The sequence below is a fragment of the Thunnus thynnus genome, chromosome 20, assembly GCF_963924715.1.
Source record: "Thunnus thynnus chromosome 20, fThuThy2.1, whole genome shotgun sequence".
Classification (NCBI taxonomy): Eukaryota; Metazoa; Chordata; class Actinopteri; order Scombriformes; family Scombridae; genus Thunnus; species Thunnus thynnus.
Genome location: NC_089536.1, coordinates 9,899,961 through 9,956,857, shown reverse-complemented (window position 1 = coordinate 9,956,857; position 56,897 = coordinate 9,899,961). Strand labels below are relative to the sequence as shown.

The 56,897-nt window shown below is 39.9% G+C and overlaps 3 protein-coding genes and 1 non-coding gene across 5 annotated transcripts in view; 2 read left to right on the top strand and 2 right to left on the bottom strand.

Annotated features, from left to right (window-relative positions):
* Window positions 1–4,644, bottom strand: part of cox7a2l (cytochrome c oxidase subunit 7A2 like) — a 9,938-nt gene extending 5,294 nt beyond the window's left edge. The window contains exon 1 of the mRNA XM_067576220.1: window positions 4,482–4,644. Within this exon, the coding sequence (XP_067432321.1) occupies window positions 4,482–4,553 (72 nt within the window). The 5' untranslated portion in view covers window positions 4,554–4,644. The remainder of the gene's footprint in view (window positions 1–4,481) is intronic.
* A 4,353-nt stretch (window positions 4,645–8,997) lies between these two features.
* kcng3 (potassium voltage-gated channel, subfamily G, member 3) lies at window positions 8,998–13,785 on the bottom strand. The gene is made up of 2 exons (XM_067576712.1): window positions 12,862–13,785; window positions 8,998–11,252 (listed from the first exon to the last, which is right to left on the bottom strand). The coding sequence occupies exons 1-2, from the start codon at window positions 13,485–13,487 to the stop codon at window positions 10,610–10,612; spliced, it is 1,269 nt and encodes a 422-aa protein (XP_067432813.1). The 5' UTR covers window positions 13,488–13,785; the 3' UTR covers window positions 8,998–10,609.
* Window positions 13,786–14,316: 531 nt separating this feature from the next.
* On the top strand, window positions 14,317–48,215 carry mta3 (metastasis associated 1 family, member 3). 2 transcript variants are annotated; one of them, XM_067575773.1, is made up of 19 exons: window positions 14,317–14,603; window positions 18,047–18,114; window positions 19,329–19,422; window positions 27,713–27,839; window positions 28,013–28,076; window positions 30,883–31,000; window positions 31,767–31,869; window positions 32,592–32,691; window positions 32,787–32,975; window positions 34,485–34,559; window positions 35,471–35,529; window positions 35,710–35,828; window positions 36,363–36,520; window positions 38,321–38,543; window positions 40,492–40,584; window positions 40,730–40,891; window positions 41,497–41,528; window positions 41,622–41,740; window positions 48,029–48,215. In XM_067575773.1, exons 1-19 carry the CDS (start codon window positions 14,576–14,578, stop codon window positions 48,198–48,200), a joined length of 2,103 nt encoding a protein of 700 aa, XP_067431874.1. In that variant the 5' UTR covers window positions 14,317–14,575; the 3' UTR covers window positions 48,201–48,215. The 2 variants fall into 2 exon arrangements, with proteins under 2 accessions (XP_067431874.1, XP_067431873.1); XM_067575772.1 differs by lacking the exons at window positions 40,492–40,584; window positions 40,730–40,891; window positions 41,497–41,528; window positions 41,622–41,740; window positions 48,029–48,215 and having other exon boundaries at window positions 14,324–14,603; window positions 38,324–38,875.
* A 5,393-nt stretch (window positions 48,216–53,608) lies between these two features.
* trnai-uau (transfer RNA isoleucine (anticodon UAU)) lies at window positions 53,609–53,702 on the top strand. The gene is made up of 2 exons: window positions 53,609–53,646; window positions 53,667–53,702. It is a non-coding gene; the product is annotated as a tRNA-Ile (tRNA).
* The last annotated feature ends 3,195 nt before the right edge of the window (window positions 53,703–56,897 follow it).

Here is a 56,897-nt window from a genome sequence, read left to right as displayed (position 1 = left end):
GAACAACTGGACAGAGAATAATAAAAAGGAACAAAAAAGTTTACATGCTGTTCACTGACTATCAAAAAGCTTTTGAACAGGTAAACCATGAGCGACTAATTGAGATACTGGAAGATGAAGGAATTCCAGCACATGATATAAGAATAATAAAAAAAATCTATATTGAATCCAGAAAGCAGCTGTCATTACAGAAAATGGAGAAATAGAAGTAGTAGACATCTTAAAAAGGACGCATCTTATCTCCAGTTCTCTTTAATTTGTACACGGAGAGGATGATCGAAGAAGCACTACAAGAGAAGACAGGGATGCAGATAAATGGGGAGCGCTTGACGAGCATCAGGTATGCTGACAATACAGTTCTTCTGGCAGAAGATGAGCAGGAACTCCAAGAAATGTTAGAAGCTGTATATCAATGAACAGCAGAAAGACCAAATAAATGATTATGGGAAAAGGTGAAATTGAGAAGATCAAAATTAAACTGGAGGATTCAGAAGTAGAGCAAATGCACAAATACAAACACCTGGGAAGTCGAATTTACGAAGATGGATGCAGAATCGGACAAGAAAAAATAGTTTTCTTGGAAAATAAAGAACTTCTAAGAAGCAACATCAACATCAAAGTAAGGAAAAAGATCACTGAAACCTACTGTATATCTTTTCTGTTCTTACATATGGATCAGAGACAGGGACACTGACAGAGGGAACAAAAAAAGGATAAATGCATCTGAGATATGGTGCTAGAGGAGAATGCTCAAGATCAGCTGGAGAAGATTTGTGTCAAAGGATAAAGTTCTTGAAGTGGTAGGAGAAGACAGACAGTTTAAGGGAGGGAGGAAGAGGAAGTTTGAGGTTATGGGGCACTTGATGAGGGGGTCCAGTGGGAGGCTGATGAAGGGTTTTGGAAGGGATGACTGAAGGGAAACGAGGAGTGGGAAGACAAAGCATAATGTGGCTTGATGACATAAGGAGATGGAGCAGAGAAAGAAGACAAACAACTCAAGAGAAAGGCTGAGAAGACAAACAGTTGGGAGGACTATGAAAGCCAACCTTCAGATCAAAGATGGCACAAATGATTAATTGATTGATGGACTGGACAGACTAACAGCCTATCTATTAACCTGCCTCAATCTACATACCACGTTTGAGCTAAGTTAGGCAACCCTGAGAGGATAAAGGGAGATGATGTCACATGATCTGCTTTCAAGGTGACAATTACTTTGTAAGTGTGAAAAGTTGAAGCTGCGGGACTGTAGAAAGAAAAAAAATGTGTCAAAACCTGAGTAAAGAAGATTCTCTATAATCCTACAGTGTAAAGTATTAATATATGAAATTAATTGGTTTGTTTCAGACAGCTGTATAGGTTTATCTCTGTCTTTTCTTCTTCTTTTATATTTTATGGCATCCTATAATATTCTATATTGATCTGTAACAATATTTAGTGCTAGAATAAGTATCTAAATATTCATCAAAATACTCTGTTACAAGTAAAACTACTTTAGTATGAGTATATTATCAACAAAATGTATATAAAATATAAAAAGTAGCCTACTCATTGTGCAAAATGGCCCTGTCATTGTTATAACATTAATAATTTATTACTGATGCATTATGATGTAAGCACCATTATAATGTTGTAGCTGGTTGAGAGGAAGCTATTAACAACAGTGTAATTTGATTCATTAAGATTTAAGATTTTTTGTGGAAAAACAACAGTAGACACAAGGTCATATTTTTTTTAAAGCAGAGTATTTTTTTCATATCCTAACATGTCTGGAAGGAACATAGAAAAGCTTTAAATCTTCACATTTGAGAAGCTGCAACCAGCAAATTTATGGCGTTTTTTTAATCAAAATAGTTGCTGATTGATTTTCTGTCGATCGACTAATCAGTTGATCCACTAATTGTTGCAGCTCTAATTTTGTATGTTCAATCTTTATCTGAAAAGTAACTGTAGCTGAGAAATAAATATAGTGGAGTAAAACGTACAGTATTTCCTCATGAAATATAGTGGAGTAGAAGTATAAAGTACCATGAAATGGAAATAATTCAGTACAGTACAACTACAGTAACTCAATGTTGAACCTTGGTATAGTACTTCACTAAATGTATTATTTCTGCCACTGACAGTATTTATGTTACAGGCTAATTTTTGTACAACTAAAAAGAATGTAAATGTCAGATAAGGGACTAAGACACAGAAGAACTTAAAGGCAGCCTAACACCCCCATCAACAGAATAACAAGGAGGCTGCTGTAGTATAAAGGAATAATAAAGGTCACATCTGGCCAATGCTTTGAGAGGCTATTGGCTATAAAGTCACATGAAGGCCAGATCAACAGATAGGAAATAACCTTTCAGAATAAAGGTTAAATAAAGGTTCTGTCATAAGGCAGCAATGCAAAAGGGTAATTACATACATAATAAAGACAGACAGGCAGGATGAATTCAGTTAACCAGAATAGGCCTATGTGCCAACGACATCATGACAATGTAACCTGGTAACCACATGGTTGTCGGGAAAACGCAAGTAGGATTAACGCAGGAAATGGCAACATCTTTAGATGTATATATATATATATATATTAATATATATGGTGCTAGGAGCCTTTCATGGAGAGTGGGGTAAAATCAGTAACCACTCAACGACGAAACGGAAACATTGTTAATTGGTCTTCACTTGGTTGTAGAAAGACCTACCTGTCCCTGTCAACCAGTGCCTCCAGGATTTCTATTTTTTTTTGTGATTATAGTGGCCAAAAATGCTTAATTTTGCAGCGCATTTTCTCAGAGATTGCGATACCATTCGCAATGTTTTATGTGCTCTTTTTGCGGTAAAATTGCAGGAATTGGGAAAAATTGCTAACAAAGGAAAATAATGCCATTTAAAAAAAAACTACTACCAATGAAGAGTCATATGTAATCACTTACTTCAATAAAAAGCATACTGCATATCATAAAGTCAACTGTATTTCAGTGCTAATTTTTACATTTATTTTCTGAACATGAAAACCATGGGCTCAAAATTATATAAATAAGAAAATAATGTACTTGAGTTCCATCTATAACCCTTTATTAAATAAACTTTCACCTCAACATTAGCACCAAATAAAATCAGTCGATAATAATAATTAAAATAAATCCCTTAACGTAAAAATATAGTTTAATTTCCAGTGCCCGTTGAGTGTTTGAGGTAGATTATGTCCATCTTTGTTGTCTGAACGACGCATCAACTTGTATTCTTCTGACTAACTGAACGCAAATCTCATTTGAGAACATTTGGGAATTGTTTTGCTCAGTCTATGGCATCATTTTTATTGGTAGGTGAGATCCGTCCATCGTCCACCTGAATCCTTGACCAACACACTGCAATGACAAGTTACCATGACACTAAATGCATTAATTGGTCCAAATCACAAGCCGTATGTTGTTTTGGCCATTTCATGCTGAAAAGTTGAATTAATTGCGCAAAATTGCAAGCTCTTGCGAATATTGCTGAGATTTCTTGAATTTGCGTTAATTATTGTGATCACAAAATCGCAATTTCCTGCAGGGACTGATATATAATATACATATTTGCTGCTAGGAGCCTTTCACGGACAGTGAGATAAAATAAATAACCACCAAATGTCGAAATGGCAACATTGTTAATTGGTCTTCACGTAGTTGTAGAAAGACATGAATAAACTAGCGACACACGACGTATATACGTCATCAGAAACATACCAAAATAAGTGGCATCACCAATAAGTCATGTGTTACTTTAGGCAGTTTCTTTTTTTTTTTTTTTTTTTTAATGGTGAAAGCAAATTTTACAGGTAAAAAGACGAATGCTTGGTTTTCACAAATGAGATCAAACAGTACATTGATTCAATTTGATTTTCCTTTCATCCAAAGGCTGAAAGAAATATGAATTCCTGTTTTTTTTTGTTTCAACTCTTTGTATGAACCGTAACTCCTCCTAGCTCAATTTGTTTTTTTTATTTTTCTTCTGAAAACCGCAAGATGAATATTTTGATATTTTGTATAGATTCATTTTGTGGAAGAAGAAATTTGTAATTGTTTTATATGTCAATAAGGATAGAATAAAGCTTTTTATAGTGTGTCTGAAACTTTTTAAAAGTTAAATTACTATATAAAAACTGAAGATGACTTTAGAAGACATTTCTGGGGAGTGAAATTGCTGAATTGAGGTTCAAATGAAGTTCAAATGAGGACAGTTGTAACGGTTAACGCTAGTTTAGCTAACAACCGAGTAACTAAACAGGAAGCATGTTAACGCCCGTTAATAACCGTTATTTCTTCAACTGAGAAAACAATTAAAACACAAGATCCTAAACTTAACCGTCCTTTAAAGTATTTTATGTGATTTTAAAGCCCTTGTAGCTGCAGTTTCATGGTTCGTAATCCAGCACGGTGACATGAAGGTCATCCTCAGCGGTTACCGGCTCGCTCTCTAACCGACACCGCGACTCCCGGGCTCACCTGAGGGCTGTAGGCCGTCGTGGAAGAAGACCCCGTCAGCTTCTGGGTGAAACCGCTGAATTTGTAGTACATTTTACGGCTGAAGGGCAGGGGACGACGTGTTATCCACAACAAAATCACCCGGTGAAAGAACTTCCTGCTGCGAACGTCGAGGGAAAGTGACGTCAGAAGTCAGCTGGTCTCAAGTGTGAGGGCTGTAGGAGGCACGTGAGGAGATGTTGCGTAAATGACACCAAAACCAAATACTTAACTGATAGTTACTATACTCTCTGCATTGATCATTTAGAAACTGCGTTTTGTGTGTTATGGTACATAAAGTGGGGTGATGCTAGTGGTGGAAAGTACACTTACTCAAGTACTTAAGTACAATTTTGAGGTACTTGTACTTTACTTGAGTATTTCCATGTTATACTACTTTATACTTCCACTCCACCACATTTCAGAGGGTATGATTGTACTTTATACTCCACTACATTTATCTGACATCTTTAGTTACTTTTCAGATGAAGATTTGACACAGTGGATAATATAGCAAGCTTTTAAAATACAACACATTGTTAAAGATGAAACCAGTGGTTTCCAACCTTTTTGGCTTTTGATGTCTTACAAAAAGCAGTGTGTAGTTGGGGTCACATTTCAGATGTCTGTGAGTTGTTAACAGATCCACCAAATAGTGATTTTTCCCTCTAAACTTCTCACATGGTTTCATTTCATTTCATTTGATCCAATATTTAACCAAAAATCAAAGATTGAGAAAAATTCCAACTGAAAACAGATTTGTGTATCAGAACTTTGTTTTTTCTTATTTTCTCTCCCATTAATCATCTTACAACCCCTCAGATTTATCTGGTGACACTTTGGAGGGGCCCGACCCCTAAGTTGGGAACCACTGTACTAAACTAGCTAACTGTATATAAAGTAGTTGAAACTAGCTCCACCTCCAGCAGCTACAACAGTAACATGCTGCTCTAACACTGATGCTTCAGTATTAATAATCTAATGATGTCATATATAATAATATATCAGTCAGAGGGACCAAACCACTACTTTTACTGCAATACTTTAAGTACATTTTGCTAATAATTATGTACTTCTACTTAAGTAGGATTTTTAATGCAGGACTTTTACTTGTGATGGAGTATTTTTACATTGTTGTGTTGGTACTTTTACTTAAGTAAAGGATCTGAATACTTCTTCCACCACTGGGTGCAATGTAGTCATTGGTTCTTCAACCAACACATGAAACTATCAATCGAGCAAATAATCATGAAATTGCTTATTATGCTTTCCATAATAATTGTAGTCTAACAACAGAATTAGAAATGCATTAGCCCTACTTAAAATCAAATTTAGGTTATTGATAGGAACCTGATACTTAATATAGATAGATAATGAAAATGTTCATGATAACGTTGTATTTGCATCTTTGTTACAAAGAGTCGTTAACTGCCTCCTCTTTAAATGAGGTTTAAGTCTATAATATTTTTAGGAGAATATTACAATGATACATCAAAGTGTAAATCAAAATGTGATTAAATGATTTTCTCCTGGAAAATATGCAGAGAACATAGTGGTAGATTTTTGTTCCTATTAGTGTCTGCAGGTCTTCCCTCAGGCTGCATACAGCCTCAAAAACTCCATTAATTAGAAGGTTAGAGCACCCACGTAAAAAAAAACAGTCCACAAGGCACTCACATCTGCTAAAGCTTTTTGCTGTGAGTGCACAGTAACAACTGCAATTAGTGTGTCAACATTTTTATCATGTGGATTTTTATGATGTGGATTTTGGCAGCTGGGAAGGCAGAGGACACTGGAAAGAGGACACACGGTATTTTTCCTCATAAAACACCATATTTTCATATGTTAAACTATTTATTCACCACATGGGTAAACTATTAGGTCCACTAAACCCCAATCAAAAATCAGTCACACCATGTGGCAGACAAATTTGGTGTCTAACCCAGTTTACAATAACAAAAAGTCCTTCACACATGGAGAGTGTGATAAATAAATTAATGACTAGGGAAGCAGATGCTCCGATACAAGGCAAGAGGGGTAACTGAAAATTATGTGAAATTTGCTGTGTCTTTTGCAATCACAATGTCTGAATGAACCTAACTGAACATAACTGAAATATTAGATGTCAGACAGCACTCTCCAACACCACCATCATCAAAAAAAAATGATGAATTTGAAATGGGAATTTATTTTGGGGATGGTCTTAATTCCTCCAGAAGAGTTTCAGAGAGTTGAAGAATCTTTGCCAAAGAGCACCGAAACTGTTGTAGACACCTTAGTAAGACCTTCTGTTTATTTTCCCTTAATTTGTTAATGTAGGCATTTATATTCAACTTCAGATGTATATGGAAGAAACTTAACAGGAGGGATTTGCTTTTTTTTTCATAAAAATGTGATACCTCATTTATGTTGTATTTATGGATACATTGAGCCCCCTTATTTTTGTTTGGGTTTATTGGTTTTATGTTTTTTCTGTTACTTGTTCTTCACTGATTTACTGTAATACATGATCTTGTGTTCCATTTAATGAAACCAAGTTGTGTTTTGTATATATTGTAAAAGTTATTAAAAATTTTACCCAGTTTGAGTCAATATAGCACTAATACAACATTGGGTTATCTTAACACAGTAGAAATATGTTATTTTGACCCAAGCTTTAGCTAAAAACTGTCACAAATGTATTGTTTCTTGTACAAAACATTGTGCATATGACATTGAAAAGATACACAGGTTATTAACAATCAATAACAAACTGTGACATGTAAGTTTAAAAAGAGCAAAGTAGACTATAACAACCTTTAGTTTGGGTAAATAACCTAACAATAAAATAAAAAATAACACTAAAACTGAACCAAAACAACCCCATGTCTTGAGTGGCTCTCAAGAGTTACATTAACCCAGTATTGCGTTGGTGCTATATTGACCCAAACTGGGTAAAATTTTAATTCACTGATATTTTAGTGTGCAAAAAAAACCTTGTGAATACTGAATGAGCTGACTGAGAAGGCTTGGTTACTGATAAATGTGGAACATTTTTAAAACGCTTGAACCCTGAGAGAGCAGTGCAGCAGCAGCCGTTTGTGATTCTTTGTCGATTTAACCTTATGACAGTACTTCGTGAACCAGACTGTGGCACAATGTTCACCATAGTGTGAATCTGATGAGTGCACCGAATGCCCTTGCCAACAGGCTCAGGTGCTCCTCACATTGAGTGTTACGTTTCATTGCCTAGAGAAGGCCCAGAGGTGTAAATAGAGTGTCATCACATAAAGGATCAGGCTCTATCCGCCATAAAAGCCTTATCCATGTATCACATCTTAAGGTCATATGACATAGTACTATTATTATAAAAATACTCTGCTTTGAATAATAACTTTTGGCCAATGTGTTTTTTTTCCCATGAAAAAAAAGATAAATGACCTAGTTAGAAATTCTTAAAATTAAACCTTCTCCTTCTATCAAAAATCCAGAATCTACATATAGGCAAATACTTAAAATTTCTGAAGTTTAACCACTAGACACAAAATGTCTCAACCCAATCGCCAGAATAAAATGTTGGCATTGTACGTTTCTGCAAACCACAGATATGTTGAATGTTTACATTTCAATGTTGGCTGTTGTCAGTTGAATAATGATGTTTTATGATGACAGCACTGTGGTTAAGGTCTGGTTAGGTTTAAAAACCACTTGGTTAGGGTTATGGAAAGATCATGGTTTGGATTAAAATAAAACTATAAAATAAAATAAAAATGGCTTCAAATTGAAGCGGGAAGCAGGCACTGATTTTGAGGTGGTCTCAAACAAAATCTGCTGATTTCCAACTTTCCGCCAACAACTTTTTTAGCCATCCTCTGACCCCTCCTCCTCCTGATAAGAAAGTCAGCTCATATAGATGTCATGTGAGCTACGTCACTTTAGAAATGTTAATATAATATGTATTCTGGAAATGTTGATAAACATATTTTGGAAATGTAGATATCCAATGTATCTGTGGTTTGCAGAAATGTACAATGCCAACATTTTATTCTGGTGATCAGGCTGAATGTCTTCTACTTCATTGTAAAGTTCATTCTCAGTGTTTGTGCACTGGAGGCTTCAAGTTTCCACATCACACTTGTGTAAGTTTCATATCAGACCACAATTGGCTTCCGAGCTAGTTGTGATGTCACAAATCGTGCTTTTAACTCAGATTTTCAGCAAGTGCAGAGAAACTTTCCACTCTCAGCAGATGAAGGTGAAAACGGTCTTCTGGTGTCAAACTCTGCACGTACATCGTTCTGCATAGTGAAGCTCAAACATCCAACTGAGGTGAGCAAAACAAATTTTTGAGTCGGAGGGGGACTTTAAAGGAATAAGTGATGTGAAAAACCTGAAGATTAATATTCCAACACTGTGAAAAGCAGATGATGGAGCCCAATGCCTCTGAGGTCACAGCACTTAAATTTGACAATTTTTATGGTACAGTTTGATTTGTAAAAAGCGATTACACATTCGCAGACATTTTACACAGAGTCATTTTATTATAAAAACTTGCACATCGGTCACATTAATTACAAGTCCATAGACTACTGATGAAAAAGTTTTGATTGATGATTTCAATCAGGCCTGGCCTAAATTCACTTGGCTATAAGCTATACATGAGTTCAAAATTATGTCTTTTCACCAGTAGATAATAAAATACTGATTATCCTTAATTTTTTGAGGCAGTTAAACTATTTAAAAAGCATGTTGGTACTACAAAGACGAGGATATTGAGACATGTACTGTTTATACTACACACCGCAAAAATTCATGATGAAATACCAAATTTTGACTTTAAAGTTGAGGACAGACTGATAATGAACATACTCATTCATTGTTTAATTTCCTTTGCAACAGAAGGGAAAGAGCTTGATATGTGTGTGTGTGTGTGTGTTAGTGCATGGTGTGTAAAAAGAGGATGGTTGATGGCAACAGGAGGAAGATGAGAGAAGATGCAGAGAAAGACTGTTGTGTGGGAGAGGTGTTGACTTGTTTGTTTGGATCATGTGTCTCTTGGCAAACCGTGGACAGTGGAAACATCTCATTCACCGAATGTCAGAACCATCATCTGTGACAGCCTCTACTGTTCATTTCTGTTTCCTCTCTTGGTTTTCTTTTTTTTTTTTTTGTGGCAATTTTAAACTAATCCTGTGATGTCATATTCCCAGTAATCACAAAAAATGCTGCGTGCCAGCATGGACATGTGCGTGTATGTGGCCTATTTGTGTGTGCACGTTATGATTGACATGTTGGAGGATGAGGTTGCCTTGGAGACGCAGAAATACAAGATGCCTTGCATTCTCTCACAAATGGAGAACACACACTCCATCTATTCAGTCTTTGTGCTCCAGCTTGTTCATATTCTGTCGTCTGTCATTTCGTCCCGTCGTCTTTTATCCTCCCGTTTCACACTCCATCTGCCCTGTCATATCCGTCAACCCTTTATTTGTCTGACACCTTGTACACCTTATTGACCTGTATCCATATTTCATTATCAGGTTTATGCCACTCCTACACAATAAGCCCTCTGTGTACCCCTTCTCCATCTCCACTTTGCACTCACTTGTTCACTCCTTTTTTATATTTCATAGGTTTAACAGAATGTATCTAGGTCACATATCAATCTTGTGTAACTGGTACCATCTGGGTGAGAAGCTTAGACAAAGTGATGGCCAGACAAAGACACACACAAACACACACACACACACAGCACTTGATGCAACATACAAAAAAGCAGCCGTCTCTGCCAATGTTGTAACCATGGAAATACAGTGTAAACAGCAGCCACTGTCGAATCTGGATTGACTGCTCCTGTGTGTGTTTAATAAATAATTATTTGCGTATTCCTATTCTTCGGTCCAAATGGTGTTGTTAAGGAGACGCGCGCGCAGCATGCTGATTGAAGATGATGATTGGAGATCATCAACACAACAGGCAGGAATTACACGGGCCAACAGATGCAGCTCAGGCAGGAAACAGGGCAGAGCAGAGTTGAGCATCATTTCACAAGGGGCATCAGCAGCTCTTCTGGTTTGTAGAGTTCCTTTCTGATGTAGCCGGGGGCCATAGGTGTTTGGTATAAATGGTCATCACAGTATCTCTGTTGACAGGCTGCGAGCGTATCTGGCAGAGCGGAGTTTGAGTTCATGGTAGCACTGTACAAAACTGTGGTAGATGAATGTAATGGGCAGCGCAAGTAGAACAATGCCACTCACTACACACATGCCCCCAAGCACCCGTCCCCCAACTGTCACAGGGTACACATCCCCGTACCCAACTGTCGTCATGGAGATGATGACCCACCAGGCGGCGGCAGGGATGCTGGCGTAATCCGGGTTCTGCGTGCCCAAATCCAAGCCGTGCTCCAGCAGCTGGGCCAGAGCGCTATATATCGCCATGGCGACGAAGACAAACACCATCAGCATGACCATCTCCCGGTAGCAGCGCCTGAGCGTCAGCCCCAGTGTCTGCAGCCCCAGGAAGTGTCTGGCCAGCTTCATGAGCCAGAAGACTCGCATCATCCTCAGCACCCGAAGTATTACCCCAGCAACCCCGAGCCCGGCACCCGGCATCCCTGCCCCGGCCATCACCATGGTGACATAGTAGGGTGTGATGGCAATCACATCAATGATGTTCAGCGGCCGGCGGAGGAAGTCCCACTTGTCTCTGGCCACCAGAAAGCGCACTGTGCACTCTGCTGTAAACCAGCCAATGCAAACGGCCTCCACTATCCTACAAAACAGAGAGGAGAAATATGAGTGTGACAGACTGTAAACAGGAAATGACAGGGGACGTACAGAGAGATAAAGATGATATGAGATGCTGTTTGACAATCAGTAAATGTGGGGGAGAAGGAAGCAAAGCAGAGTTAAAATAAATTATGGGAAACAAGGAAGATGTGACGCAATTCAGGGTTGACACGAGTAAACACGGGGGGAAAGATATGTAGTACAATATGGACGGAAGACAAGAAAACTGCTAGGAAACTGCACAGAGGGAGGAATTGAAAACCTTCAAAGAGAGAGAGACACAATTACCCCATTGATTAGCACAGCAAAGCCAATCAAAATGAATTAGAGTCAGGTGGTGCTTGTATTTGACATAGAGCCAGTCAAGGTTGAGCACAAACACCACAGAGCCTAAGGATAACTACATCAGCACAATTAGACCAAAGCAAATTATAGAGCAACTGAGAGAATTGCATCATCTACTGGGATGAAATGAAATTGGAATCCTTTTGACCCCATGTATAAACTACACACTTATCTGATTACCTAACCACTGTAACTGATCCAAAACTCAAAACTAGGTACAGTGAACAGAATCCAGCCTTATATAGAGAAAGGCCGCCTCAGGCTTCCTAGAGGGGACAGTCTGTCTGCGGGGGGACATCCAAGGATTAGATGCGGCCGAGATAATGTGAAGACAAAAGTGCACTTTTTATCCTTTGACCCAATCTGAAGCTAAAATGGAAAATGTGGAAAAGATAGCCAGTGATTCCTGTGAGTGGCTTTATTCAGTGTTGTTTGGTTTGCCTAATTTATAATCCCTCAGTACACCATGTTCTTTCAATTCATTACCTACTGGAATATTGTCAATCTGTCAGTTATCTGATATGTTTGTCTTTCTTGTGTACTGTGCAATGTCAACTAACCGAGCCAATAAAGATATTCAAATTAAGGGTGAGGAGGCGAGAGCAGGAGAGGAGGGAAGAGAGTCAGGAGGAAGACAGAGCAGAGGGAGGGCTTCCTGTGTAATAATTAACATGACCCTTTTTGTAGATAATATGGATTGGTAATTGGCCTCCTTGTGAGCTTGTCTTTCATGTGAGGATCCTGGTGTTTAATTTGCCTAATGTAACTTGTCATTGTGTGACCTCTGGGGGGTTCAAGTCACCAAACACAAGGACGATTTCTTCTGCATCAACTGATACTTATCCATAGGCATACTGCCCCTGTTAATCTGTTGATCTTTGACCCTTTCTTATAGTGATAAAGACTAAAACATTACATTTGGACTCAAACAGCTGGGATGTGACAAAAGCCTCCATCCATCACCCCTCTGGATGCGCAATGTTTACTGCGTTGAACGCATGCAGGTGCTATTCCCAGGTGTTTACGAGAGGAGAGATATTTATCATCTCAAAAACGTATGATTTAGTCTACTGAGCTCATGACATGAGTTTACTACTCGCTTTTACGCACCAGACCAGCACAGTCTCTCTTCTCTAGGACATCCACACACCTTGCGCCTGAACTTATTTAATTACAGGCGCATCCTGATGAAGGGGTTCTTCTGGCTCATATTCCTCTAAACTTAAGTGACCCTGACTCTCGCCTACCTGTGCTCCTCCACAGTATTTCTCTTGGCTGTATCCCAGTCCGGCAGAGTGCTGGCACACAGCATGATCATAGAGACGATCACAAAGATCACGGACACTGAAGCCAAAACCTGCGCCGCAAGCGAAGAGTCTGGCTCCTCGAATGTTTTGCGTATCAGCTCAAGCCATCTAGCGCGACCGGTGAGCTCAGTCCGTTGTACCGGCTCGCTCGGATTCTGGGACTCATCCGACGATACTCGGATGTCCTCCTCAGACAGACTGTCCAGTCCGATCTCGGACATCCTGTCGTCCAGGCGTTTCTGGCAGCAGGAGTCCAAGTGCGCGCTCTCCAGACCCCAGTAGAGCATCTCTGTGTAGAAGGACAGCTCACACACTCCAGGGACAAAGCGGAGTTTGCCGGAGCGCACATATAGCATAATGAACAAGAAAGCCTGCGCATGGCGGTCGAAGAAAAACTCATTCCGATCCCGGTCGTAGTCATCGCATAGTTCAAGAACCTCTTTCTCGGTTGCGCAGGCATGCAGGCGACTGACGCGCCGGAGAGGGAAATCCCTGATCACCTCACGGGTGAAGGCGTACCGGGTTCCCCCTACATTGAGCACACAGATGCTCTTCCCGAACTTCATCTTGTCAACCTGTAACCTCACTAAAACTCCTCTTCACAGTCCATCCCTCCCTCCAGGAGTTTGGACAGTTGGGGTGGAGGGGGGCCCTCAGTCTCCCCCTGTCCCCGGGCGTGGTTCGCTCTGAGTGGAGGTGGCCCCTGCGCTGAGCTCCGTGGCTGATGGAAACTATTCCTCCTGTCCCTCACTCTCCTCTTCGTCTCCCACTGTAGCCTGTGGAGGAGACTCTCCACCCCAGTGAGGGCGAGCCAATCCCAGTAGTGATGTCACATGCGCGCGCGTGCACGCGGACGCACGAAACGAGAAACACTCGTGAGTGTAGTTTTACGCACATGTATCTCCAATGTGGATGCTGCCTCCATAGATATAAAACAGTAGCTACAAATATTTTTATGGGTGGTTCTCACACTTTCCCCCCTTCGCTTAACTCGCACATAAACACTTCAAACACAAACGTGAATAAAATCACTATAATAAACTTTTGTGCGCAAAGTTGTTCAGTTGCACCAAAAGTAATTTATTACTTGACTTATTATTGTGTTAATTATGATAATTATATATTTTATTATGCTTATGATACGTTTATTAGGAAACAATTAACTTCTCCCTTATTTCTGTTTCTATAATATTAACCCTTATCGTATGGTTGCATTGTAAATACTTTATCTCTAACATCATGATATTATTATTGCATTTAGAATAAAATACCTTGTTTTTTTCAAATATTAATAAACGATGACTTAAAGGTGTGTGCGCGCGTGTGTATATGTGTGTGTGCGTGTGTGTGTGTGTGGGTGCCTGTGTTTGCGCGTGCGCGGCCCCCCTCCCGACGTCACCAGTCAGTGGTTTTTCGGGTTGATCCGACTTCTTTTGGCTGGTGTGAGTTCACTGTATTGTAAAGGGTACTGTGAAGCGTAGAAGGAGGGGGGGTTGAATTGCCAAAATCCTCCAGATTGGGTACACATCCGGAGTCTCGACGATCATAAATTATCGCACCTTTACGTTTTAAGAAACCGGGTTTTATTGTTTTTTATTAATTTATTCTATTTCTCTTAGTTTATGGTTTATGTTAACACTCCGGGAGGGCAGAAATGGCGGCCAACATGTACCGGGTCGGAGGTATGTATGTCAATGTGGATCTTTTTTTTTTATCAAACAGAAACCTCTTCCAGTTTGCATCCCGCAGGGGGGGTTTATGTGGCCTTATTTCAGTTCGTCTGCATTTAATAGCGAGATACAGGCTGTGCTACACTAGCAGAGATGCATTAAGTTGGAGCAGGAAGGTGAGAATTTCTAAATATTTGGGATTCAAAATGGGTCAGGCCTCGCGTCTGTCGCGGCCACAGCAGCTAGCCGCCAGCTTGCTAAACGGCTAACGTTAGCTTACAATGTAAACATTTTTCAATTGTCGGCACCTTTTGTTGCTCTTTGGTTTTTGGATAATTACACCGGGGATACTGCGAACTGATAACCCGCGGGACCTCTCGACCAGACATGTGTTTAAAAGGTTGTTAAAATGTTATCACGGGCAGTCTGAGGCTGCCTTTGTATTTGCCTCTTCTGGCATGCAGCCATTAGTACGAGTCCTTATTTAGCTAACGTTAGCACCAGCAGTGGCTTCACTAATTACCATTATTGCAGCCAGATCGCCCGTTTTACAGTATTTGAGCAATGCATCTAACAAGGAGGGTGATATTAGATGCTGAATATTGCTGCACAGTCCACCTACATACACCACAAGCACAATTAATGAGCAAATTGGCTAGCTAGCTTGTTAGCAGTCTACTGGAATTCAACATCAAATTATTGTCTCGGTTCATGGCGTCGTTGCGTCGCGTTGGATAAACCTGAACACCTCTGTTAACACGCACTCGGGCTTCAAATCTCTATCAGGACCTTGAATTAGTCTAAATTGCACAGACGCCTGACATGTCACGTAAACAATAAGCATCTTTACCCTGATTATATTACTGGCAACACTTTTATCACTGGCGTGTCAGATTAGTTACAATGTCTGTCGGTTTGTGTCCATATGGTCACCTCTGGTGCACTTCTGCTGCCTTCAAGTGCTCTTGGTAACTCCCAACTTATAGAAGTTAAAATTCACAGGTGCATTCAAGATTTCCTGTCTGAAATAATAACAAATGTGTCATGAAATGAGTCAGTTTGAAATATTGCTTGCCCTACTAATGCTATAATGGCAAATTAAAGAATGGGTTCACAATTCTTTTAAAAAAGTCTGTCTTGAAACAACAGTCAGGTGCCTAAATTAACATTGTAATGTGTTTTTCTTGCCATAATCATCCCTACTGTTCATACTGACCATTAGAAGATCCCTTCATAATGCACTGACAGTCTAAGTGATGGGGGCCAAAATCCACAAGCTTTGGATTCTGTGCAAAAATGTATTCAAAAGTTTATCTGAAGCTAATATGAAGTTTCAGCCATGCCAAAGTCCCTGTTTTTGTTATTATACTTCCACCTCAGCTCAACAGGGAAACACTGTCGAGGAAACAGAAAGAGGGGAATTTTATCCTAAAAAGACTGTAAATGTGGCTGATATCTAACTGATATGACTAACTCAGACTGTTGATGCATTTTTGCACTAAATGACTGTGTGGACACACTGTGGATTTTGGCCCCCATCACTTACAGTGAAAGCGCATTTGAAGGAGATCTTTTAATAGCCAGTATAAGCAGGAGGTAAGCAGGTTCATATGGGCACCTGACTGTTGTTTTTAAGACAGTCTTGGAAAAACCGTGAACCTGTCCTTTTACTCACAACTTCTTGAACTTAAAATTCACACATGCATTCAAGTTTTCCTGTCTGAAATGATAACACATGTGTCATGAAAAGGGTCTTTTTGAAATATTGCTACAGTGGCAAATTAGAGAGCAGAATTTTACATGTCAGGGCTTCAATTCATTATTTTCTACAATCATTACATTTAGAGGATGACAGTCTGGATCCAGAGACAACAGTAATATTTATATGCACTGACTCAATGTAACTGAATATCACACCATGACAAGTCTGACATATATATATACACTCACTGAGCTCTTTATTAGGAACACCTGTGCAATCTAATACAATCCAATACAATAGTTTTGCCATAAATTCTACTTTGACAAATCTTATACATTCTCAGTTTTTGTTGACATTGTCAGAAAGCTGATAATTCTACTTTATGTTTATTATTGAGGTTGTAGTGGGTGGTGGTGGTGGTGGTGTACTGGAGTGCATTATATTGAAAAGTGTTCCTAATATTTTGCCTCATGTATGTATGTTAACAGGGTGGACAAAATATTAGGAACACCTTTCAATATACTGTATGTGCTTCGTGAAAGTAGAATTTATGGCAGAGCTGCCGTGTTGGTTTGCGTTAGATTGCACAGGCGTTCCTAATAAAGCTCTCGGTGCGGATGTATCACCTTATTTGATTTCAGACAGCATTTGCCAGGGGCTGATGTTTTACAATGTTACTGTACAGTCTGCTCAGTCAAATTTGAATCACACTGAAGCTCTGTCCCTCAGGTTAGATGAAGTCATGATATGCTGGATTTTGTTAATGGGGCAGCGGAAAATCTATTATGGCTTCCCTGTATCCCTGTCTACTATTTTTTTTTCGTCTTACAAAATCAAAACTGTGGTAACTGTCTCTTCAGATGTGAACACCCTACATTACACATATAATTGCCTTTGACCTGTTTAACTCAGAAATCTGATATTCTCTGTGGTGCCTGCTTGTCACAATTATCCAGTTAGTTCCCCACTAGTGGTCTACAGATCTGTTTTTTTTTTTAAAACCTCTTTTTCTAAACCTAACAATCGCTGACAGTCATGAATTTCTACACATTTAGACAGATACACATGACGGCCTCACTGTAGCAGTAGTTGTTCAAAGGTGTATTTAAAAGGGAACTCCACCGATTTTGCGCATCAGTCTGTTTACAGGTCTTTGGAAGTACTACCGCATGTGTTGGGGAAAAAAAAAAAGTTGTATGAAGACTTATGTGGCTCCAAATGCAGCTTCATGAGGAAATTTTAAAATTGGGGGGGGGTGATCTGTGGCTGTTAGGAAGACGTGAGGTCACCAGACCTCTATAGCCCGCTCTTCATCTCTGCTCAAGGCTACATTAGCCGTTACTACTATAACACACCCAACTCTGACCAAACTGTCAGTGGTCGAGTTGTATTTTGGGTAATGTCAGGTTTTGACAAGGAAGAAGAATGTGTGGGATTTAAAAAAAAAAAAAAAAGACAATAACTGGTTCTTTTCCATCAATTTTGCTGCTTTTTTAAAAACTGTCCAGCGTGATTCTGACGATATTAAGTGAGTTCAATGCAAAATCTGTGGAGTACTCTTTTAATAAACGAGGGGAAAGGCTAAAATATGTTACTCAACCTGTTTCCCCTCCCTGAATCATCCTTTGGTGTGATGTGAATAGGATGGTGGTAAATCCACAATATACACTCATTTAAATATGTTGCATTATTTTCACTTTGTTTGACAGGATCATTCAGCATGACAGTGATCAGTTTGTGTTTTCTGTTGCAGATTATGTATTTTTTGAGAACTCCTCCAGTAACCCTTACCTGATCCGCCGGATAGAAGAACTCAACAAGGTATTGAGGTGTTTGTGTGTCATTTTTGTGTGTGTGTGTGTTTATGCCTTTTTTTTATGCCTGAGGGTGAATAGCTAGGATTCCTCTCTGTTCCTGCTTCCACCGACACCCTCCTTTTGCGATGGTTTGTGTACGTTTGGTCATTTTGCGACGGGAAAGTGTTTGTAATATGATGGAAAGAGACAGGTGTTCCCCGGTTCTCCTAACTGCTGTTGATATCACAGGAAACCTGTGGATAGTGCGCTAAACCTTGTATTGGAGTGTATGTGTAGGCGGGGAACATTAGTGTAATGAGCATTTCAGGAGCTAGATGCAACATATTTATCGCCAGACTGAGTATCAGCTGATAGATATTTTTTTTCCTGCCAATATTTGATCAGATGTAGAATTTCCTGTTTTGTTTCTAAGCAGTGTGTGACTAATCTCAATGAAGAACACACCAAAGCTAACATAGTCTTTTATTTTAAATACCACGCAGCTATCTTTAAATGGAAGTGTCAGAAAAGCTTTTCCTATGTTGCGACATACCTCGACAAATGCTTGTCATTATCAGATGATGTGGGTGGGAAAATGTCAGATCAGGTCAGTATCAACCTGACAAAAAAACACACTGAAGTGCTACATTATATCAAAAAATATAATGAGACTTTTGCTGAGACTGCCTGCTCATGATTCAGTGTAACACAACAAAAGTACCACCTGTATGAAGCTTTTGTTTGTTTTTGTTGAGAGTGAGAAAGAGTGATTGATCGGCCTTGATGGACATTTTTTTGTGGCTGTCGCATGTGGTGCTTTTGCTTTTGTATTGCATTATACTGTGAGGTGTTCTTGTTATTTCGTCCACATCCTTCCTCCTGTCATTAAATAATATTCACTCTTATTGTACAATTGTAAAGCAGCAGAAGTTGAAGGCAGTTTTCTCAAAGCATTTACCCTTAAATCCATTCTTTCTCCGGTCAGTCACAGCATTTAATACTGAGTCTTCAAGCCTGTCGGGCTAATTATACAGCAAGACAATCAATCAATCATCTGATCAAAAGCGCTATCGCTGCCCTGGTCAGCTTGTCATAGCAACATAGCTTGACGAGCACACAATGGAGGCAGGTCTCTTGGGAAATTAGAGGTTTCTGCAGGGAAAGGGGGGGGGGGAGGTTGTTGCCACCTCTTTCAGTCAACCCGGATCTCTCCTCTCTCTCTCTCTCTCTCTGTTTCAGACTGCCAGTGGGAATGTGGAGGCCAAGGTGGTTTGTTTCTACAGAAGGAGAGACATCTCCCACAGCCTCATCCAGCTGGCAGACAAACATGCAAGTGAGTGGTCAGCCCTGTCACATAATCAGACGTACAGCTCTCTGTTTAAGTGTCACATGTGAATGAAAGTCATACTTCCTCTCATGCAATTAAACGTTGTGAAAGACAACGGAGTGTTAACCTCTTCTACTCCACCCCCTATTTCGGAGCGACACATATTAACACGTATTAAAATGGCTGTTGCTCCTGAATCGCAGTGACTATATGCATAAACGAGGTCTTTTCAGAAAAGAAACATTGAAAAAGTTTCTCGTGAAAGTGTCAGAAACACTCTAGTGATACAGAAACAGAGCAGAAGGATGAAAGATTTTGTCTGCCTAAGATAAAAAAAAATGTTTTTAGTCTAAATAACTGTCTGTGCCTTTATCTGTAAAACTCAAGGGCAGTGTAGGGCTCAAAACAAAATAGCAGTGAATACGTGGCTCAAATTTGAAGAAGATAGCAGACAGTATGACAGTTCTTCAGTGTGTTTACATGAAAAGGTTTAGGCAGATTTCCAAAAAGTACATTTAGAGACTGGATATTGTTTTAACACAACGTCTTCCTGATTATGACAAAAACACAACAAACAGAGAGAAGGCAAAATGTCAGACACTGTTGTCCTAGAGGAGTTAATGAGGTTATTGCGCATTAAACTCAAGTGTAGAGGTGAAACAATTAATTAATCAGGTAGTCGGTTGACAGAAAATTAATAGGCAGCAATTTTGATAACTGATTAATCATTAATTTTCAAGCAAAAATGACAAAATGCTCTGCTTCCATCTTCATAAATGTGATGGTGAATATCTTTAACTCAAATGTATTTACAACGAGGTGAGAAAAGATGCAAATCCTCTCGTTTGAGAAGTTGGAATCAGTGAATTTTTGCCCTTTTTTTTCTTGAAACTGACAAAGGATTAATTAATTGTTTAATATTGTTTTACAATTACTAAATAATCAATTGCCAATTCAGCACCTGTTTTTAAAACTATGTGGCTTTCAGGTACGGTTGTATTTTCAGCCATCCTCATTGAGGGCAGCTGTCATTATTGGCTTTGTACTGCATGTCAGTCACCAGTGTTCCCATTTAGCACGCTACTGCACATTGTAACATTTACTGTCAATAAGGTGATTTTTTTTTTTTTTTTCATGTCAGCTATGGTTCCAGTGTGCAACCATTTAGTCATAGCTATTTTTGGGGGGATGATGCAACTGAAACATAAATAGGTGCTCCAGTGTGACTTGAAAATATGACAATATTCATATTTATATATGTCACCAGGAAAGGAGTGAATTGGTTTGTCAGTGTGACTTTCTGAGGAGAGGGAGGAAGGGAAGTAGGGCTGAACAATTAATTGAAATTTGACCATTGCAAAATTCAAATCACAGGAGGTGTGATATTTGTTAAAGGTGAAATATGTCATAATACCATTTTAAATGATGTCCCGGCCTCCACGTCATATTCTACACACTTAAGAAAACATCTTTGTTCGGTACAAATCCCCACAAAAATCACACCACAATCATTTTAATATGTTTTTCAATGAAAATGAGAAATAATAATGATGTAAAAATGACACAGATCATATCGCCGTTGCAACATCAGTCAAAAACAACCACAATTAGATGCTTTTTTTTTCAAAATCGTTCAGCCCTAAAGGGAAGGAAAGTGGTGTTATCACAACACCAAATGTTCTGTGTGGGAAGCCTTCTTCTACCTGTTTCCTGTGATGTTTCATTTGGCCCTTTTGGTCGCAATAAAACACATTTTTGGATGTTTTCTGACAGTAAAAACCTCTGCCAAAGAAATTCCACAATCTTGGCGAGGAGGGTTAAGATCAGGAGACGACGGCAAGGGAGCCAGTTGAAGAAGGTTATGACTAAGCATTAGTGTTTCCATCAGGAATGTTTTATACGAGCCCTTCTTCAGACATGGAATATGTAACATTGTTCGCTCGGTCTGTCTGTTAATTTGAAGGCTTTTTGTCACTCAGACATGGACGTCGATGTTCCTTATGGCTTCATTCAGACATGACAGGACATTTATAGAAAGAGTCACAATGCTCGCTCGATATTTTGTACAGAGAGACTGACTGATATGACAGCAAAGAAGAAGACTGTTTTGTGTTCTGTCTGCGCCACTAATGGATAATTAAAGTTAATTTGCCGTTTAAGCAGTCATTAAAAATGTTGCATCATTAAGGTCGTTGCTGTAAAGTGTTTTGCTCGATGTCGATTCATTATTTGGCAAGAATGAAAACTGAAGATATGGATTGTGATTCTACGTGTTTTTTTTTTGGGAAAAAAAAAGATTTTCATAGCCTGACCTCTTTAATAACTTAAAATCTGCTCTTTCAATGTGTTTCCTGGTTTATTCAACTTATTTTTCTTTCTTTTTGCATAAGTGATTATGATTGAGATTTAGATTTATTACATAGTGTATTTAATCTCTCTGTGTGTGCATGTTTCACCTTGTGCTGCTGTGATCTTACTGCATTTCATTCAAATCTGCGCCGTGTTGAAAGTGTTACAAACTAGTGAGATTGCCATCGTGACTTGTGCAAGTGACTCAGGTGCTTATTTAGACACGAGACTAGGGTTGCAACTAATGATTATCTTTATTATTGATTATTATGTGGTTTACTCATTTGATCTTCAAAACACCTGAAAATGTTGAAAAATGTCAATCACGGTTTCCCAAAGCCCAGGATGCAACTTAAATGTCTTGTTTTGTCCCGACCAACAGTCCACAACCCAAAGAGATTCAGTTTATTTCAGAGAACTTAAGAAACCAGAAAATATTCACATTTAAGAAGCTGGAACTAGAGAATGTTTGCATTTTTACCTTAAAAGAATCACTCAGTATGATGAATAAAATAGTTGGCAATCAATTTTCTGTTGATAAATTAATAAACTCATCGTTGCGGCTCTACATGAGACCAACATGTTAAATTTCCTGCACATTTACACAATGAGGTGCATGTCTGGAGGGGTCTTAAGGTGGCTGTATCCTCCTTTAGACAAGCTTGTTGGACGGTGGAAATGACTATTAACCCCCTCCCCTCCCTCCGCACCTTTCCGACGGCGGATAAGGGAACGCTGTACACGGCCATTTCTGTAACTTTCAGAATCGAGACAAGCCGACATTCATACCCGCTTCATGCAGCGATAGGTCAGCTGTGCGGAAGTGAGAAAGGAGTCACGGTCTCGACTTCTCTCTCCAGCTCTGCCTTTTCATTCATGACACAACTATTTCTGTCATGAATGAAAAACACTGTGCCTGCTTTCCAGGAGAGTACTGTCTGAAAATCTGCACCGTTATTCCAGCGTTTAAACGATATCGCGTCTTCCCCCGTCCCCCCTTCTACTCTCTGTGATGGTTGGCTTTTCACTTCACCTTCCAGTGAAACCGTTCAGAACAACTATAAACACATTTGATGTTCCACATAGTCGGACTACACGTCGTAAGAACCAGTTCTGAACGACCATAAATTGCGCAGTCCCCATTAAAATGACTGAGAGGGCCGCCGTTTTTCATGCATCGTTCTGATTTTTGCCAATATTTCTGCCAATGGATGCCCTTAAATCTTACATACCGGTCCTTTAACGGGTTCCGCTAAACCCTCATTGACGTCTAGACAGTTTTTAAAGTGTTTGCCACTGTGCTGCTTCCTCCCCATGGACTAATGACTCCGTGAGGAATAATGGAGTAGAATATAATTTTGTTTGTGGCGTTCAAAGCATCCAAAAATTAGATTTGGAAAAACTCAACAGTCTGTTCACTGTGGCTGCCTTCTCTTTTACCATTTCTACACAGTATCTGAGAACATAGATTTACTCATCCACTAACAAAATCCTGAAGAATGTCCATATCCCGCTGTGTAGACCTAGAAGTCAGTCGCTAACTTCAATGACAAATGCAGCTACACTTACTGTAATGCCTCACAATGAAAGCCTTCAAATAGTTTGCAGGTGGAAAGCTTTTAAAATGATTCAGCAGCAGAAAAATTTTCATTTTGCGTTAGTTGTATCTTTGCACAGCAGTCAGAGCTGTGATACATCAGAGAGCCGATAAGAAAACAGTTCTACTGCTTTCTTCTAGATTACAGTAGTTTTTTTTTTCATTCCACACAACTATTACTGTCATGAATGACAAACGTTATTTCTGCCTTCCAGGAGAGACAGTCTGCAAATCCGCGCCGTTATCCCAGCGTTTAAACGATATCACGTCTCCCTTCGCTCTCCGTGACAGTCGGTTTTTCACTTCACCTTTCAGTGAAGCTGCTCAGAACAACTATGAACACATTTGATTTCCGACGTGGTTGGAATACATGTCGTATGAACCAGTTCTGAGCGACCATAAAACCCACTGCCCACATTCAAATGAATGTGAGGGCTGCTGCTTTTTTTTTTGACGCATTGCCGTATTTGGTCTGAATGCAGCCTAAGTCTACATGACTGCAACACAGGACTGACAGGAAAGACAGGAATGAATTGTGGGTCTAAATACAGACCTTTCTGTTTGTTTGCTTATTTGGCCTGAGTCTGTGCTCAAGGTTAAGTTGTTTTATGTTCACAAACATCTAAGAACGTACAATATGCAGGGACATATGCATCGATGGCGATACTGTGCCAATTCCACAAGCTATTTGGAGTCTACCAGCTGGTCAGCAGAAGAGACAGAAACAACAATAAAATGCAACACTCCCTACCACACAGTAAAAAAAAGAATTCGCATAATTTATGGCTCAGATTAGTTCAGGGGGGGAAAACAAAAACTCATAGCTTTACTTCATACCAAACCTACAGATTTATAGGTTGAGACTGAAAAATATTGATGTGTTGTTCTGAAAGTTTATTGGTTTTCCTACAGATTTCAGTAGGGAGCACCGGTTCCCTCGGTGGAGTGATTCTGCAGGCCCGTCAGCAAAATTTGCATCTGTTTTGTCTATCGTGTTGATTAATCTTTACAGACCAAGATTAAACAACGGCTGAGGCTAAACAGAGTTAAAGGACCAGTGTGTAGGATTCAGCGGCATCAAGCAGTGAGGTTGCAACCTGACTAAATACATTTATGAAATTCACTCAAAAAAAATCCTGAAAGATGTCCATATCCTGCTGTGTTGACCTAGAAGTTAGCAACCAGTCGCTAACCTCACATGCTACACTTCCTGTAATGCCTCACAACGAAAGCCCTCCAGTGGTTTGCAGATGGAAAGCTTTTAAAACGAATCAGCAGCAGAATATTTTCATTTTGCGTCAGCTGTGTCTTTACAAAGCAGTCAAGCAGCGGTGATACATCAGAGAGAGAGGCGAGAAACGAGAACGAGAAAACGGCGGTGCTGCTTTTCTTTTAGATTAAAGTAGGAACAGGAACATACAGTAGAGACGTTATGTTATATAGAAGCGACACAAGAACTGAAAGCTGAACAAAGAGAGACTTCTTCTAGAAATGTTGAACCAACCAGAGACGCAGGTCGGTTAAGTGGACTGTCAGGGGATCAGTACGCTTCAACTGAAGTGCTTGTCTGAGAGTTGAACAGCATCTCAACCCCCCCCCCCCCCCCCCCCCCTCCTTCACTCATCCAGTGTTTGAACGGGGTTGCATCTGTCAGTTTTTGTTGTAACTTTTAGAAAAACCTATCGAGCACGGCCACTTCACGCTGCGATTGATCAGGTGTGCAGAGGGTAGAGAGTATTGATTTCAACTTCTCTCTCTCTTCCTCACACAACTACTTCTGTCACTGTTAATGTGTGCGAATGGCTGCAACGTCACGAATGCCTTCGAGGCTCACCCTGAGTGTGACCGACAGCTGTTATTGTCTATAGACTCGTCTGCGCGGCCTAGTTTGTTTCGACTATATCCTGGTATAAAAGGTTTAGGTCTGACTGTCCCTGCTGTGATGTGGTCAGAGCTAGAGCTAGATTAGTCACTCCACTGAAAATTTATCGCCAACTATTTTTACATTAAATAATTCGTATTGAGTCTTTTTTTTTTTTTTTTTTTTAAGAAAAAATGTTAAAATTCTCTCGTTTAAATGTGAATATTTTCTGGTTTCTTTAGTCCTCTGTGATAGTAAACTGAATATCTTTGGATTGTTGACTGTTGGTCGGGACAAAACCAAATCTTAGGTTGCGTTAGGTCGGGATTTGAGAAACGATGATCGACATTTTTCACCATTTTCTGACGACTGATTGAGAAAATGATCATTAGATTAATCAGGAATTAATATAATTGTTAATTGCAGCCTTAGTCACAGCCTGTCATGCCTCAGTGCAGCTAAATCGTGATCCACTGGGAGTAGAAATGGAGAATCTGGGGTCGTGTAGGACTTTCTAAGAGGGATGTGAAGCTGTTCAAGTGCTAATACAAGCTGCTGAAAACAACACATGTAATAATAATAGAAAGGTGCCTATTGCAGATAATCTATTTATCTATTTAAGTATATGCCTACACTGCACATTATGATGTGTAACAGTGATTTAATGTGTTTATCCGCTGCCTGATGTTGTGTGCTGACTCATCCGCAGCACACCAGCTAATCCAGTATTTATGGATGAACACTCTGTTCTTAAAATTACATTTCTAGTAATAGTCCTGGACATAATAGCTTGGGCGTCTTTAATGGATGGCAGCAATAGTTTGTGATTGCAAAGCCCCCGGAGAGCCATTTTACCAGCCTATTGTTTTATATTTGAAGACAGTGATGAAATATAATTGCTTCGTATGAAATGTGAGAGATGAATGGATGAATTTTGCTGAAACCGTTTATGACTCGTGATAATCTTTCAGTGGAAAACGGTGCAGAAGTAAATACTTCACTCACAGCTGCTTTCGTCTTACTTTTAGTTTTCACAGCCTCTTTTTTTTTTTTTTTTTCTCCAAATATTTTTGTTGTGAGGTATATGTGCAGGAAGGGTACATAATTTTGTGGGGTGATTGTAATGTTTTTCTTCAGATGTATGTCAACAAAAGACAAACAGTACAAGGGTGGAAAAATCCCCCAAAGCAAAACAAACAAAAAAAACACACAAATCACCTCACAGACACTTTCTTGTTGTTTTTTTTGTGGTATTTTTTTTTCTTCACTGTGTCTCTGTTAACACCTAAAGGGAAACTTTGTCGATTTTTCAGCCAGCACTGTATCATTATAATGTGGGTAGTATATGCAAATGAGCCATGTTTAACTTCCCTCCATTTTGCCTACACCCAGAGCTCCCTGCTCATTCATCGGGTGACACAAAATGAGTCATCACGTGGACTTTGGAAATCCGTCTTAGACTACAAACTATGTTTCCTCATTTTCTGTAGTGGTGCCTTCAAGGACGGTCAAATGTAGGTCTCCCAAAACCCTCCCAACTACTATTTTTCTGCTAGCGAGCTAGGTAAAAGTAGTATTTGGAAGAAAACTAGTTTCACAGTGCTGAGTTTCTCCATTATTCTCAACACAAACAAACAACTAGCTTTACAATATAATGTCGGAGCAGAGATGTGGTGCCACTATTACAACTTATGAGGCTGAATATAGTGCTGTGGAGTCAGACAACAGTGTGAAGGAGGAAGCTACCACCACTGGAGCTCTGTTACAGCGGCGATGCTTCAACGAACTTTGCGTTGCTTTGGTAAACCTGACTGAATAGTATATTAGATTTTAACTCTGAATACAAAACAGCAGCTATTTTAAGTTACCTGCAAGTTAATTTATGCGGCTGCATCCAGCTCGAGCACAATCTGGTGTCCTCGTCTTCAAATATAAGTGTTTGGTCGCCGTTTCTTCACACCGTCATCCACAATCGTTTCCCAAGACAACTTCAAATAGAGACAGCAGACTCGGAGGTGTTTTGACTATCTATTGGCAGCTCTGCCTTGCGTGCAGCCGTGCAAACTCTTGGTAAGTTTGCAATCATCAACATAAATGACTCCAGCACGCCGTTTATTTTATGATCATTGCACACTGGTATAATATATCCAGACTCGGGTGAGGGAAAAACGTTTTGTAAATGAAAACGAGCCTCAGTCTTTGCCGCTCTGCTGGCTATAAACAGACCTTGAGTAGAGTCAAATCAGTCTGATTGGGCAGGATGCGGCGCTGTGCATTCTGGTTGTTGTAGGATTCCCCCCTTAAGAGCGGTAAGGGGAATCTACAACCTTTTTCTCTAGTCATAGGGCACCAATTTCAAATATAATTGCACATTTCTACTACATAGGTGACCTAGTTTTCAGAAATCATCATATTCAGAGGTGAATTTTCCCTTTAAACACAATGTTGTGGCTCTTTTTTAATATATTCTCTTTGTGTCCCTTTTGCAGAGGAGTTGGAAGAGGAGAAGGAGAGCCCGATAGAGACAGAACTAACAGAAAAACAGAAACACCAGCTTCGCCACAGAGAGCTCTTCCTCTCCCGGCAGTATGAGAGTCTACCTGCGACACACATCAGGTACAGTAAAACGACTCACACACACACACACACCCACACACACCGGGCCCTGCAGCTCATCATCTGCAGGCAGTACCCATGAATAGTTACTCATTTAGCCATGAACACATAAATCGAGCACTGCTCACTTCCTGTAACACTGTTTTACATGGTGCTTTTTCTCTTTTTCTCAGGGGGAAGTGCAGTGTCGCATTATTGAATGAGACTGAAGCTGTTCTTTCATACCTTGACAAAGAGGTACGATGACTGTTTTTTTTTGGTTTACCACATGCTGTGTCAAAGCTGACATAATCAACGGAGGCAAAATGTTGATTTAGCAGTTGCAGCAGTCCTCTTCACCTCCCAGCAATTCTGAACGTTATTATTTTTGATTTGAGCATATTTCTGTCTGGCTGACAGCACAGTAAGGATTATTTTTTTATACACATGCAGCTATTACAGGTGTCCCACTAGCATCTCTTGGTAATCTTACAGCTCTAATAATTACATTTCACACAAGGAAAGTCTGAGTTTGACATCAGGGCCAGTGTAGGACCTCCAGAGCCCCTCACACATAACCTGTTCAGTTTAAACAAACTCTGGGGAGCTTGTCTGTTAGGCTCTGTTTAGGGTTTTTCCAATTAAAATCGATCTTCATGTACATTTTCCAATATCTATTCATAAAATCCAAGATCAATCTTTAATTTATATGTCTTTTCCTGTGAATTTTAAATCCAAAATGAGTCCAGACATCTGCCTTCAGTGCAAACCCTGGCTGTGAAGCCAATTTGACATAACGGCCAAACCGTGTTATTACAACGTCATGTGATGCTGTTGACCCCAAAGAGACTTTTTCCCGTTTTTCCCCATAAACTTAAATTATGAAAGAGACGTCTGTAAATCAGCGGATCCATTTTTTTTTTGAGCATCACAACCCCCATGAAATCCGTTGATCCGTTCAGTACAATCACATTTCGAAAGTCTAGAAAAAGCAGCACGATTAAATTGTTTTCTCTCCGTTCAAGGTGGCCGGAGGGCTAAACCGGAAGTAGCAGGCTCAGTCGGCAAAAGTCACTAGTGTGCTTGTTCTATGGGCCCCACAGAAACGGAAGCAATGCGGACGAAGTTAAACTTTTTTGGTTTCATGCACCACTGAGCAACTTTCATAGGAATGAATGGGGCCCCATCTCTGACGCTGTATCCAGTTCTCTTTATACATCCGTGCTTCAGTGGAGCAGCTCCCACCATGTTCAACAAGATCTGGTCATGAGATTTCACACAATGAGATCTAGCGGCCAGATCTTGTTGAACATGGCGGGAGCACCGCCAAGCTTGTTGCGCAGAAGCTTTGTGAGATAATCAGAGCAAAGTGTATGTTTTCCGGAGGTATTAGTGATGTTTACGTTATAGTCGGTTTGTTTGTAGCAACCATATTTACACTGACTGCCTGGCGATTTGATTTAAAAGTTGTTGTTTATACCCTGCACTACAGAAAGCACTTATCGGGTCACTCAGTACTCAGTGACTGTAGAGTCTGTAGAGTTGCACTATATTGTGTGACTGCTGCAGTGTATTCATGTTAAATAAGAAGTACATTAACGTAACTGCTTTGGGGTCAATTCTTACTGTAAACCTTCATATTTTTAATAATGCACCAGGTAGAGGCTTCCTTGTACAATTTACAGCATTAGTTCTCTGAGAATCTCTTTCATATCCAAAAAAATTGGTATTATAACTGAAATATCCCTAAACGAATCAATATTGAATCCTTGTGAATCGTAATTGAGTTGAGAAATCCGAATCGATACCCAGCCTTAGTTCAGTTGGTTTAGGCAGGTGTAAAAGCTGTCAGTTTGAACCCTGGCGTCGACTAAAAAAACGGCAAACTAAACGACTCCGGTGCGATTCACGTGTGGTGTGAAAACAGACCCAACTACAGGAAGTATGAATTCAACAGCTAAACTGCTATTAAATCCATCTTATGGCCACTAAATATAAAGAATGAGATCTGTATAAGCTACATTATATGATAGATTTATGCAAATTGTAACCATGGTAATGTGTAAACATGTCAGCACGCCAGTAAAGGGATTTTCCAACATTAACTGTCAAGTGAAAAGCAGTTGAAACGGGTGTGTTGTGCTTGTTTCATACTCTTTGTATTTTTAATTCATCACTAAAAAGTTAGTGAATACGACAAAAAAACCCTATTTTTTAAAAAACAGTTAATAAAAGACAAACAAAACAACAGATAACATCAAAACAAACCAAAATACAACATCACATCTATACATCTTTATCGTTGACACTTATCATCGGGCCTAACAACCTAAGTAGGCAACAAAACATTAACAAATAGAAAAAGGAAACATTAGCTCCTACTACATATACACAAATCAATCTCACTATTAAATGTGAAAAACAGTTACATAAATTTGATATATTTGTTTTGGTATCTTCCCAGTTTAGTACAAAATTCTTACCAGCTGTCAGCTTCAATAAACGTCTCCCACCTTTCCAGATGTTTTTAATATTATTTCTGTTTGCAATATATCCTTCCAGAATATTTAATAAACCTTTTAAATTGATTGATGCTCAAGGAGTCCACTCCAGCAGCTTTAAAAGCAAATATTTTTCCTAACATAATAATCTGATATATCATAAATCTATTTGTCTCTGTAACATCGCCGAGTACCACAGAGAAACACAGTTACTTAGCTGGTCGTCCTTATTCATAAAACTAAGTTGACTTGCAATCTAGACTAATATTGCTCATAATCAGTTATTTTTTTATGAGCTCTTTGTGACTCCAGACAAGATAAATAAACAAATGAGGCATAGAAAAGTGCAGCATGACCTGCTGTCAGTCACCAGAATTAGATTTCCCCCACGTGGGTCAGTGATGTGATGATGCTGGCTGCCACTCGCCAGAACTAAAAGGCAACGATGTGTAATTTATTTCCTCTGTTGAGACCGAGTGAACTGAACTACAGGTGTAAAAGCACCCTAAATACATGTGGAGGCTCGCTCTTAGTTTTGGTAACTGTTATGTCGTTTTCTTCAGGATACCTTCTTCTACTCGCTGGTGTACGACCCGACACAGAAGACCCTGCTGGCCGACAAAGGAGAGATCAGAGTGGGACCGCGCTTTCAGGCAGACGTACCTGAAATGCTACAAGAGGGTCAGAACTGCACACGACACATTAATATCTGTGTCAAAGCTTTTTTTTTTTTTCCCTTCTCTAGCTTCATTATTCACAGCTCTGAAGTGTATTTGGTCTCAAAGGGTCGCGGCAGGAAAAGGTTATTTTATGGAGTGGTGATAATATGCAGGTTAAACTCTTAATAATATAGGGTACAGTGGCATTTTTTTTCCCAGTTAGTGATCAGTAAATCAGTTGTTAAATGGTTGACACCCCTGGTTCAGAGGGTGTATAACACTCGGTATAACACGAACAATGAATGATATTGTCCCGTGACCTGATTTTAAGCCTCTTTCACACATACAGCTTGAAGGATTCTGTTAATCTTCCATCTCAGGGTCAAGTATTATTGGTAACTGAAGTCAATAGTCCAGAAATTGAAAAAAAAAATTACTTTGGGAAATAACAACCTCATAACTTGAGCGGAGAGTTAGATTTTTTTTTTCCTTGCTAATGTAAATAAAAGCTGTAAAATTTGGGGGATTTTCCTTTTGCAGCTTGCCTGCAGAAAGCATTTCTTAGCTGAAAGGCTGAAAATCAGTCATGTCAGCAATGTGTTTACATATGTTATATTTAAAAACAACAAAAATCTGCATATTAGACTCACAGAAGTCGGAGCTACTAACCATCTTAAAGTGTAGTTCATTCTACATCCTGCTAATTAACTGGGGATTAGAGATTATAGAAGACAGATTTCTTCACCTTGTGTTCAAGCTGCCGTTCTGTCTGTGTGTTTTTCCTGCAGGTGAAGCAGATGACAGGGACCAGTCCAAGCTAGAAGAGAAGCTGTGGGATCCAGAGTGTCCACTCACCAACAAACAGATAGACCAATTCCTAGTGGTGGCACGGTAAGCCTAACCCTTTAACCTCTGACCCTTGTATCGACAACCTCCAGACATTTAATTAACCAAATAGTGTCACATGATACTGTTATGGACTTAAGTCCTCTGATCTACAACTTCAAACAGATGGAACAGTTTTTAGTATTGAAACGTTATGACCCCTCACTGCTGTGAAGTTAACAGCTCGTTCATTATTTTGCTTTGTTTGTGTGTGATAATGTAAAATATGGTCGCAAAAGTAATAAATGCACATTATTGTTATTTGAGGGATAACAGTTAAAAAGTTAGAAATATCACACTTAACCAAAAGACACTTGGTAAAATAATTAATTTGGGTGTGTCAACCACCCTTTTTGTGCTTTGGACATTTTTTTATTCTTCAAAAATATTTGTGGATTTATCACTTTGTGTTTTGGATATAAAGAATTCTTACATAGAAAATTAATAAAACAAAAAATGTTTAAATCAGTTCAAATACTTTTTAGTTAAACTGTTTATTGTGTTTAATGTGTGATCAACTAATTTGCATTTACTCTCCATTTTTTGCTCATTTTTGCGTATTCTGAGCTTTGCGTCTGTTTCTGGTTACTACTTCTTTGGACAAAAAGAACATTTAACAATAACAATGAGCCCTACTGACCACAATAAATGAATGTGGTGCCTGAATCTCACTGTTAATTTTTCCATATATTCTGTATTTATGTTTATGTTTGTGTGAACTTTTTCAGGGCGGTTGGGACCTTTGCCCGGGCGCTGGACTGCAGCAGCTCAGTTAGACAGCCAAGTTTACACATGAGTGCAGCCGCAGCCTCACGAGATATCACACTGGTGAGTTTGGACTCAAAACGCACACACACGCTCACCCTGCGGACAGACAGCGAGACAATAAGATTCTCAACTATTTCTGTGTCCGTCGGTTGCAGTTCCATGCGATGGACACGCTGCATCGTCATAATTACGACCTGTCCAGCGCGCTGAGCGTGCTGGTCCCAGCGGGCGGCCCAGTGCTCTGCAGGGATGAGATGGAGGAGTGGAGCGCCTCGGAAGCTGCCATGTTTGAAGAGGCGTTAGAGAAATACGGAAAAGACTTCAACGACATCCGACAAGACTTTGTAAGTGTGCTCAACACTGTGCTCACGCTATAGCTTGTGCTACTTTTTTAATGTTTTATTTTGTAATTTTTAGTATTTTACAAGGCGTCTTTCAGTGTTATATTTTGCGTTATTGTCAACCACGATTCTGCCCTGCAAATTAACAAGTTATAGGTTAGCTCAGTTAGCCAAACATGTGGCTTTGCGTCTTTTCCCCTGGACTCCAAAACTGCTAGAATAAAAAGGCTCTTTGTTTGTCTTCATGAGAAGTTGAGACAAGAAGAACAGGAAAAACACGCTACACTTCTCAACATCCTGTTTGTCCTTGGTTGAGAAAGTGTAATATCTGATTAAAGTCTGTCTTTTAAAGGCTCGAGAGGTGACAGTTTAACGTGAGTAGTATGAGATCATGTCTGTCATAATGCGCTCCAAGAGTGACCAGGTTTCATGTCGGGGAAGAAGGTATGAAAACATCCTCAAATCACTCCTCCAGCATAATCCACTTGACTGCCGCCCAGTTGCATTAGAGCTGCAGTCGATTAGTCAATGTATAGTTAGATGGAAAATGACTCACCAACTATTTTGATCATCGATTAGTCATTTAAGTCATTTTAAAACTCTCTATGGTAATAAACAGAATATCTTTGGGTTGTGGACTAATGGGACAAAACAAGACATTTAAGATTGCATCTTGTTTCTTCGGGAAACATTAATCAACATTTTCCAGCATTTTCTGACATTTTATAGACCAAACGATCACTCAGTTAATGGAGAAGATGATCGACAACCGTGAGTTGCAGCCCTTACTTGCCAGTCAAAAAATATCTCACACATTTAAGCTGCTGGTGATAAACTTCAGCAAATGTAATCGACCAAAAAAGCCACAAATAGAAGCTGTGCGTTAAGACGGATTGTCGTGAAGAATACCACCTTTAAAAAATTTACTCAGCATGACAAATTGACAGTGGAGAAGTTCGATTATGCTGTAGGAGTGATTTTGAAAAGTTTTTATGGACATTTCGACACTTCTTTCCCCCCTCAGTGAAAACTTGTCACAATGGGAATCCAATATAATCGCCACGAATTCAAGCTGGCCATAGTCGCTGTTCTGTGAAGGATGAAATTACTAATTTTAGCAGCCACCTGTCAAGCCTAAAGACGGTGACTATTTGATTTTATTGAACTTTCCTTCCCACCTTGTACCTATACTCTACAATAAAGGCAGGATATGGGTCTATTCAGTGGCACCAGGTGCTCATGAATAATTATTAAAATGTGCGAGTCTGTGTGTGTGTGTGCGTGCGAGAGTGTGTGTTTTCCGTCTGGGACTCAGAATCAAGTAAAGCCGGTAGCTTTCAGCCTTATGTGGTCACGATGCCTCTTGCTCATAAATATACATGAAGGCTTTCGCACCCAGATGGCAAGAACATGAGATATTAATATCATTAATTTGCTCTCTGTCTGTCTCTCTCTCTCTCTCTCTCTCCCCTCTGCCTCCACACTTCTTTTATTTTTTCCCCTTTTGTGAAGCTGCCATGGAAGTCTCTGACCAGTATCATAGAGTACTACTACATGTGGAAGACCACAGACAGATATGTGCAACAGGTGAGACTTAATTCAGTATTTTCAAAACAACAACATCTTGAAATAGCTTTCTCCCGTGATGGGAAGTCGTCTTTCAAGGACTATTTCCAGTTTGTACCTTTTTTGAGTCCAAACCTTAAAGATGCCCTGTGGAATTTTCTTGTAAACAAAGTTTCTGTTTACATATAGTGTTTCCTACTAAAACACACTGAGTGCATCCTTGAAACCGACCTCGTAAAACATTAACAAATCAGTTTTTTTTTTTTCTTTTACACTTTGAAACCTGCATTGTTTATATCAACAAGAACAAACAGAACAAGTCCCCCTCCTCCCTCCCCTCATACAAATGTTGCTCCATTGTGCTACAATTGAGTAAAAACTCCACAGGGTACCTTTAAAGCTGCCTAAAATAAAAAGAAACAGATAGAAAATTTCCTTTGTACTTGGACAAAATGTTTGTCTGCCTTGAGGGTGTTGGTTTATTTTTGTTTTGTTTTTTTGTGATGTCTTTGTGTATATATTTTATGTATTTCTGTCTTTGTTTTCTTTGTTTTTTGTTGTATTTTATTAAGTGCTGCAAAGCTGATTTCGCTTGAAGGGACAATAAAGTCATAATAACCCGGTTTCCTAGTAGGGGTTAACGTTCCTCGCCGAACCATTTCTCATGTGGTGAAATATAAATCAGCTTCTCAGTGGAGAACCCCCCCCCCCCCCCCCCCCCCCCCCCAGATGTCAAGAAGAAGGGAAACGACACCTTTTCAAACGCATCGACACGTTTAATGATTATCGTTCCAATCTCGCAGCCCTATTTTTAGACCGCCCGTCAGTGTCAACTCTGAAAGGTGTCGAACTGTCTGAGAGCATTTTTATCAAAGACAACAGTTGATTTCTTATTAATGAATTGATCTGCTGTGTTTTTCCTCTCTGAGCAGAAGAGACTGAAGGCAGCGGAGGCAGAGAGCAAACTGAAGCAGGTTTATATCCCCACATAGTGAGTGACTTGTTTCACATTTCTATATTCACATGTAGATGTCAGTGTTATTTATGTACCTGTGGCTGCAAGATGGCAATATTTATGCATAATTAATAGGTTTTGATTTAAAGCGCCGTAGAAGGCAGCTGCAGCGTCGGTCTGTTTCTTAAATCTTCTTCCTCTTCTTCTCTCTGACAGTAATAAGCCCAACCCCAACCAGATCTCAATGACCAATGGCAAGATGGCGACAGTGAACGGAGCAGGCCCAGGGGCTTACCATGCAGCGGGCGGTGGCAGAGCCTGCGAGAGCTGCTATAGTGAGTTTTGTTTGTTGTGTGTGTGCCTGTTAAAGCACAGCGCGTGTGAAACTAAATCACAGGGGCAGTGAAAATGTGGGAAATTTAGAAAAGTGAAAGAAATTCAGTGTTATCCAGCTAAAGGTTGCTGTTTATCTTAACAGCTGTTACTAAAGCAGGGATCAGTATCTCCCTTTTAGTTTGACCATCTATTAGGGATAGGATCAGGATTTGATAAGAAACAGAATTGATTAGTAGAGTAAAAATCATCAAATCCAAATGATACCCAATCCTATTATATACTCATGTTCTCTTTTACATCTCGTGCAGGCAGAGTTTCCTCAGATGTTTAAATCACTAAAGGCACTAATCTCATCAGCTGATAGCAGGCCTTCACTGTGTGTCTCTCTTATGCACATTGATAAAATCATTTATGGACATTGATGAAATCATTTAGGAAGAGACTAGAGACAGGTGAAGTGAGATAGATGTGCTTGATAGTCTTTTGATCAGTTTTCCTCTGTGATGTCTCTAACCAATTTCCTACATTAACAGCCATGCAGTCGGCCCAGTGGTACTCATGGGGGCCTCCGAACATGCAGTGCCGCCTGTGCGTTTCCTGCTGGATGTACTGGAAGAAGTACGGCGGCCTGAAGATGCCAAGCAGAGCAGAGGGCCCAGAGGAGAGGACCTCCCCCAGTCCGGCAGCCAATGTAAGCTCAGTCAGAAGGCCTGAAACACACGGGGTGTAGTGGGGTATATGTTGAGTCCAGTGGTCCAGTCAGAAGAATAAATGCCCCCCCCCCAAATTATAAAGATGCTGTACAGAAAACTAAAGCATTAAACAATATCAGAATCTGCACACTGCAGGTCTTTTAAACTGTAATGTCTACAAGTACGTCAGTGATGTTTTGAGCTGTCAACATCAATTATTCAGTGAGCTCAACACATCACACAGTGCATTTCACATATTAGCTCTTAATAAACAACAAACAGTCCACTTTTACTTTGTGGACTCTATTTTTTTATGACTAGGAAAGAGAACTTGTTTCTAAATGTCCTCAGCTGGTAGTTGAATAAGAAAGTTGATCCTTTACATCAATTGTAACACGTTATTGCTTTTTATACTGATGTACAGTGAATTGTAATGTAAATTTCAACATGCTATAGTAAAGAAGATTGGCATATAATATTTTAAAGGCAATAATACAAATAAATATGCCATGTTTTATTCATTTCTAGAGATCCATCTACATTTTTTCTTTACATAGACCCAAAGTCCGCCCTTGTTTCTGGGCAAGATAGACCCTTTTCACGTGACAGCACCAGAACCCTGGAATTGGCTGATATAAATAGAGTGGAGCCTTTATTTAAGTTATTAATTATACCTGTGCTTTTACTTCACAGGTGGTTGATTGTAGTGAGCTTCTGCTCCACTAGCCTCCGTTTCACAATGTTCACTAAACCACCAGTGTATCCAGTTCAGTCTAATACAGCAGCCCAATACCACCACCACACCATCATAAAAGTTGTAATGTTCAGTTTTTGTTGAAACTCTTTCAGCGAGGTGTTGATTCAACTTCATAGTCATTTGGAGACTGTAGTTACCTTCATTTACATAAATGGTGCAGACAAAGTATTTGTATCATCTCTCAGTATAATTCAATATAGTTCAGCAACACCGCAAACTGCTGCCTCCGAAAATGACCATGTTGAATCAGTACATCTGTAAAACTGTTGTAACATAAACTGAACTCTCATTTGTGTTAGGTGGTAGTGGTATTTGGTTGATACAAACAGCTGTTAACTTCTGTACTCCAATAAAAAAACGTATTATATTTATATAACAAGTAGTATAAGTGTACATTTTTAAAAATGTTTTAAAAGCATTTTAATTGCTTTTGTGATTTTCTGTTTTTATACTGTTTAAAATGTCAGATGTTAAACATGGTCAAAGATCCAAAGTATGAGGTGAACATACAGTTTGTAAAATATTCCCTTCAAGTTGAAAGCCAGGACTTCAGTCTGCCGTCTGTTCCGTAGTCTTTGTCGCTAAGGTTTTTCGATGTGGTTTTTGCGTTGTCCACTCGCATATTTCAGATCGGATTTAGGCTAACAATACAGATGTGTTTGAAAAGTTTCAAGAGACAGGAGCTAAAACAGCCTGTTTCAGACAGAGACTGAACTGAGGGGCCGCATAAAGGGCCAGTATAAGATTAATAATGAGTTTTTTGAACTGTAAATCCTGCAAAGATATTCCAGTAGAGCCCCAGAATATAATTATAGACCTGGAAATTTGCATAATATGTGCCCTTTAACGTTCAAAAACTACAGCTTCTGCAGTCAGTCGGCTTTAACTGCACTGTCAGCTGTGACATGAAGGCTAATGGAACAGAAAATAGTGTGGGATTGAAGTGGGACTTGAAAAAGCATCTAAATGTCTTTTCATCAGCTGTCAACAGGACAACTATTCAGTGGCCTTTTTTTTTCCTCTGCCTGTCCTTTCTCACTAGGAGTCTCGTTCACGGAGTCACGGTCCTCGCCAGTCCAACCACATGGTTCCGATGCGAAACAGCGGCAGCCCCAAGTCCTCCATGAAGACCAAGCAGGCTTTCCTGCTGCAGGCTACCCGCCTCACCAAGCTGGCCCGGCACATGTGCCGTGACATCATCAGGCTGCGCCGTGCTGCGCGCCGGCCCTTTGTCCCCATTAACTGTGGGGCCATAAAGGCAGAGTGTAAGAGCTCTTTCAATTCCTCCTAACTTCTGCCACATGGACACACCTGCAGACAAGACACAACATACGCAGACATACAAACAGACACACACACACACATACACACACATACACACACTCACCACCCCTCCTCCTCACCCTGACTGCCCCCCATCAACCCCCCATCAAACCCCCCATCTCTGCCCGTCTCTCCCCTCTGCCCGACCCCCCCCACCCCTCCCCTTCCCCTCCCATCTGTCTCTCTTTCTGTTTTTATTATTATTGTTATTATTATTTTGGTTTTTTGTATTCTCCCACCCCCTGTTTCCAATAAAGACTGCCTGTCCTCATAACTATGAGTTTTGATCATCTTTTCATTCGTGCTTTCATTTTTTTAAAAATTCTTTTATCTGTTACGGTTCCTAGTTAACTGTGAACTGAAAGCCATTGTTGGAATTATACACAAAGATTTATTGGTTAAACAGGGCTATTCTACATGAGCACGCCTGCACACGCTTTTAAAATACAGACACAATTACTGATATCGCTCCTGTAATTAACAACTAGGTTGTAATAGGATCCAAAAGAACTCATATTCTAGTCTGAGCCATATATTTGCTGCAATTAGATGTAGAGAAAATGTATTTTACTAAGAGAGGCTCTATTTTGCACGGCGCTCCTGGCGAAGGCGCGCTCACTTTGTGCTGAATGTTTCATCCAGGATGATTGTTTATTGTAAATATTGAATCTCAGCTTCAGTGTGTTTGCCCTCGCCATTTTTTTTTTTTTTTTTTTTTTTTTAACATTTTTGTTCCATTTTGCGCACATATTTTTCCATGCTGTAAATCGTGTGTTTTTTGTGAGTGTATTAGGCAATTCATTGTCCAATTGTGTTTGGATTTATAATGAGCTTTAGACAGATTTGGACTGATGAAACTTGAAAGAAGGGAGGTTAAAAGCTGAAGTAATAACTAGCTGCTCTTGACTGCTTTGCTGCTGGCTGCATCCCCCACTGTAGATCACCCATAAGGAGACCTCTACAGGGCCATGACCTTACCGCACCATCCACTCAGCTATTTCCTGTGTTCAAATCATGCAATATTCATACAAATCCATCCTGTTGCCTCTTCTGTCTTGTAAATCCTGCGGCCAGGATTTGCCACTCAGAGTCATTCTCCCCTCCACTTTGCCTCCTCCTCCTCCTCCTCCTCCTCCTCCTCCGTTTTTCTAACGACAGTTGCAATATTTCCATCTCATCTTCTACCTCTTTTATGCGCTTTTTTCTTTCATCACTGTGTGAATGTGAGAGTAGACCTCCAAATAAAGTCACACCTGAAAGCATCTCTTCCGAGTCCTTGTGCTTCATGTGTCCGTGTTATCTGTCCATCAACTCCACCACACACACTCTCTGGTCGGCTGTCGAGCCCAGAGGAACCGCAAAGGCACGCCTCCCCTCCAGCATGGACTCCACCTTCAGTGCCTGCTGTCATACCGCCCTCATGTTGTGATGTATGTGCATTTCCAATATGTTTTGTTTTTTTGGGACATGTGTGCATGTAAGCATGTACTTACATCTATCTGTATGTGCATGTGTGAGAGATTGTTCCTCTGTGGTCATGCCATCCCCCTGGAAGTAAGTTACCATTTTAACACCTTGAATTGATTTGCTCACCTGCATCCTGTTTTTTGAAACCATGCATTTGTTTGAAACATGAAAAAAAAAAAAATCATTTTCATTGAACAAATCATGAACACCATAAAGACAACTTATTTCACACAGAATTACATCAGTCTACTCACATGAACTTGGTTTTTATTTGCATGATTTTGCAGAAATGTTAAAGACTATTTAATATTCTTGTTCAGTCAGTAATTGAAGTAAAGGAGGGCAGTGGGAGAGCCACTGCAGTGCTTAGTAAAATACGTATTTGTGTGTGTGTGTGTGTGTGTGTGCATTTGTGTGGTTTAGACATGTTAAGGGTGTCGGAAGGGCAGGGGACTCGCCTACCCAAAACCAGAGCCGCCCAAAGGAGCACTCTGACCAGTGTTCTGCAGTTTCTAGGTAAATCAACACACACAATTAAGTCATTTGACCCTAATTAGTTTAATTTGACTCCAATGTCCAATGAAAGAGTAAAAAAAAAAAAAAAACTTAAGGTGGCCTGTAGGAGCCAGTTGATGCAGCCCCTGTGTGGTGTCTCTTCCAGAGTCCCGTCCGGCAGCCCACGCCCCTCGCTCCCACCGCACCGCAGGCCTGCAGACGCCTCCCCCTCGACGCCTCCTCTCCTCTCTCCCGCACGGACCCCACGGCATGCTGGGAAAACGCAGCTACCATCACCACAGCAGGGCTGAGCCGGACAGGCGCTCAGGTACACACACACCGACACACATATCTTAAAAGCAGAGCTATAAACTGATTCTGCAAAAGTAATTATGAGTTGTATCTCAATAAGACTGTTATTGCTTAATCCTTCCTAGAAGCAGAAAGTCCTACTTGTGTTACATCTGTTACACCTCCCTCTCCCCCCAAAATATTGGAAAATGCATCCCCTCTTGCTTTTAACGAAGTCAGTTATGATGTTAATGACCCTTGGGGACCAAACAGTGTTTATATCCAATGTTTTTGTCATCCTTTTGCTTGATAAAAATCAAATTAGTGGAGATACACCCGGAGTTGATAACCTTTTCTGCCATTTCTTATCTAAACTAGCTCGTTGGAGAGAATGACAACTAATTCTAATGAAAACGAATCAGCAGATGGGGGTCATTTGGATAATTTGGATGATTCAACTTCAGTCTGACACTTTGTTTTTTATTGGTAACGTCACTATTTTTACTGAAATTGAAACACAGTCATTTGTTGCACCACTTGTTACTAGGAAAAGTAATAAACTAATCAATACTATTCACAACTGACAGATTCCCTCATGCATACTTTGCATCTCTCTCTCATTGCTCTGGCTTTGTTTTGCAGAGAACCCAGGTACAACAGGTGGACCTCTCCTGGTAGGTGTCTTACATATTTTATGAAACAATTCCTACATGTTCACATCACTGCTGATTATTGAAGTTAAATGATATTCAATCATCTTTTCGCAGCATAACGGCCGCAACAGCAGCAGCGGAAACACCCGGGGAGGAGTGATGATCCGCAAGAGACGTCCCAACTGGATCGATGCCCCCGATGACAGCTTCTTCCTCGTCACCCGGGAGACCAGGTAAGCAAAGGTGACCCTTTTCCGACCTCTGATGGCCTGACTGTGTGTATGTGTGTGTGTGTGTGTAATGTATGAGAAAAGAAATCAATGTGTGCTGAGAGCTGAGCGACAGCAGATGAGAAGAATTGAGCTGTGACAGAAAAGGACACGTAGTTATTTTTGTCCTGTTGTGATTTCACACAGCAGTGTAGTACAAACACCCACAACCGGATACCACATAATTCCCAAGTGCTTAAAATCACACAAATACTAACAGCTGTTCATGCGGCTAAGAAACACAGTAAAGGCCCTGATTTAGACAAACTGAACCAAGACATTTTTGTGACCTCTTTATTTTAAAGAGCTAAATAAGAAGCAAAACCTTATTCTAGAAGAAACTGATGAAAATATGACATAAATAGGGCCGTAACTACCATTTTATCTGTATTTTGGGGCGAGATTTGCTTTTTTTTTAGCATTCTACACATGAAAACTTGATTTTCAATATTTCGAGACACGGTTGTTTAATTTCTGTCTGTGTGAGGACGGCTTTGAAACAGCATCTAGACCTTCATGTTTGGAAATAACATAAGAAAGGATTCCTGGAAGAAAAAAAACAGTGTAATCTGGTACCAATAGGCCTTTTTCACAGCAACATTTTGACTTGTCCCAGAAGGAAAAGCACAGCTGTTACTAATAACAGTAACGATGGCTCCTTTCTATTCAAGCGTCCTCGTAAGTCATGACAGCTTGACAGTGAGTCTGGATGCACGATACCAGGACCCTGAAACTGAAGCAGCTAAATGGGATTCAGCCATCATTAATTATATTATTTGCACTTTTCCTAATGTGAAATGTCAACATGTCGTCAATGAAAAAGGTCTATTGGGAAAAGAGACAGCTCTCAGGCTATTAGTTTACTAATGTGTGTTGAGTTTATAAGCACTTGCTGATTTACAGAGGGGGAAAAAAATCCAAATAATAATAATAATAATAAAATAAAAAGAAAGAATTTTAGAGAGGGGGTTTTGGGGGGACCTGACATCCATTCATGACCTTATTTAAAAGCTCCTGGCTCCCTGAATGTAGACATGCTGAGCTGTTTTTTTCTTTTAAGGCTTAATTTTTGCCATCAAAATATATTAAATTCTTCAAAATTGTGGTTCACTGTTAGGTTTCATTATTGTTGCCTGATTCAGTTTAGTTATTTTAGCCATGCTAGCCATGTGGCTTTATACTGACCGCAAATCCCTGGTTTGATTCCAGCCAAATACCTTAGTTGCACACATACTTCTCTCTCTCTCTCCCAATATTTCTTGTCTATATCTACACTATCAGTGGTCTAATAAAGACAAAATACCTTTATTCATATTTCTTTTATGACCAAATACCTACAAAAGTAGTGATATTCCCTTCAGTCTCAGTGTTTACATGCTAATTATCAAACATTGTCATGCTAACACTCTGAACTAAGATAGTGAACATGCTGAACACTAAAACTGCTAAATATCAGCATGTTAGCATGCTGACATTAGCATTTAGCTAAAAACTTAAAGGATAGGTTCATTATTTTTCATGTTTGTCTTAAAACAACAATCGGTCTGTCCATATGAACATTGAAACAGATTTTTCTCACTGTAATCATCCCTCCTGTTCATACTGGCCATTAAAAGACCCCCCCCCTAATGTGTTTTCAATGTAAGTGATGGAGGCCAAAATCCACAGTCAGAAAAAATGTATTTAAAAGTTATTTAAAACTCAAATTGAATGAAACAAATGAAATGTGAGATTTGATGATGCATTCAGTTGTTGCTGAAAGAATAAAAATTAAATCAAATCAATAAATTGTAAAACCTCTAGCACCGTCAGTGTGTAGTTTGCTTTTGTAACCTCATTTTATGATATATTGTGGAGTTTCATTCAGAAATATGTGCTCATCCATAAACAGCTCTTCACAATATTTGATGTGATGCCTCAGCAGTAGCCTAATATTCTGCTTACAATTCATAGGAATATGTCTGTATTTCTTTTTTGCCTTGTAAATAAATAAAATGCCAGTGAAAGAAAGCGTTTAAAAAAAAACTGCTGATCTGAATATCTCAAGAACCCAAACAACAGGTTACTCACATTCATGGTGTGTTTTTCTTTGCAAACACTGGACACACTTTGTGTTAGACATAACTGAATATAGAGCTAAATAAACACACACACACACAAAATCTGTTCCTTTTTATTTTCCTCCTCCACACACACACACACACGCCTATGCACAAACGCACACTCTCTCATACACTCATACACACATGTGCGTGCGGATAATGAGTCAAAGCTTGCATGTCTGTATGTGAGTGAGAAAGATGTTCTTCCATTAAGCCTGTGTCTAAATGAGCCATGGCGCCCGGCCCTCACAGCCGCCTTCGGACCGCCGAGGCTAAAATTAGAGCAGCTAACTGGTGCAGATGGGCCAGCGAGGAGCCAGGCACCGCTGGGGTCTGAGTGGAAATATCATTACCACATTAACCATGGCTATGGATCACTCACTCACCACTGACATCAACATGGCTGTGTGCGAGAGAGAGAAAGCATCGTTATGAACACTCTACTCTTTGTTACATTATACTGTCATTCGCTCTTCTAGCACTCAATTAATGCTTCTCTGAAATAGAAGATGTTAATAGATCTGCTCTGAAAGGCTTCTGCTAATGAGAGATGATCAGAAGTTTCATTTTCTTCCCCTTCTCCGTCTCTTTATCCCTCTCTTTTTCTCTCTCAGCGCGATGAAGAATGCAGTGTGTCACAGAGCAGAGAGACGTGGGAGTGGGAAATCTCTCCCACTTATTCAAGGAGGCAAGAGAGACAAAAAGAAACTGAAAAAAAGCAGCAAAGTAACACTTTTCTTAACACAGGTTACAAAGTGCTTTACAAAGGGTAAAAAAAAACCAATTCAAATGGGACAAAAATAACAAAATAATAAACCTATGAGCTATTTTGACCTGATGATGAAGCTTGATAAAATGCCAGCGGACCAACAAATGATCACAATTCTGTCGCAATGCAGTGACAGACTATATGTTGATATTTCACTGGATAACTGAAACCTTTGACCTGCTGGTGGAGCTACATGGAAGGTCAGAGGATCACCAAAGTCAGTGGGATTCATCCTGTAGGCACCATGAATGTCTGTGCAAACTTTCATGCCAATCCATCTAAAAGTTGTTGAGCTACGTCCCGAGACCCACACAGCTAGCATGGTTAAAAAATAGATCTCAGAATTATATTGTAGTGCAAAAAAAACCACTGTAAAAGCATGTCCTAAAAGGATGAACATAGAAAGCTAATTAGATACTGAGATACCTGATACAGAGAAGTTGAATTTGGACAGACAAAGCATCAGAAGTTGGAAAAACAAGAGAAAGCACAACTGACATGTAAATGAGACAGCTTGATATGTTTGACCATCGATTTACATGTTTGTTTTTACTCCTCCCAACGGACAGCTGAACAGACAAACAGCAGAGCTTTAGATTAACTGCCACCGGAGCGAAATCTGTTCTGTTCGTCTCTGTTTTATATTCTGCTCCTACTTTTGTATTCTGCTCGTGGATTGGCATGGGGGCAGTGGAGGCCTAAAGGTTAGAGAAGCGAGCTTGTGATCGGTCGTTTCAGTCCCCCCTCCCTCGTTACCACCACCGAGGTGCCCTTGAGGCAACCCTAACTGCAGATCAGACTGTGGTTCTACTGAGGAGCCTAAAGGTGTGAATGTGTGTAACTGTGTGAATGTGATCAGGGCTTCCTCTCAGTGAAAATTCCCTGAATAAATAAAGAATAATAATAAAAAAAAACCTCCAAGTGACAATATCAAGCTTAGTGATAATCAATCACAGAGTACATTGTATACACAAATGCGCACTTTCAGGCACATTTACTGTACTTTAATATGCAGGCACACACTGTGCAAAGAGTCTTCTTGAGTGCTCTAGTGCTTATCTTATCATCAGCAGGGATCTGTAGGGAACTGGTGTGTTTTCCTGTTCAGTATACAAGAAAAACATCTCAGTGCCACTGAGTGCTGTGAAAGAGGAAGAAAATACAGAGCACATAAAGAAGGCTTTGCTGTGCATTACATCTAAAAGTGTTTTTCTCGACACCCTAAAAGGAACCATGAATAATCACCTATACATTGTGATTATGTATGTTGCATTTGTCTCCAAATGAATTCCATTAGTGCTGTTTCCAACACATCTTAGTGTGCCACACGGTCTTGGGTTTAGTGTTATCGGTCGCTGTGGGCTGTTGAAAAGAGCCTTCCTGCCACAGCACAAAACCCACTGCAGTCTGGAAATTACCACCAAGCTCCCTTCATAAGCCACAAAAATCCTGCAGAGATGCGCCTCTCTCTTACCTCATAACGGAGATGTGTATTAGTGATTCTAGTCCCGATGCTCAATAAATGTTGCACTCCGCTTTAGTGAATCCTCCTGAAATGAGAAAAGAGCGGTTGTTTATAATCACTTTCTCAGCGGCGTGGAAACTCAATTCGGTGCCCTCGAGCTGAACTTTTCTGTTTACAGTAAATCATCTGAATCACCTTAAAGTTCACAGTCCTTTCTCTTTATTAGTTTATTTATCTCATAGACCGGACACACTGAAAATAGAATACGGTGTCGATTTATGACATACTTACAGCCAAGTAATTAGTCCAGTAGGATCGTCGCTATTAAACTACTGGTAAACCATTAATATACATGAGAAATGAACTCTTATAAAGCACAACCCAAAGCCAGTTATCACCATTGTTTCTGTGTTGGCACCTCATTCAGCTGCAGGCTGTTTCTGCCACATTGCAGTATGGGAGTAAACAGCTCATAGGTGGCTACAGTTATGAGATATAGTAAAAATGCTAAAAAATATCATGAATTTTTGGCGACTGATTAATTTTGAGCTCTATTATTCAACTTTAATAACAAATCTACAATAGCAAATCACAGCAAAACTGTTACAGTCCACCTTAACTGTTAAAAACAGCTAATGGCAATGGTCTTGCATTCCTAGATGTACTTATTTTCCTAAAGATCAGAGGCAGAGAGGAAGTGTCTTGTACACCACTAAACTCAATCGACCAGGATGCAGTGCAGCCACAACGTATGTTGTGATTTGAGAAGCAGTTGTAAATCAATTATATCTTGAACTGAAAGAACACCCTCTGTTTCTCTAGCTTCTGTAACTCAATGGGTTTTTTCTCATGAGGAGTTGTTTTCATCTGTTGTTGTGAAAAGCTGAGACGTGTTTCTGGGGTTTTCTGTCCATATTCTAAGATAAACAGTTTCAATGAGGCTCTGGTTGCCTGCCAGTGGTTATGAAATATGTAATTGTAATTCTGTCTTGTTTAAAGCTGCACTAATCAATATTTGACCAACTTTTTTAAAATTGTTTTTTGATTAGTTTTATACCATTCGCACAGAACAGGACAAGCATATTGATATAACTGATTGACAGATAAATTCAGAAGAAAAGAAAGACAAAGACGGAAAAAAAGAATTCAAGAAAACAAATTAAAAGAAAATTGGATGTTTTGGTTTATTCTTACCGCTCTCATTCATCTCGTCCAGTCTCTACAAGCAGCTGTTTTCAGCAAAAAAACAACTGTACACTACCTGCCCAGCACAAAACAACTGAAGGATCAAAGTTAGTGACAACAACACAGTGGAGCATTTCCCATAGGAGATGGTGGAGAAACAACACAACACAACACAACGCCAAGTGAATGCTAATGTTGCTCTGTGTCTGCTGGACATGTAAATAAGCAACTGGTTGCCTAACACTTTTGACACAACAACTTCCAACATGTCAATGTTGTATTAACAGCTTTTTCTGCTGCCCCCAAGTGGTCAAAAATAATTTAATGCTGCTTTAAAATGACAAGGGGTTCAAATGTTACCACCCAGCAGCACAGCAGTAGACACCCATTTATCTTAGATTAAAGTCAGAACATTTCAGGAACATGTTTCAGTTTTTCAGAGAGACTGAAGAAAGAAGCAATCTATGAGAAAAACCCATTAAGTTACAGAAACTTGGGAAGAGAGGCTATTCAGGAGGAGGAACAGGATGCTGGGAAATATAGGAAATGACAAAATAGGTATACCAAAAACTAATAACTACCAATTGGACAAACTGGTGAGATTGTTTTGTCTATACTGTGATTACTGTTAATACTACTAACCACTAATATTTGACTTTTTATTGATATTAGGTTTGCATGGGTAAATCTTCCTCTTCACTCATGGTCCTGTCTTGTCTCCACCTTTCCAGGAGGGCCAGACGGCTGCTGTCCCGGTCCCAGCTGAGACACGCTTGCCGGCAGCCCTGCGAGCAGATCACCCTGCGCAGGGTCTCCCAGGGCCCGCCGCAGGGGCTCGTCCTGGCCCCTCCGCACCCTCACCCCAGCCTGAGGATGCGAGGCCCCATCGTCATCCACGACTGATCAAACACGGACCCTCCGACCTCCACACACACTAACAAATCCCCACCCCACCCCTCCCGTTCTCTCATAAAATCAAACCCTCCTTTACTTTTAATCCTTAAAATACCCTCATAATCCTTGACCCCTTTTACCCAGAAGGATGTGATGAGCCGTGATGCAATAGAAACATACACCTGACCTGACTGCAAGTGCTGCCTGTCTTTAATCCAGTGGGAATGTATATGTATATGTACATACATGGGTGCATGTGAGTGTGTAACAGAGATGTAGAGAGAGAGAGTGTGCGTGTGTATGTGTGTGCGTGTGTGTGTGATCATGCCAACGACATGCGAGAGAATGAGGGGATGTCGTTCTTAGTTTCTATGGATGGCCATAATGACGGAAATTCGTGTGACTTTTGTGTTGATTGTGAATCGTGAAGTTTTATCAGTTTGTATAAAGTTATTTTGGGAAAGGGGGGGGAGGGGCATGGGGCTGGATTGGGATGGGAGGGGGGTAGGTTTTGCATTTGTGGGGGCTAACCTTCTTTTAAAGGATATGGTTGGTGATTTTCTATATTTTTGTCAACAAATCTCATGTGCAGAGCCAAACCAACAATGAACTCATCCTGACAAGTATTGCGTGTCTATCCACAGTCTGATATATCGTATAGAGTCCGTATTCTCTAAACAGTATCCTTAAAGACATAATATGTAACTTTTTTGCATTAAAATGTCCAGTCTTATGTTATATATTTGGTTGAGTTGTGTACTTACATTATCCCAAATATTTCCAACAATGTTCAAACCCAGAGAAATCTGTAATTTTAATCAAGGTAACGGCCTGTTTCACTTGGTCGCCTGTCAATGACATCATACCCCCTTTAGCCTGTTTACTTGCTGTAACTTCCAGGGAAACACGAGAGAAACCAGATGATGTTTAAGAGAGGGAGGAAGGAACTCAACGAACTAGCTAACTAGCCACTTTGTTGTTCACTATTGTTTGTATTGCTCACTCATGATGGCGCACGATTGATATTCATTGTCATTTGCTGTGCGTTCTGTCGCCGAAGCTGTCCCCGTAAAGCGAACGTTAGCTAAAGTTACTTGTGGCTATTTCATTAGAATGAAATGACATAACATGAATATAACTTTAATACATTACTGCGTCTGTGAACACGATTTCGCCTCTCTTCTTTTCTTCTGTCTGTCTTGTTAAACAATGAAGACAACAACTCCCATGATCCCACACTACTTCACGTCATCAAACTCCATCTTTTGTTATTGTTTTGATTGAGAGACCCCCTAGTGGCAGAAATAACATACTGTGCGTTTAATGTTAATATAGAAACTCAGGACTCGCCTGGATAATGTAACGATCCTATAAGATCGTATTACGAGCACATTATTTCAACTTTGTTTCTGAGAAATCATGTTTTGTCCGTGATTTTGGGGGATGGCTAAGATTATTAGAATACCCATGAGCCTCGACCGTCGTGGCTATGAAGAAGAAGCCATGGGTGCAAACAGGATCTAATGAATTTAAAACACTTTGTCGCTGAAGTTGTAGCTCGTTGTCCATCTTTTGTTTTCATGCTGATTCAAGCCGTAGAAGAGCTCAAATTGTGAGAAAAGTTATGTTGTCTGTGGGAAAAATTAATGGGATTTTTACTTCTGGAACCAGGAGTGCCAGAAATAACTCCCACTTTGCAACTCTATTCCTCAGTGTTATAGACCTCCTGTTGCTGCCAAAAAACTATTAAAAATACGTCAATGAGCCACACTGTTGTTCACTATTATTAGTCTTTGGAGCCGTTTCTAAACAAATTACTGTGACCGTAATTTCTTTGGCGAAGGAACTTGTCACTCAGTGCAACTGATTTGTTTTTAATAGTTTTTGGACAACATTGGAGGTCTATGGCACAGAGGAATAAAACATATCAGGCTTTGGATACACACACAAAACTTGTAAGTAGGATCACTTCATTGTTGGTTTGGCGCTGTACATGAGGTTTGTTAACAATAAGAAAATAGAAAACAAAATATTTTTCCAGCCATATCCTTTAACATTGGAGAAGTGTCCAACGCTGACATAAAAAAAAAAAAAAGAAAATGCACTATATGAAGACTGAACTGGCGGCCTTTTAAGAAACGGCTGCTTCAAATTGTGTTTCACCTGCAGTTTTTCATCCTTAAGGCTCAAAATCAGTGAGGTGGAGCTGGTGTTGACATTGAAGACATTATTTAACAAACCTTCTATAACTCCACCTAACAAGCTGTCTGTTATTCATGAAGAATCTGCAGGATAACAAGGCAAAGAAATAGCAGCATAGCGCTAAGCCTCCCTTATGAACAAGTGTATAATACATTGTATATCTCATTACAGCACTGTAAATTCTACTCATCCTATTTCTATGGCCGACTGTACCTACCTAGCCCTAACATGGGTACTAAAGCACTTCCTTTGCAGCAGAAAAAGGGCATGGATCTCTAATAATTTACTCAAGGCCGTGATGTACCGGCAACGTTTTGAGGCAAAAAAAACACAAGCAACTTTTGCCAGCAGCCGTTTGCTATTTGCTAACAAATTTTCTTCAGTGCATTTGTTCTTTAAATCCAAACAGTCGAGTTTATCCTGTTTTTGAACCTCTCCCCCGCTGCATGACAATATTGCCAGAGGGCGTTGCCTCAAAAAGCTGCCAGTTAATCCATTCAGGCCTTCAGGTGTGTTTATTCTGAGTTTCGAATCTGGCATCGCCGCCGCATGTCTTTGAGGTGAGAGCCTCAGCTGATGACCGATGGGTCACATGATTTCTTCTCTTTCATTACGAATGTTTATGTTAGTGTTTCCTGTATGTCATGTGTTGACTTATGAATATGCTGAGAATAATAAAAAAAAACAACAACAACACAATGCCAGATTATTGGTGTCCAGTCTCAGTGAGTCATTTAGTAGTGTTACATTCTGACAGGCTGCCTTGTCTCCCATCCACCTACTCCATCTTTATGTCTCTCTGTTTCTCTTTGTGTTGCTCTTGAGGGGGTGTGTGATAGATGAGGCCTGATACACACTGCGGCCTGTGTGAGGATATCGTAAAATACCCCCACAAAATATGGCAATTTGACACAGTGATGAGAAATGAGGAGTGCTCTCAGAATATGAACCATGTTCTTGGAAGCTTATAGCCTGCCTCAAGGTACTTTACTCTGTGTGTGTGTGTGCGTGTATGTGTTCAGAAAGGCTTCTCATTTTCAGTTTACACCTCTCGTCACTGCACGCAGCTTTAGAAACGTGACCACAGTCAACTGCTGGTTTTCCCCCCCCCCCTTCATCTTTTCTATACAGTCTCTGGTTTCCACTGAAGGGGAAAATCAGAAACAGAGGGAGAGTGTGAATGACAATATTTTGATTGAACCTGACATGTTGTAATTGGATTTGTCTTTCAGCTATAGGCACGTGGGACTGCAGGGGATTAGAAAAGCCTCAACAGATTAATTTTAACATGTCATCTGTTCTCTACTAATATATTTTAACAGCTGCACATTTGACTTAAATTTAGAGACTACTACAGTGGCCAAAAGTATGTGCGATTGTTGAATATCTTGTCCCAAAACCACGGACATTTACATATACTGCTGTAACTGCCTCCATTCTTCTGTGAAGGCTTTCCACAAGATGTTGAAACCTGGCTGCAGGGATTTACTCCCATTCAGGCACAAGAACATTTGTGAGGTTTGACACTGATGTTGGGCGATAATGCCTTGCTTGCAGTCGGCGTTCTAGCTCATCTCAAAGGTGGATGGGGTCGGGGTCGGGGCTCTGTGCAGGCCTTTCAAGTTCTTCTCCACCAAACTTGGAAGAGCATTTCTCTGGACCTTGCCACAAGGTTGGAAGCAGACTTAAAAGATTACTGTCTTCTGTGGCATGAAGATTTATCTCAATGAAAAACAGCCCCAGACCAAAAGTACACAAAATGTAAGCGGTGTGTCCACATACTATTGGCAACAGTAAGAGAAACACCTGTATGAATGCTGCTGCCTTCATGTGCTGCCAGGAATATTATTATTATCATATATGCACATACAAAAGTGCTTTTAATGAGTTTATGTTTCCTTAGCAGACAGATCCTGGAGGACAAACAAGTCCTCCGAATTAAACTCAAATGTAACTATATGTCATTTTTAGGCAACTGACTTTACAACCTTTTGTGTAGTTTTTCTTGAGAGGGCAGTCTCTAGACATGTAGTAAAATGTATAAATAGAGATTTTACAGATTGTCAAATATGTCATTAAATTTAAGGTATATAGCTGTATTAGGGATGTAAACACACATCTGTTTGGCCAAAATCACAATGTGGGACTGCAAAAGGAAAAAAAAAAGGTTTTTGGGTTATTTTGTAGTTTGTAGTTTTCCCACACCTTCTTAAACATCAAATTAAATGACTTTCCAGGCCCAATTCCCTCAAATTCAAAGACCCAACACAGTATGGTTTGAGACATGGATCTAGGTTAATTACTGTTATAACGCAGAATTTTTATAATGAGAACTATCAGGCTTTCCAGAAGCTCACAGACTATGTGGTCTCTTGCTTTCTCTAACACATCACACTAAAACATGATTCTATTCTTGCACAAAATATACAAATTCAAGCACTTTCAATGACCCATGTCAACCATGTCTATTATGTCTACTTTCAAAAACTTTCAAGGTCTTGATTTTTTTCCCCTCAAATTCACAAACGTTCAAGGACTTCAAGGACCCATGAGAACCAAGTTCCCAAATAAATTCCTGTTTCTGATATGGTTGGAAACCTTCAATCCATCCACTTCCCCACAATCTGTGTGTAAGGACAGTGAAAACTTAAAGGAAAATATTTTATTAGGCGACATATATTACATTTTTCATACTCCATGTGTTTTCACGGAGTCCGTGACGTGTCTTGATTTTATATTTCACATATTAAGTGATTTTGCTGTTAATGTTGTCCTTTGTAAAACACTTCACAGCTGTGTTTTCATTTTTTAAATTTCTTTTTGTGAGATACCTTCATAAAATCAACATAATCCTAAACAGACACAAAGACATTATTATTGTAACAACACACTTAATGTCTTTGTTACTTTTTCCCCGAACAACAACACGCTCAACTTCACACAAGTTGCATTACTCATGTTGATATTTGGAATTCGGAGCTTTATGAGAGGTACGTAAACGCAGCATGTGAGTCGGCTCTATATAAGCTGCTGAAGCCTGAACTCTGTGTGACCACCGGCGTCCCGACAGGTTTTCATCCGGTCCCCGCTGTTTCCAACGCTTCACTGACTGAAAAACAGACATAAACACAAATAGAAGACACAAATCTTATACAAGTCTCACGCAGACGCTCGTGTCTATTCTTAAATCGTTTTCCCAGCGGCTTCACGCCGTAGCTCCAGTGGCGCAATCGGTTAGCGCGCGGTACTTATATGACAGTATTCAGCAGAGCAATGCCGAGGTTGTGAGTTCGAGCCTCACCTGGAGCAGAGTTTTTAGACTAACCCTCACCTGTTGTCAACACCTGGTGTCGGCAGGTAAAACCCCCTCAGGAGCTGAACGAGAGGAGACTTCTTGCACTGCGCACCAACGACGTCTCACACTAATCCCCCCCTTTACAGTTGTGCTACATTCAGGTACAAACGAGCATATAGACACCAAGTGATAAACACACCTTCCTCTATATCATCAGGTGTGTTCAATCCAATATGTTTCAACGCTGCTGTTGTGTACTGCTACAGATAAATGATCAGTGAAGTCTGGACTCAGTACAAAACTGGACTAGTGTGTTTGTATAATGCAAAAGAAGGTTTTTAGGACTTTATGTGTAAAACAAACAAGTTTAGGTGTGATAATGTAGGCTATATTCGTATAACTTAACTGCATACACACACATGTAATTTTGGATTAATGTTGACTATTTTATAATGAGATACACTAAACCAACAACACAATGTAGACTCTGTTTTACTCCACTGAGATGTGCAATGTTGTTCTTAATAATATTTCCAAATCATAAAGAAAAGCAGGGCACGCTTATTTGTATAAAACCTCCTAACAAGGTAATTCAATGTTATTTACATCAGATATTTAAAAAAAGACATTAAGAAATAGATATAAAGGAAACTCAAGAATCAAATGGTAGATGTGAGGTGAAGTAGAAACTAACTTTACATCTGCTGTAACTCTGACTGTCTTTGACTTTCTAATGTCTTGTTAAATATAGCACTGAATGGTATTTTAATCATATTTTAATGTAGTTTTATGTGTACATCCCTTCAGTCATATTTTCTGTTTATACATGAAGTATTCTGCATGAAGTATGCTGCATATGTTTTGACATTGATGATAACACTAAAAATGCAAATAGCTAAAAAATAATAATTATAAACTAACTTCCGTTTGCTTCAGGGACTGCCATGACAATAACTATATTATTTGGTCTTAACTTTAAAAGTGATAATTACATTTATATCGACACATTTATCCTTTATCAAACGCTCATTATCAGTTGATGATAATCATGAATACAGACAAAATATCTTGGATTTTTCCTATTGGACACATTTGAAAAAAAAAAGAAAAGAAAAGATCACAGAAAAACAAGACATTTTTATGCCAGAAAAAGTATATTTTTTGAATACTCAAATACTTTTGGAAACTTTAGTTCACCTGTCTTCATCCGGTATGTTGTTCAACAGCGCCCTCTCAAGGTCAATACCTGGAACTGCTACTCTGTTGTAAGAACAGCTTTTCACCACTAGAGGGCAGAACAACTGCACCACACAGAGCATCCTGGACTTTTTGCATGTTTTTCAAACTGTTGAGATACTTTTTCACACTTGGGGGAAAAAAAAATCGACAACTGAAGGCTGCAGGACAGTCTCTCAGTCTAGTATATAATATCACATTATAACATGGTTTCGCTTATTTATATGCTCAAAAATCTATATATAAACATACATTTTCAATTTTCCCTGCTTCAAGCAAAATCCAGCTGTAAAGAAAAGCTTTACTTTGGCACACACACAACCTCAGAGATGTCAGCACCTCCGGTTTCTTCACTGTGTCTTAAAATCCGTGTTACTAAAGACACTAACCATCATTTTAATCTTTTCAGACATCATTTTATCTCACTGTTTACAACCGTTACATGCTGTATATATGGCTGTACCCGTGTGTGTGTGTGTGTGTGCTTTGTGTGTATGTTTGTGTGCAGGTCTGTCACTCTAAGCCCTGTAAAGCTGGGAATGAACAAGCAGAAGATTGCAGTAATGATGTGACCCAGATGTCCCCGGGTGCAGATCTCCAGGCTGAAAATGAGAGTGCAGATCAGGGCCTTGTACCTCCCGTCACCACCCTCCCTCCTCTGTCCTCCCTCCCTCCCTCCCTCCCTTCTCCATCCGGCCCGGGACACAATCACAGGGTATTTAGCAGCGGGGAATATGTGTGTATGTATGCATGTAAGTGTGTGTATTTGAGAGAACGCTGTCATGTCTGTGCGCGTGTCATTGGCGTCTGTGTGTGTGTGTGTGTGTGTGTGTGTTTGTGTAAGCTCATCTGATCCATGTAAACATGAGGGATCAGATTTTTGGAGTGTGTGCCACTTGTTCTTGGTGCTCCGGATTAGACGTAACAGTTTTTTAATTTACTCTCCTCAGCTGCCTACATAAGACGCTAAAGCCTAGCATTTCACCACCAGAGACCCTCCCCTCCTCCTCCTCCTCCTCCTCCTCCTCCTCCTCCTTCTCCTATTCCCCCCCTTCCTTGCCCCCACTCCTCCCCCATCCCCTGAGGTGACCAGGTGGCTGAACAATCACACACCACCCTGACAGTAGGCTCAGCGGGCCACTTTACTCAATGAGAAGCTCGGCAGTTGGAGTGGCGCGAGCGTCTGTGTATGTGTTTGTGTGTGTGTGTGTGTGTCAGGGATTGAGGGGAAAGGGGACAAAAGACAGAGAGTTTAATATTTGGGATAAGCTGTGATTGAACATCCTGAGATCAGAGCAGAATGATCAAATTCTGCCAGTGATAATCCCTCATCTTGGAAAATTAAATACCACTCTGCTGTCTCTCTTGTGCTCTCTCACACTCTCTATCTGTCTGTAACATGCCCACACACACACACACACACACACACACACACACACACACACACACACACACACACACACACACAGTATTTAAACTGGGTCTTAATCTGACCTGTGTCTCATAACCCTGGTTGGTTCCTTAAGGGAGTTCTGATATCTGATGAGTTTTTCATTAATAAGAATCAACTCTAATCCCGAGAGAGAAACACAAAATGACAACGGATAAGCCCTGCTTTCCCCATCCTGCCATCACACACACACACACACGACTCGGATTCACTAAACATCTTTATACACGCACTTATACTCTTGTTTATGTTTTAATCTCCTCACCCCAGTTTTATTCACTCCAGCCTACTTTTTATAGCTTTATAGCTATCTTTGTTAATCGAATGAATGAAATATCACTTCTCTTTATATACTGGTCATGCAACTGATTGGTTCAGGCTTCTAAAAAAAAAAATGCATATTTCTATTCCTCGATTCTTTGCTGCACTGGGCTCTGAAAAAGGATGTGATGTCATATTTCTGATGTGGCTAATTAATAAATATAAAACTTGGCCAATTGCTGCGTAGAAGAGGGTGTGATTG

Bases quoted from the DNA above. Each gene is read 5' to 3' on its own strand.
- kcng3 (XM_067576712.1), bottom strand. From the start codon at position 13,487: ATGAAGTTCGGGAAGAGCATCTGTGTGCTCAATGTAGGGGGAACCCGG. The intron at 11,253-12,861 runs GTAGGCGAGAGT...TCTGTTTTGTAG, and splicing joins AATACTGTGGAGGAGCACAG to GATAGTGGAGGCCGTTTGCA.
- mta3 (XM_067575773.1), top strand. From the start codon at position 14,576: ATGGCGGCCAACATGTACCGGGTCGGAG. The intron at 31,870-32,591 runs GTAAGCCTAACC...GAACTTTTTCAG, and splicing joins CAATTCCTAGTGGTGGCACG to GGCGGTTGGGACCTTTGCCC. The intron at 32,976-34,484 runs GTAAGTGTGCTC...CCTTTTGTGAAG, and splicing joins ACGACATCCGACAAGACTTT to CTGCCATGGAAGTCTCTGAC.